At 36.3% G+C, this 72,089-nt stretch overlaps 1 protein-coding gene across 3 annotated transcripts; it reads left to right on the plus strand.

Moving 5' to 3' along the window:
- Nucleotides 1-7,897: 7,897 nt before the first annotated feature.
- Nucleotides 7,898-57,891, plus strand: LOC100242391 (extra-large guanine nucleotide-binding protein 3). Of its 3 annotated transcripts, XM_010665599.3 has the most exons (9): nucleotides 7,898-8,076; nucleotides 8,198-9,498; nucleotides 9,599-9,736; nucleotides 29,716-29,820; nucleotides 29,954-30,139; nucleotides 30,891-31,068; nucleotides 47,168-47,412; nucleotides 56,802-56,971; nucleotides 57,088-57,891. In XM_010665599.3, the coding sequence occupies exons 2-9, from the start codon at nucleotides 8,434-8,436 to the stop codon at nucleotides 57,668-57,670; spliced, it is 2,670 nt and encodes an 889-aa protein (XP_010663901.1). In that variant the 5' UTR covers nucleotides 7,898-8,076; nucleotides 8,198-8,433; the 3' UTR covers nucleotides 57,671-57,891. The 3 variants fall into 3 exon arrangements, with proteins under 3 accessions (XP_010663901.1, XP_059589993.1, XP_010663902.1); XM_059734010.1 differs by having other exon boundaries at nucleotides 7,898-9,498; XM_010665600.3 differs by having other exon boundaries at nucleotides 7,898-9,498; nucleotides 47,177-47,412.
- The last annotated feature ends 14,198 nt before the right edge of the window (nucleotides 57,892-72,089 follow it).

The raw sequence follows: 72,089 nt of genomic DNA on the forward strand, positions 1-72,089 counted from the left end.
CTCATTCCTTGTCTTTGAAGGAGGAAAGGCCTCAACATTCAAAATATTTTATTTTTCCCAAACTAAAGTGAAGTATTTGATAGAAGTTCTACTATTATGGAAGTATTGTTATGAATTGCTCATCTATTTGAGGTTATAATATAAAATACTAGCTTTTTAAAAGTAACGAATTGAGGTCTAGGAAACGTGTTCTGTTAACTGTAGAAATATTTTTATATATTTTATGGTTATTTAAATATATTTTTTGGTTATTAAAATTTAATGTTTCTATCATAAACTGGATGTATCTTGCATGAATATATATATATATATATATATATATATATATATATAACATGTTTTCTAGGAAAAAAATGATTTTGGATATAAACAATTTCAAAGTAAAAAATGAATAAATAATTTTTTTCTGATCAAGAGATCTTGAATAATTTTGTCTCAACAGCTCTTAAATATAAAATACTCATCTAGAATTTTTTTGCCTTGATATCAAGAAAACTTCTCAAATATGAGTAAACACTTTTTTTTATAAAAAAAAAAAAATCCAGATTCTTAAAGTACAGACATTTTCTCTTTAAAAGGACTTTTGTATTTGGTTATATCCAAAAATTTAATTTTTATATAATTATATTTTTTAAAGATATCAAAATTACCCATACTTTTAATAAAAATATTATTAAAATAAAATAGTAAAAGTATAAAATGAATGGTCCAACTCTAAAAAAACCTATTATAAAATATACCATATACCTCATGTTTGATGACTCCACTTAGACTACTAGATTGTGGATGGGAGTGAAGGAGGATGAAAGGGAGGCCAAAAGTGAACCCATCTGGAAAAACTTTGATTATGGGTTGGAGAAATTGAATGTGGGTAGGGACCATATTGTTTATGTGATCCTTTGTCAATTGGGTTGTACTTCATTTTCGTGAGTGCACACTAGACATTATTACAAATGGTGTGGCCCTTGGACACGTCTAGATGTTCAAGTAGGGTGTGATGCCAGGGAATATAAAAAAAAAAATTGCCAAGAAAGCATTTTTATTATTATACTAGAATTTAGAATCACAATCTACATGCTATCTACATTCTGCAGTGCAAGCATAATAGCAAAGAAGGTTATCAAATATGATTTTCAAGATCTAATTTTTAAAATAATTCCAAATAGAAGATCAAAGTTTTTAATTTTATGTTCCATATATAAAACAATATAATAACCTTAGGATATGGTTTTTATTTCTGAGATATTGAAAATTATTTTTTTTACAAGGTTCTTTAGAAAATCTCATTTTTTATTTAAAATAACATATTTAACATATATTTATTTTTAAAAATATATTTAACAGATAATTTTGAGTTGTAAAAGAATTAACATAATTAACACATATTTATTTTAAAATTTAATTTTTAATATAAAAATATTAATTTCATTTTATCAAAAAAAAAAATTAAAAGTTAATCTCATCCTAATTATGAAATTAGAAAAATAAATTAAACGTGTTTGTAACCCAAACACATGTAAAACATTTTATTGGACCACAAAAATAATATTAATTCATAATATCATCCTACTCTTTACTTATACACTTATTTGCTTATACATTGCTTTCATTTGAGTTGAACTTGGTATTTAGACCTAAAGCTTTGTTACATTCCAATATTTATTAGGTTTATTATTGTATTTTATGAATCATTGACCATAAAGTATTATTTTTTACTTGAATAAATATTTTTTTTTTTTTATGTAATAACCTTTTGTTATTATTTATGTGAAGGCAATTATGATTGATTCCACAGTAGAAGTGCTATGTTATTGGAATGGAACAATTTTGAGGACAGAAACAGATTTGAGATATATTGGAAATAATGTAGAGATTGAGCCTATAGATGTGCCCATTCATACGACCTTTGTGGAGTTGTTGAAGATGATATATGATATCATTGGTGTTGACAAAGACTATCAGTTAGTCTTGAAATGTCGTCATCCAACTGAAATGAACAAATTTCAACCATTAGTGGTGAGAAATGATCGGACAGATGCATGTATGCTACTAGTGCCATCGAAGTATGGAATGTCTTCAGTTCAATTATTCATAGAGCAAACTCCCAACCATTATCATTTGAGTAATGAAATGGGTCATTTGACACGATTATCAACAGGTGATACTAATGTTGATGACGAAAATGAGAGAGATGAGGAAGATGATAGAGATGATGCAATTGACACATATGAGATTCATTAACCTAATGATGATGAAAATTGTTGTCACTCAGAAAATATTGATTTGGTGATGGTCCAACAAGTTGTGGAATGTGAAAGCACAAGATTTGTGAACCTTGAAGTTGGTGATAGGTCTAATAATCCTGAGGTTGAGTTTGAGGTTGAAAACACATCACTAGTTGCCTCCTCACATGGTACCCAATTTAATATCTCTAATGACAACCTACAGGAAACATTTGTACCCGTTTCATACCATATGCCACCTACACCACAATTTTTAAATATGGACGAGGCAATTAATTGTGTTGTAAGTGATTGGACTCCATGGAAAAAGCCAACTTTAGGAAATGTTGATGGAGAATTATCAATTGGCCAAATGTTTTCCTCAAAATTAGATTTGCAACATGCTGTGAAAATGTTTTTCATAAAGGCGCACCAAGAGTTTACTGTTTATAGATCAAATGCAAGTGTGTTAGTTAGATGGATGCAAGGGAAACTAAGACTCCACAAACATGTGGACTTTGTAAGCAATCGGGTCACAATCGACGTTCTTGTCCTAATAGAGAAACCAATGATAGGAGGAGTTGATGTACTTCATGAATATCTTATTGTATTGTTTTTTTTTAAAATTTACTAGTATTGACCTTAATCGTTTTAAGATATATGTAGAAACTATCTTATTGAACATCTTATTGACATTTGTTTGTTTGAAATTATTATTTTTTGTCAATTCATTCTTATTTTGCTTATATCAGGTTACATGAAAAAAATATTAATCTTGATTATTTAGGGGACATGCTATTCAAATTTTTAAAATTTTAATAATGAAATTAATGTTGTTAGAAATTGTTGTTTGTTTTCAATTCATTCATATTTTACTTATATCAGGTTACATTGAAATTTTTTGAATCTCTACTGTTTAGGGGAAATGTTGTTCAAATTTTTACAATTTTAATAATGAAATTCATGTTGTTAGATATTATTGTTTCTTGTCAATTCATTCATATTTTGCTTATATCATGTATTGATGTACATGCAGACATGGATACTCTGTTGTTTTGTGCTCGTCCTAACCCTGAGGATACATCTGTGCTTACTCTTCAGCATCGACATCGATCATCCACCATTCGTGTTGATCCAGATATGGGTAGTGTTTTGACATACTGACACAGGATGCTTTGAGAGTGGGTTTTGGATGATCGTGTTTGGCCATACATTATACAGTCAGGATTTTATGTCTTTCATCGAGTGGGCCATGTTAAGGTTGATTGGCCTTTTATTACTGCACTGGTAGAGAGATGGCGCCCAGAGATGCACACATTCCACATGCTAGTTGGTGAGATGACCATCACATTGCAGGACGTAGCCATCTTATTTGGATTACGCATACATGGCCATCCTGTCACTGGTTCTACAGATATTGATTGGCATGCACTTTGGGAGGAGTTATTGGGTGTTCGATCGATAGAGACTGATATTCGTGGAGGATCCCTTACAGTTCGTTTTATTACTACCCATTTCTCCCGCTTACCACTAGGGGTTGTAGATGAGGTTACGTTACAGCGCCATGCTAGAGCTTATCTTTTATTGTTAGTTAGTGGTTCATTATTTATAGATAAGAAGGGGGTTTACATCCAATTAGCAATTCTACCCATGTTAAGAGATTTTGGTGAGACTACACAGTATAGTTGGGGGAGTGCGACACTAGCACATCTTTATCGAGAGTTATGTCGAGCTAGCTTAGATAGTGCAGAATCTATTGCAGGACCATTACATTTGTTGCAAGTATAACTACTAGTCTTATTAATTATGTAATTTTGTCATAATTATGTGCATTTAAACATAATTTTATTTCATTTTTAGCTCTGGTCATGGGAGCGATTACATGTGGGTCATCCTAGTAGATCACTTCCCCATGCACCAGTGCTTGTAGATGAGAGATTCCCACCAGATGCACTAAGGAGTAGGTGGAGAGTTCCCTTATCTCATACAGACACTCCTCATCATGTGTTGGTCACATACAAAGATGAGTTTGATAGACAACGATCTGATTAGGTTTGGGCTAAATATTAGTATTCTTTAACATGAACATCTTAATATTAATAATATAATTTATAGTTTATTAAATACATACTCATCTATGAATATATCAAGTATTATGGTAGCCTTACATAGATGATATACTAGCGTTGCTTCCAGACATTTGTTTAGATGATCAGGATATTTGGCGGATGATGTCACCACTTATGTTTTTTGATATTGTTGAGTGGCATCGTCCTGAGCGTGTGTTGCGACAGTTTGAACTCATACAGGGTATTCTTTCGACACCCCCTATAGATTCTGACCTTCACTCCTTAGATCGACGTGGTCGACCTTAGTTTGATTGGAGGTTGTATCATGAGCACTACGTGGCATTATGGGAGGCTAGGGGGGACCACATTGTCACTGCGGAGCCTATAGGGCCTCATATGGACTACCATGCTCCGTACATGACATGGTATCGTCGTATTACACTTTGTTTTATTACACCTATGAATGATTTTGGACCTATGCGGTACTAGGCTACTGCTTTATCTGCCCACTTAATGGTTTGTATCACTTTAATATTATGTACATATTCTGTATAATATTTATTCCAACAAATAATTATATATCATTTTATGTGACAGATTGAGACTATGACATCTATCATATCTCGAGGAGGTCATGCATTGGAGGACTCTGATACTGATGCTTGCCGCACTAGTATTGTTGATATTATTCGTATAGCCACTGATGTTATGTGCATTATTCGGGAGGATTATCGTCTCCCACATGTAAAGCATGGAGGAGATAGGTCACCAACTCAGTCGACAGTTGCTCAACCACCACTTGTTCGAGGTCGGTCAACATCTCGAGGGAGAGGTAGATATAGTAGTTGTCAGCCCATCACATCGTCAGTATCAGCATCATTACAACCCCCTACCTTTTTATCCTCACGATTAGTACAGTCACCCATCTCTTCAGACGTACCATCAGTGCAGCACCCTACTTCTTCAGACCCACCATCAGCCCAACCCCTTACCTCTTCAGACCCACCATCAGTACAACCCCCTACCTCTTTAGACCTACCTCCATTACAACCTCCTACCTCTTCAGACCCACCATTAGTGCAGATTGACACATCTACTCAGCTAGATTTACCGCCAGCCATTCCGAGGGGTAGGCGGGGCCTACGTCGACCTAGATTGCTACCTCCAACACCACCTCTATTTCCAGCTCTAGCCCCATCACAGACATATGTTCTTCATGTGTCACATGCAGTACCTGCTATAGTTAGAGAAAAGCGTCCAAAAAAGAAGAGAGTACCAATTACACATAGGTTCTCTCCTTGTGGAGGCATGTGAGATTATATATGTTTTTTATTTTCCACTATATTAATGTTTAGTGGATATTTTTTGTGACTTTAATTAAACTATTAAAAATTCATTTTGTAGTAGACTTTTTGTAATTAATTTCATTAACTAATTTTGTTAAAAAATCTATATATGACAACTACGGCTTAAGAGTATGTTATTATTTCGTTAAAGATAAATTTGTCATAATACAAATAAATTAATATCTTAAAATTTAATAAATTAAATATCTTAAATTAATAAATTATACAATTTTATATATTATTTATATGTTATATAAATTTATTATTTTAAGATTATTAATTTATTAATAAATAAAACATTCATTTATAATATCTTCTATTTATTAATTTATGTTTGTTGAAGTAATACTAGATTTTTAAGTTTAAATATAAATAATTTATTATTTAAGTATATTTTTAAATTTCAATCATAAATTGTGATTTAATAGTTTTTAATTAAATTTGAAAGTAAAAAAAAAAAAAATTATAATTGAAATATCAGTTATCAACTACTATACTATTATTTCGATGAAGATAAATTTATCATAATATAAATAAATTAATATCTTAAAAATTAAAAAATTAAATATCTTAAATTAATAAATTATACAATTTTATATATTATTTATATGTTATATAAGTTTATTATTTTAAGATTATTAAATTATTAATAAATCAAATATTCATTTATAATATCTTCTATTTATCAATTTATGTTTGTTGAAATAATACTAGATTTTTAAGTTTAAATATAAATAATTTTTTATTTAAGTATATTTTTTAAATTTCAATCATAAATTTTAATTTAATAGTTTTTAATTAAATTTGAAAGTAAAAAAAATATTATAATTGAAATCTCAGTTATTAACTACTATACTATTATTTCGATAAAGATAAATTTATCATAATACAAATAAATTAATATCTTAAAAATTAACAAATTAAATATCTTAAATTAATAAATTATACAATTTTATATATTATTTATATGTTATATAAATTTATTATTTTAAGATTATTAATTTATTAATAAATAAAAACATTCATTTATAATATCTTTTATTTATTAATTTATGTTTGTTGAAGTAATACTAGATTCTTAAGTTTAAATATAAATAATTTATTATTTAAGTATATATTTTTAATTTCAATAATAAATTGTAATTTAATAGTTTTTAATTAAATTTGAAAGTAAAAAAAAAAAAATTATATTTGAAATCTTAGTTACCAACTACGACTTAAAAGTATACTATTATTTCGATAAAAATAAATTTATCATAATATAAATAAATTAATATCTTAAAAAATAACAAATTAAATATCTTAAATTAATAAATTATACAATTTTATATATTATTTATACATTATATAAGTTTATTATTTTAAGATTATTAATTTATTAATAAATAAAACATTCATTTATAATATCTTCTATTTATTAATTTATGTTTGTTGAAGTAATACTAGATTTTTAAGTTTAAATATAAATAATTTGCTATTTAAGTATATTTTTTAAATTTTAATCATAAATTATAATTTGATAGTTTTTAATTAAATTTGAAAGTAAAAAAAAAAATATTATAATTGAAATCTCAGTTATTAACTACTATACTATTATTTCGATAAAGATAAATTTATCATAATACAAATAAATTAATATTTTAAAAATTAAAAAGTTAAATATCCTAAATTAATAAATTATACAATTTTATATATTATTTATATGTTATATAAGTTTATTATTTTAAGATTATTAATTTATTAATAAATAAAATATTCATTTATAATATCTTCTATTTATCAATTTATGTTTGTTGAAGTAATACTAGAATTTTAAATTTAAATATAAATAATTTATTATTTAAGTATATTTTTAAATTTCATTCATAAATTGTAATTTAATAATTTTTTAATTAAATTTTAAATTTAAATAAAAATTAACTAAAGCCGCGTTTGCCAACTGCGGCTTTAGTACAAAAATGAAACCGCGTTTGCCAATTGCGGTTTTAGTACAAATATGAAGCCGCGTTTTCCAACTGCGGCTTTCACTATAATGATGAAAAAAAATATTTTTTAATGATGTGGCGCCTTCGTAATATCAAAGAGGCCAATTTGAATATAAGTTTAAAAAAGTGGTTAGATGTTACAATTTTTTTCAAAAATGGACCATTTTGACCCAAAACTCTCATTTCCGTGGCGTGACGTCAGAGTTAACGAACGCTGGTAACGGAAACGTCCTGGCTGACATTTGCCGTTATGTTGGCGTTTACTTTCTGCAAAACTCTCAAACTGCAACTCGCCTTTGACTCTTCTTCTTCCCAAAACCTTTCTGTTGTTCCTCGACCCACTTTACTCTTTCTGTCTGGTCGCTGGCAAAAAAGGGAAAGAAGAATTGATGCATTATACGCTCCACCGGAGGGGACAAAGTAGAATAGTCAGAGTCTTCCTAGGTTTGTTTAGGTGGGGTGATGTGAGGCGAGTTGATTTGATTTTTTTCTTTTTCTCGTAAACAAATGTTTTATTTTATTTGTCGCTACTTTTCTTCGCAACCATACACCTAATACTTTCATCTGTTTCATAGAACTGTAATTCGCCTTTGGGTGCTGAGAGATGAAGGAAAGTAGCACGAAAGGGAAGGGAAATTGATGCATTGTGTTTTGTGTTGTTCGTGGATGGGAAGAAAGGTCAAAGTCTTGTAGGATTGTTCAGGTGAAGTGGGTGAGTTGAATTTTTCTTTTTCTTCAAAAATAAGGAAAAGGAACATAAAATTTTAACGTCAAGGCAACCCAAGAGAATCATAGGGTTTTGAGGAGGAGAATGGCGTCGGACGTGGAAGGGGAGAAGCTATGGGAGGAGGTTCTGAGGAAGATGCTCCCTGTGGGTGCTCCATTGCCCGACGAAGAACATCTTGATTACTCGATCGCAGTCGAATACGAGGGCCCTCCGGTGCCATATCGAGTCCCTATAGTTGATCCTTTGGATGTTGATTCTCTCTCTATTCGCAGTTCTTCCATGGTTTCTGTTTCGGCGTCGGACCTTCAGTCGATTCCAGTTGCCGCCCCAATACTGCCGGTGGTGAAGGTAACAAACTATTCGAGGTTCAATCGAGTCAGAAATGGAGCGTCTTTGAGGGAACTACGGAGTCCGGTGGAGAGTGGGCGGTCTTCGTCCTCAGTGTGGAGAGGTCAATTGGGATCGCGGAACAGCGAGGTCGAAGATTCGGATTGCGGAAATGGAAGGGGCGAGCTGTTCAGTTCGGCCTCATCGGTTCAGGATCCAAATTCAGTATCCACTTCGACTCTCGCAAGTTTGAAACCTGTGGCAGAAGGGAGACGATCTACTATGGTGACGTTCAATGTGGCCAGAGAGTCTGAGATTGATGAAGATGAGTTTTCTTCACCGCGGTCTAGTGTTCCTGATGCCACAGATTCGCCAATTATGTTACGGAATCAAGAGAAGGGGACAAGGAAAAGAGGTGTTTGTAGCAGATGTGGCAAAAGGAACAGGTTGAAGGAGAGGGAGGCTTGCATTGTATGTGATGCGAGATATTGTAAAAATTGTCTGCTTAAGGCGATGGGCTCAATGCCAGAGGGTCGGAAATGTGTTAGTTGCCTAGGGCAGCCTATAAACGAGTCAAAGAGGTCCAGTTTGGGTAAATATTCTAGAATGCTGTCCAAGGCATGCAGTCCTTTAGAAGTTGGGCAGATAATGAAGGCTGAGAAGGAATGCTTGGCAAATCAGCTTCGTCCTGAGCAGCTTATTGTGAATGGGAGACAGCTACGGCAAGAGGAGTTGGCTGAGGTTTTAGGTTGCTCAATCCCTCCGCAGAAGTTGAAGCCTGGGAGGTATTGGTATGATAAGGATTCAGGCCTCTGGGGAAAGGTCAGAACCGGAACATGTTGTTTGATAGCAGTTGCTGTTTTTCATTTTTTTTGTTTGTTTGTCTTATGTTCCTTTGTTTACTTTTATCTTTGTCTCTCAGGAGGGAGAAAAACCCGATCGGATTATAAGCTCAAAATTGAATATTGGGGGTAAGTTGCAGTTGGATGCTAGCAATGGGAGCACAAAAGTCTTCATAAATGGGCGTGAAATTACGAAGATTGAGCTGAGAGTATTAAAGGTAATCATGTATTTTTGTGAACCATGCCTCATATACATTTCAGGCATCTCTTGATTTATGGAATATGCTATTTGTTATGCAATACATGCTGCTTCCATTTGCAATTTGTCATCTTTGCTGTGTCTAAGGTTCTTAGTACCGAATGCATTAAAATGGTGGGAAATTGATGATTTCATTTGTATATAGTTTGGTGCATTTCACTAATCAAAGTCATCAGGTATTTGGTTGTGAGATGGGTGGATTGTTGTTACTGTTTTGGTCTACTTTGGTCTTATTTAGTTATTAGAAAGTATTTTGCTCACTTTGGTGGAAGTTTCTACATTTGAGTGGGTGTGGAAACTGGCTACTTGTCCTTATGTTTTCATTTATAATTGTCAGCACTATGAGTTTCCTATTTAGTTATGTGCTTCCAAATTTGACTCTTTTTTAGGGCCCGATATGCTTTTGTTTGATATAATCTTTTGTTTTGAAAGTTCCTCTATTTTATTAGAGGAATTTAGTAACTATGCTTCTATATATGCAAGAGTTCTAGAGAATTTAATTAGAAAAGGAAGTGTGAAAATAGCATCAGTTTTTCTTTTCTTTTTTTTCTTCTTACGACTTCATTAATTTTTTCTTTTATTAAAACCATTAATTTCTTCTTTTGTGCTTTTATATATAAGCAAGAGTTCTAGAGACCATTGAATTAAAAGAAGTCAATGAAAATTTTCAATGATTGGACATTGTTGCAGATGTTGCTTTCTTTTAGCATTCCGTTAATTGCTTGTTCTAAGTGAAACTCCTAAAAGATGTTTATGAGATTCTAATTTGGCTTGTCTTTCTTCTTTTCTATTTTCTGTATTTTATTTTCTGCAGTGTTTGCACAACTTTTACATGCAACAAGCCCCTACTAAGTCCAATTGTTATATCTAAAATCCAATCAACCATAAAAGTTTATTACACAAATATTGATACAATTCCTATGTATTGAATGCGTGTGTACCATACTGGATGTAAGCATATAAGGTTTTATGCTAATCAATTGGCTTTGTAGATGATATGGTTTCAGTCTTGAGGGTTGATGTTGAAGAGATATCTAAATTAGGCCTACCCTTGTAATTTATAGTTAAGTGTTGGGTCTAAAGATCAATTTAGACAAACGCAATCTTTTTGGAATCAATATGAGTCGAAGGCCTCTTTTCACCATTGCCTCCTCTAGTGGTTGTTAAAACATGTAATTGCCCTTTTTCCCATCTAGGTCTTTTTTTGGGAGGAGAGATTGATCACTTTTTTGGACTAGTTTTAGATTGCATTTTTAATAGGGTGGTTGGTGGAAGAAAGCCTTTTTCCCCCTTTTTTTTTCTTGTTCTGATGGGAGGGAGGGATTAAGGTCGTACTGTGGGGGTGGGGAAGAGTGTTTAGCTTGCATTCCCACCTTCTACCTTTCTATTTTCAAGATTCAATTGGTATTGCCTTTGGAATTGAGAGAATTAGGTCTTTAAACCAAAGTGTGAAAGAGGTGCTATCAACACTAGTAAAGATAAGTTATTGCCTTTTTCAAAGCCTGCCAGCATTTTGTTTTCTACAGCGATGAAGATACTAGCTTTGCCAAAGGCTTGTCTAGGGCTAAGGCTTTAGGGAGTAATTAACTTTAAATGAAGGAGATTTAATTGTGGTACTCTCTTGTGAGACTCAGAGAGCAAAGGTGTTTAAAGATGGAATGTTTGGATTCAAAAAGTCCTAAATCTGTTTTGGGTTTTGGGTTGTGAAGGTGCTAAAGGCTTGTTTGAGGCAAAGGTGCTTGGAGACCCTTTTTGTGAATCAGGAAGGAGATCACTAGCCAAGCAAGTAAGATGCTTTCCATAAGATTCTGTCATGTGTTGGGGGAGTGGAAACTTTCGCCTCCTTGAGAAGTGATGAATTCGAGGCTTTAGAGTTTCCTTTTGCTGAGGAGGTCTTTTTAGCTTTATTTAATGTATGTGGGAATAAAGCCTTTGGACCAAATTGCTTCTTCATGGCTTTTTGACAATTTTGTTAGCATTTTGTGAATGGGGATTTGATGGGCTTTTTTGTGGAGTTCTAAGAATTAAGTTTTTTCAAAAGAAGCTTAAATGCCACTTTCATTGTCTTAGTTCCAAAAATGGGGTGGGGCACTAATGATTTGAAATACTTTAGACCAATTAGCTTGACTGGGGGTTATACAAGCTTTTAGCAAAAGTCCTAGCTAATAAACTAAACAAAATGGTGGGTATAGTGGTCTTAGATTTCTAGCATGCACTAGGGAAGACAAATTTTGAATTTAGTTTTGATAGTAATGAGGCTATTGACTGGTTCAATGACTCTAGTTTAAAACAAAATTTGAAATTAATTTTAACAATACAGTTTTATAGGAACAAAACTTTAAACCAGATTAGTTGTTGTCACTCTTAGTTCTTGAATCAAAGAAAATAAAAAAAGAACTAACAGTTGTATAATGGTTAGGTTGTCTCCACAGGAAACTTAGGATTAACAATACTAGAGGCAGGACTTTCGGTGTGAGTGTAGGAGAAGAAACATCTTTTTGTAAATTTTTTAGGAGAGGTAGGAAACTTAGGAGCTGGAAAGAAAACAAACACAAACTTCTAGAAAGAAAGTCAGTGAAATTCTCTCTCTTAGGCTCACCTCACACACCTGGTCCCAATCTAGTGCTATTGGACTTTGGATAAGTTGGGGGGTTTACACCAATAGTAGGGCGCCAATTAACAAAATAATCAACCACCTCAATGAAAGCTCAACTCAGACCAACTACTTTCCGTCCTTGCAATAAGATGATTTAGATGGGATTATTATCAAGTCAAAAAACTTGTTCCGGTCTGTTGAAATTTGACATTCAAAGTTAGGGTTTTAATTTAGGAAAGTATTTTAGGAATAAAAAAGGAGAGATCATTTAGGATATTTCCTTAGGATTCAGTTTCCTAATTTTAAGAGAGAATCAAGCTAGATTGATATTTTCTTATTCAGTCATTTTGTGTATATATATGTGTATGGTGTGTACTGAATATGAATCAATAAAAAGGAATTCAGAAATTCTTCACGGTCTATTAGACTCATGACCATGGTTACTCCTTTTGGTCCTTGTAACCACTAACTCTGTCCTTTGGAGGCTCTTTTTGGTCCTTGTGACCACAGTCCTTGGTAGGATATTTTTCAATCATAGATAGCTAAACCATGGTGGGTCAAATTGAAATAGGAGACTGCAAACCCTTTCACAAACTCAAAAGTAGAAATATAAAAATGAAAAGGAAAGGAACATAAACTGAAAGACAACATAAAAACTCAAAAGTAAACTTTATTGAATTTTAAAAAAAATTACATAAAGAAGAAAAAAGAAAGGGAATAAGAACAACAATAACAAAAACAAAACTACCTTATTTTCCTAACATCTCTGCTCCAGTGGAAGAGAATGTATCCCCCCCCTCTAAAAGGCAGAGTGCCCTCTCTAAGAGAGCCTCTCCAGGAAAAGAGTACTCTACTATTTACAATTCCTGTATTTATAGACACCAAAATCTCTATTCTCATCATGGCTCCAAGGCTATCCCTTCTGAGCTATGCCTCCTACCCATGCTGGTGATGTAACAGTGTGGCCGCCTTAATCAAAAGATGCTGACTTAGTGTGAATGGTGGCTGCACATTTTCTCTTTTCAGTGCGGCAACATGATGATGCGAATGATGGAATGTTTAAGAGCTTTAGGAGTGCTATTTGGTGTGTAGTTTGATGAGTGTGTGAAGATGGGAAAATGTAGCTTGTGCACAAGTGGAGTGATCAAGGCAATGCACTAAGTTAAGCTCTGGGATGCGCTTTGTGGTGGGTGGAAGAAGGCACTTTATTAAGGAGGGTAATGCATTGGTTTATTGCTTGACAAAGTTGCGCACCGATGAATGTTTGATGTGCGCTTAATTTATTGCTGAATGAATGGTTTGCTTATGAGTTGCTAGTTTTGTGAGTACTGTGTAAGTTGGGATGAGATGCGCTTCCTTCTTGGTGTCCTTGAGTGGTGCAAAATCTGATGGAAGTTCCTTCAGTATGCAATAGGAGGTGCGTTATTATTGGACCATCTAGGGAAGGTTCATTATTAGACCATTGCGTAATCTAAGAAGAGTGCCTTAAGTGTGTAATGTAGTGGCCTCCCTAAGTGTGCAATCCACACCACCACTTAAAGTTGCGCTATTAGAGTGCTTCTCCAAGTGCATAATGTGACTTGCTGCCCTTAGGGTGTGCTATTCCCATTAAACTCAACTTAGTGTGCAATTTTAGGCTCTTGCTCGGTGCACTATTTGTGATAGCATCCCTTACTTATCTACTCTTTGTTCATGAAGTGCGTAAAACATCCTTAGTCCTACAAAATTTAAACACATTAAAATGAATTTTCCTAAGGCATTAGCAACAAACTAAAGGAGTGGACTTGTCATGAGTGCCTCAAACACACCAGAATTGGCTCTTTGAGAGCTATCCTAGCGCATAATTTGAGTGCTCATCATTGACTCAAGGCTAAAAGATAACTCGAGAGGGCTTAGACATTCAGAAGGCGTATGGTCATGCTAATTATGATTTCTTATTGGCGATTTTGGAAAAAAAGGGGTTTTGGCTCTAAGTGAGTTAGTTGGATCAAATGGTGCATCTCTATGGTGTGTTTCTATATTTTGGTGGATGAGACTCCCTTCAGTATTTTCTAGAGTTTTAGAGGTTTAAGACAAGATAATTCTTTGTCCCCTCACCTCTTCATTATGGCCATGGAGGCTCTCTTTTGCATCCTTATCAAGGCTAAGAAGGGGGTTTTATTGAAGAGTTTTTAGTTAGGGAAGATAAATGGGGTGGAGGTCTCCCACTTTTTATTTGTTGATGACACTCGAAGTGGCTAGTGGCACACAAGAAGGTACAAGCCAATGACATGCTATAGTTGGGAAGATCTTTCAAATCCCTTAGTATTGATTAATGCATCTTATATATGGGGAGTAGAGAGATGATTGACCATCTCTTTGTACACTGTCTGATAACCTTGGGGTTGTGACATAAGCTATTTAGATAAGCTAGGATGGATTGGGTTCTACCTAAGAGTATATGCAACATGATGATCATTTTATATGTGTGTTTGGAGAGCTCCATTAGAGGCAAAACCCTTTGGTAAATCACTTGTCTCACATTGCTTTGGATTGTGTAGAGAGAGAGAAATGCTAGGATCTTTGAGATCCAGTGGAGGACGTCAGAGGCACTGTGGGATCAACTTCACTTCTATTCCTTTTTTTGAGCCTCTTGTATTGATGCTTTTAAAGGTATTCCTCTTAATGTTATTTAGCACAATTGACATTTGGCGTGTAAATCAAAATGGTTTGTTTAGTAATGAGAGGAGCTTAGTCCAGGTTTGAGGAGATGATATCTATGTATCTTCTTGTGTGGTCTAATCATTTTGTATATATTTCTTTGTATAGTGGAGGAGTTCAATTATGTCTTGATCAATATCTTTTTTTTTTCTTTTTTTTTGTAATTGTGGGGACGATTCCTCATCCTTCTCATGTATTGTTTATCTATATTTAAGGCATCTTTTGTTTTTGTTTAGAAAAAAAATTAGAAAAGTTTTAACCATTCCTCTAACAACATAACACTATTTACCTTGACTTTATTCAAATAATTCATACCTATCATCGGGGAAAACAATTGGCAGTGCTAAGGAATGTGAGGGGCTATATTACTTTGACGAAGCTAATGTGCGTGGACGGTGTCTTCCTACTGTTTGTAATTCTGCATCTAGTCTTGGGGAAAGTGAACTTTTGTTATGGCACAAAAGAATGGGTCATCCTAGTTTTCAGTACTTGCAACATTTATTTCCTTCACTATGTTCAAATAAAGCTTCATGGGATTTTCAGTGTGAAGTGTGAACTTGCCAAGCAACATCGTCCATCTTTTCCTAAATCTAAGTATAAACCATCCATACCATTTAGTTTAATTCATAGTGATCTATGGGGACCCTCACGTACCCCTAATAGGACCCATAAAAAATGATTTATTACTTTTATTAATGATCACACTCGCTTGACTGATAAAATTGAGGTTCGATCAGTCTTCATGAACTTTCACTCTATGATACAAACTCAGTTTCACACCAAAATTCAAATTCTTTGTACCGATAATATTACTGAGTATTTCAATCACTCCTTGAGCACTTATCTACAAGAAAATGGTATTATCCATCAAAGTTCTTGCGTTGACACCCCTCAACAAAATGGGGTTGCAGAATGGAAAAATAGACATATTCTTGAAGTTGCTCGTGCTTTACTGTTTAACTCTCACGTGCCCTCACAATTTTGGGGTGACTCCATTTTGACAACCACATACCTTATTAACTGAATGCCTAGTTGGGTCCTATCTTTTGTCACACCTTTCCAGAAATTCCAAGAGTTTTTTCCCCATTCTAGACTTGGTGCGCATCTTCCACTTCGTGTCTTTAGGTCCACTGTGTTTGTCCACACTCACGCACCTAAGCAGAACAAATTGGATCCCAGAGCGCTTAAATGTGTCTTTCTTGGCTACTCTTCCACACAAAAGGGCTACAAATGCTATGACCCAATTTCACATAAGCTATATGTTAGCCTATATGTCACATTCTTGAGCATACTCCCTACTACTCGCTTCAGGGGGAGTTCGTGAGTGAAGCTAGACCACCCTTAACCTTAGACTACCTCGATGTTGTTGTGTTCAAATCCACTCCGTGCCTTATATCTACCCCTTTGCCTAATACGGAAGGACACTTGAATTCAGGGGGAGATACGGAAATACAGACAAATAGGGAAACACTCATCTACTCAAGGAGGCCAAAATCGAAGTCCAATGAGACACTCACCTCCGAAGCACTAAAGGAGTCAGAACCAGTGATAGTTCCAACCCCTCAGGAGTCTGGCTCCAATTCTGATTAGGTAATAGATGACTTACCCATTGCTCTTAGGAAGCAACCTTGTTCATGTACTCTCCATCCTATCTCGAAATTTGTGTCTTATAATGCTCTTTCCTCAAAGTGTTGTGCTTTTACGACTAACCTTGATAGAATCCAGATTCCTAAAAACGTTCAAGAAGCCTTAGAGATTCCAGAATGGAGAGAGGCAGTGATGGAAGAAATAAGGGCATTGGAAAAAAATGGGACTTGGGAAGTGATGACTTTGCCGAGAGGGAAGAAACTAGTGGGCTGTAAATGGGTATTCACAGTGAAATATAAGGCAGATGGCACAGTCGAACAATACAAAGCCCGCCTGGTTGCAAAGGGGTTCACTCAGACCTATGACATCGACTATACTGAGACATTTGCACTAGTGGCAAAGCTGAACACTATACAAGTTCTCTTATCCTTGGCAGCAAACCTGGACTGGCCACTCCATCAGTTTGATATCAAGAATGACTTTCTGAATGGTGAGCTGGAAGAAGAAGTGTTTATGATGCTACCACCAGGGTTTTGTTAGGAAGAAGAAGAAACCAAGGTATGCAAATTGAAGAAATCTCTGTATGGTCTTAAGCAATCTCCGAGAGCATGGTTCGATAGATTTGCAAGGGTGATTAAGAACCAAGGATACCAACAGGGACAATTGGATCATACCATGTTCTTCAAACAGTCCAACGATGGAAGGATGACCATCCTAATCGTGTATGTTGATGCACTAGAGATAACATAGGAGAAGTGGAGAGGTTGAAGGTCTTAGCCACAAAGTTTGAGGTAAAAGATATGGGTCAAATTTGGTATTTCCTAGGAATGAAGGTCACCAGATCAAGGAAAGGAATTAGTATCTCCTAGAGAAAGTATGTACTTGACTTGCTGACTGAGACTAGTATGCTTGGTTGCAAGCCAAGCGATACCCCTATCAAAGCAAGAAAAAGGATGGAAAGCGACGGAAAACCCTTGGATAGAGAGAGATATCGGCGACTACTAGGTAGATTGATCTACCTTTCTCACATTAGGCTAGACATTGCTTTCTCTGTAAGCGTGGTTAGCCAGTACATGCATTCACCAAAGGAAAGTCACCTGGAAGCAGTGTATAAGATCCTCAGATATCTAAAGGGTTCTATAGGGAGAGGACTATTCTTTAAGAAGGGTGATAGTAAGAAGGTAAAGATCTATTCAGATGCGGATTGAGCGGGATTAGCAGAAGATAGAAGGTCTTCTACCGGCTACTATACCTATGTTTAGGGAAATCTAGTAACATGGAGAAGTAAGAAGCAGAGTGCAGTAGCCAGAAGTAGTGCTGAGGCTGAATTCAGAGTAGTTGCATAAGGTATGTGTGAAGGACTATGGTTGCAGAAACTGTTGGAAGAACTACACATTACTCTATTGTGACAACAAAGCCGTCATTAGTATTTCTCATAATCCTGTTCAGCATGACAAGACCAAACATATAGAAGTGGAGAGACTCTTTATAAAGGAGAAAATTGAGAAGGGGATGATTTGCATGACTTATATCCCTACAAGGGAACAATTGGCAGATATATTCACCAAGGGGTTACAGAAATCTAGCTTTGAAGATTTTATTTGCAAGTTGGACATGATTAATATCTATGATCCAACTTGAGGGGGAGTATGGAAATCCCGTATGATTTGGGGGGTGATTTGTAGGATATTGTGGTAGAAGATTGAGGCCCCAATTAGATATGATATTTAGGCTAAATGTTTGGTTTGATTTTTATATTTCCATATGTTGCTCTCTATGTATATATTAAATAGGGACCTGATTATGTAAAATATACACGATTGAATATACAATTGTATGATTCTTAGTTTCTACAATTTCACATCCCTATCTAAAGTTATTGAAAGAGGAATGCCATGCAGGCGAACAATTTCACAAAAAAAAAAAATAGCCACATAAGAAGCGTCCGAAGTCTTTTTACAAGGAAGGAAGTGAACCATCTTAGAAAAGTGGTCAACTACAATCAAAACAGAATCAACTCCACTTTCATGGGCTAATTTTGATAGCCCAAATGGCATCTGTAGCCATTCATAAAGGCCATCTTTAGTCTTGAAAGCCATCTTCCACTCATCTCCTGGTCGAATACGAATTTTATGACAGCCACTTCGTAAATCAAGTTTGGTAAACACCACAAGACCTTCTAACTTGTCAAGCATGTCATTAAGATGTGGGATAGGAAAGTGACACTTGACTGTTATTTTGTTGATAGCACGACTGTCCACACATATGCACCAACTACTGTCCTTCTTTGGGGTGAGTAAAGCTGGGATTGCACAAGGACTCATGCTCTCACAAATCAAGCTTTTATCAAGCAACTCGTTAAGTTGTCGTTGCAACTTTTCATGCTCAGTTAGGCTCATACGATAATGTGGCAAGTTAGGCAAACTAGCTCTAGGTACTAAGTCGATATGGTGTTGAATATTTTGCATAGGAGGTAACTCATTAAGTAATTCATTGGGATATAAATCAGGAAAATCAGCAAGTACCTCTTGAACCTTGGTGGGGATATCAATAGTTGCTTCAAATTGGTCCTTAACCACCAATGCTACAACAAAATTTGGCTCCTTGACTTGCTTAAAGAAATCTAGGCCCATTATGTTGGTGAATAGCGACTTATCTTTGTTAGTAACCGAATTGTTTTCTGACGATTGAGACCGTGGCATCAAAACAATCTTCTTGTCAAACCACCAAAAAACAAAAGTATTATCTCGACCCTTATAAGTGGCATCAACATCATAGCGCCACGACCTCCCCAATAAAATATGACAAGCGTCCATATCCACCATGTTACATACGATCTCATCTTTGTAATACTTTCCGATCAACAAAGGAACTTTGCAAACTTTTAGCACTTGAACTTTTGGGCCCTTCTTAATCCATGTAATCTTGTACGAAGAAGGGTGTTTCTCATTCTTCTTAGTACTTTCACCAAAGCCTTGGAAACAACATTCTCGTTACTTCCTTTGTCAATGATCACGTTGGACACTCTATTATGAATGGTGCATCGAGTTCGGAATATTTTATGTTGTTGAGAGTTGTCCGACTTTTTTGGGGTAAGCAAAAGTCGTTGGACAGCGCACACCACTTCTTCTCCCACAACTCCTTCTGCAAACTCAGCACCCTCGTAGGTATCTTGTCCAATAACATGTTCCTCTTCGCTGCCACCTTCTTCCACAAAGTTAATAGATCGTCTATTCGGGCAATTGTTTGAAAGATGGCCTAGCTGGTTGCACTGGAAACACTTCCCTAGATTTGGACGCACATAAGGGTCATTATTGATTCGTTGTTGTTGCTGGTTTTGGCTTTGAGTATTAGATCGAATAAGGGCTGAAGTTCCACTTTAATTTTGTGTCGAATTTTGAATTGAAGGGGTATCTTTATTGCTGTTATCATTGCTGCCTGAAGTTGTTGACCCCTTTGGAGTAGAAGAAGCTTCTTGGGATGGTCGACGAAAGTTATCCTGAGTGCGCACCGTGGACCTATTGATTTGACTTTTCACTTTCATTGCCAAATAATTGCATCTATCATGGTACAAACCCCTTGAAGAGCCAGTCGATCTTAAAAGACTAGCTTTAGGCCCTTAATATAACGAACTATTAATTGATCCTCCGTCTTAGGCAAATTAACTCAGACATTTAATCGATAAAATTCCTCTGTGTATTCGCTCATAGTCCGGTTAGCTTGCCGACAATTTTGATATTGTTAGTATAAAAATTATTCATAATCTGGAGGGAGAAATCGTCCTTGTAATAACCGTTTCATCTTAAGCCAAGTATGAACACGTTGTTTTCCTTGTTGTTGACAACTATATTGAAGTTGTTCCCACCATGCAAAAGCTCCGCCTTTCAACTTATATGCCACAAGCTTTACTTGATTTTTCTTTTGAAATATTCAAATAGTAAAAGAAGTTTTCGATAGTATGGACCCAATCGAGAAAATCTTCTATGTGTAGTCAATCGTCAAAACTTGGTAAATCCATCTTCATTTTAAATTCTTGGTTATTTTGACCCTGATTGTTAGCTCAATAATTGAAACGAGAATCATCTTCTTCTCCAAATGAATAATCCAACTTTCGTTGCTGCCTTTGTTGAATATTCCTTCGTTGTGGAAGTTGAAAATCATCACCATCTCGAAAAGGTGGACAAAACTCATCTTGTTCATAAAAAACCCCTTGTTGGATGTTGTTGTTATCACGGCGCCTAGGAGCTCCTTGATTCCCACACTCATACACTCGTAATGGATAGGGCTTGCGAAAATTGGGATTTGCGGTTGGATTTGTGCGAATCACACCTCCGCCATTGATTTTCGAACCAATCTGTGGCTGGTGTTGGTCATCGTAGCCATCCTCTTGCCAGTCGCTACATTGCTCTAGTCGTCGCTTCATGGGTTCATGTTTCCTTTCGATAGTCAATCCAACCACCATCTACGTGAGGTTGCGAAGAGTCTCGTCGTTGCTCAATTTTTTTAAACCATCGTTTGTCGTCGATGGTTCGTTTTCCACTAGAATCATCTTCAGCCATCAGATCGACGTAAAAATCCTTGCTTTGATACCAATTTTGGTGCAGTGGAAGGATTGTTTCGAAATGAAACAAAAGAAACACTCAATAACAAACACAAAGATCACAATAGGATCTGAAAATTAGGGAATAATTTTGAAAAATATATTGAACTCTAAGAAAAACAATGAGCCTTTAAATGATGTTTGTAATGTAAAAATGAAGGAAATAATTGAAATAGGAAACTAGAAATAGGAAACCAAGGTAATTGGAAATTAGGAAAACTAGGAAAGAAATAGGAAACTAATGATGAACCTACAATAGAAACTAATAATGTAGAAAATAGAAACTAACCTAAAATGAAAACTAACCTAAAATAGAAACTAATAATGTAGGAAACTAAAAATAGAAACTAATGTAAATACTAAATAGAAACTAAGGATGTAGGAAACTAAAAATAGAAACTAATGGAAATAGAAACTAATGATGTAGGGAACTAAAAATAGAAACTAATGGAAATAGAAACTAATGATGTAGGAAGCTAAAAATAGAAACTAATGATGATTGTGTGTTGCATCAACATGCTTCGTGCGATCATGGTGAACTGGATTGTAGGCAATGCTAATCGCAACTTTGTTATCACAAAAAACCTTCATAGGTTTCTTACTTGGTATCTTGAATTCTTCCAACATTCTTTGAAGCCAGATCAGCTCACATGTTCCTTGTGCTAATGCTCTATATTCAGCTTCTATACCTCTTAACGTGTTACAACTTGATTGGTTAGCGGTGTGTAACTAGAGTGTTTGCTTGTTCTCTCTTTGCATTTTCTTATATTTGATTACTTGTAGTCTTGTTTTTCTTTGGTGGGAGGATTCCTCATCCTTCTATTGTACCTTCTTTTTATCAATATATTCCTTTGTTGTTTCCTATCAAAAAAAAAAAAAATACTACTTCGGACCATAACATTTTGCTTCTTGCTCCTCCATGTGGCTAGGTTTCCCCATACAAAAGTGCAGTATCCTGTTGTTGACTTTCTATCATCAATAAAACTTGCCCAGTTTGCATCTATATAAGCCTCCACACCCCCTTCTCATTTTTGCCAAAGAATGTCCCTTTTCCAGGTGTAGTCTTCAGGTATCTCAATATTCTATGCACAACATCTAGATGTTCTTGAAATGGATCATGCTTATACTAACTAACTAAACTCATTGCAAAAGCTATGTTAGGTCTTGTGTAAGCAAGGTATATTAGTTTTCCAACCAATCTCTAGTATCTCCCCCTATCTATGGGATTGCCTGCCTTCATTCTTAGCTTGCCATTCCATTCTATAGGTCTCTCAGATGGTTTGCAACCAAGCATGCCTGTTTCCTTAAATAAGTCAATTATGTATTTCTTCTGGGATATAGAAACCCCTTTTTTTTTGTTCTAGCCACTTCCATGCCTAAGAAGTACTGTAGTTGACCTAGATCCTTAATCTCAAATTCTTGTGCTAAGAATCCTTTTAGTTGTCCTAATTCCTCTAAGTCATCTCCCGTAAGTATATTATCATCTACATACACTATTAGAATCGCCACTTTCCCATTTTGAGAGTGCTTGAAGAATAATGCATGATCTGTCTAGCCCTAATTGTACCCATATCTTTTTACAAACTTTGTGAAGCAATCAAATCAAGCTCTTGGTGTCTGTTTCAGTGCATAGAGAGATTTCTTCAACCTACATACTTTTTTACCTTCATAACCCCCATCAAATCCCAAGGGTAAGTCCATATACGCTTCCTCATCAAGTTCCCCATTAAGGAAAGTATTCTTCAAATAGAACTAGGGTATCTCATTTGCAATTTGCCGATGACACCATCTTCTTTTCTAACACTAGGGAGGAAGACTTGCAGACTCTCAAGAGTCTTTTGTTAGCATTTGGGCATATTTCTGGACTTAAGGTCAATTTAGACAAGAGTAATATTTATGGCATCAATTTGGATCATGCTCATATTTCAAGATTGGCTGAGACACTTGGATGCAAGGCTTCTGGCTGGCCTATACTATATCTGGGTCTTCCTTTGGGCGGGAACCCCAGGGCAGGTGGTTTTTGGGATCCTGTGATTGAGAGAATTTCAAGAAGATTAGATGGTTGGCAAAAGGCATACCTATCCTTCGGCGGGAGGATAACTCTCATCCAATCTTGCCTTACCCATATGCCCTGTTACTATCTTTCTTTATTTAAGTTACCCGCTTCAGTTGCTGCAAAAATCGAGAGGTTGCAGAGGGATTTTTTATGGTCAGGGATTGGGGAAGGTAAAAAGGATCATCTAGTCAGGTGGGATGTCGTGTGTAAACCGAAGGAAAGAGGGGGTTTGGGTTTTGGGAATATTTCTCTAAGAAATCTCGCTCTTTTAGGGAAGTGGTTGTGGAGGTACCCTAGAGAGGGTTCAGCTCTATGGCATCAGGTCATACTAAGCATCTATGGTTCACACTCCAATGGTTGGGATGCTAACACAATAGTCAGATGGTCACATCGTTGTCCTTGGAAGGCTATTTCTCAAGTCTTTCAAGAGTTTTCCTCGTTTACTCGATTTGTGGTAGGAAATGGGGAAAGAATTCGCTTCTGGGAAGATTTGTGGTGGGGGGACCAACCTTTGGGATCCCAATATCCAAGTCTATTTAGAGTAGTCTTGGATAAAAACATACCTATTTCTTCAGTTCTTGGTCCTACTCGTCCTTTCTCTTGGAATTTAAATTTCCGTCGTAACTTGTCAGATTCTGAGATTGAGGACTTAGAAGGCCTCATGCGCTCTCTTGATGGAGTGTATTTATCTCCTTCGGTTCCAGATGCCAGATCGTGGCCCTTGTCTTCTTCAGGGCTTTTTTCAGTTAAATCTTTCTTTCTAGCTTTATCCCAATTTTTTGGTCCTCCTCAGGTTTTTCCTTCTAAATTCGTTTGGAATTCTCAAATTCCTTTCAAAGTGCAGTCCTTCATCTGGTTAGTGGCACACAAGAAGGTGAATACTAATGACAAGCTACAAGTGAGAAGACCCTACAAAGCCCTTAGTCCGGATATTTGTATTCTGTGCATGAAGCATGGGGAATCAGCTGATCATATTTTTCTTCATTGCTCCTTGACGATTGGGTTATGGCACAGGTTATTTCAGTTAGCTAAGATGGATTGGGTTCCCCCGAGAAGCATCCTTGACATGATGTACATCAAATTCAATGGATTTGGTTCGTCTAAGAGGGGGATAGCCTTGTGGCAAGCTGCAAACATCGCTCTTATTCGGATTGTGTGGAGGGAAAGGAATGCGAGGATTTTTGAGGATAAAGCAAGGAATTCAGAGGCTCTATGGGACTCTATTGTTTTCCTTGCTTCTCTTTGGGCCTATTGTTCCAAGGTTTTTAAGGGGACTCCCCTTAATGCGTTACTTCTTGATTGGATAGCTGTATGTACTCCATAAGGAGTGGTCTTTTTAGAGTGTTGCTCGTTTTTCAGTGTATTTTTCTATAGTTTAGCTGTCTTTGGCAGGAGGATTCCTCATCCTTCTTTTGTACTTTTTTTCTATCAATAAATCTTTGTGTCGTTTCCAATCAAAAAAAGTATTCTTCACCTCCATTTGATGAAGTGGCTAATCAAGGTCTGCAGCTAGTGATAACAGTACTCTAATGGTATTGAGCTTAGCAACTGGAGCAAAGGTCTCATTGTAATCCACATCAAAGGCTTGGGTAAAACCTTTGGCCACTAGTCGAGCCTTGTATCTTTCTATATTGCCATCTGATTTATACTTGATGTTGAAAACCCATTTGCAGCCCACTGCTTATTTCCCTTTTGGTAGCTCCACAATATCCCATGTATCATTCTTTTTAAGGCTTGCATCTCTTCCATAACTGTAGCTTTCCACTCGGGAATTTTTAGAGCTTCATGAATGCTATTAGGAACTTCTGCGGTTATAATTTTTTCACTTAAAAGCCTGATATGATGAAGATAGGTTGCTGTAGGATAGATAGTTGGATATCAGATAATTCGTACATGATCTAATACCTTTCCTTACTGCAATTGGCATGTCCAAGTCCAAGTCCAAGTCATTTTGTTGTTGCAACATATCTTCTTGTTGATTGCCCGGGAAACCTAAGACTCCTTCACACCCTGAGACTCCTTCAGATTTGGGATTTGTTTCCAGTTCAGTCTCTTGGTAGTGCTCTTGGAGTGTGACAACAAGTACTTTCTGAGGAGCCTGATGCTTTGCCTTTCGCGAATAAACACGGAGCTTATGTTGGTGATTAAGCATGGGCAGATCTCCTCCTATTCCTAGCTCTGTTTCTGTATTTTCCATAGTTGTTATTGGCATAATTGATTCAGTTGGAGGTTTGGACAAATTTGGTGACCCGGTTGAGATTGGAAGAGGAATAGTTGAGAAATCCCAAAGACAATCTTCACTTAATTTCTCCCCTTGAAGAGAAGGATTTGGATAGTATGGTTGGTTCTCAAAGAAAGTAGCATCCATGATGACAAATAGTTTTCTAGTTTTAGGACAGTAGCACTTGTATCCTTTTTGGCATGGTGAATATTTGAGGAAAAGGCATTTTGTGGCTCGAGGATCAAGCTTGGTATTAGTGGAGGCATGAGCAAAGACGATGCAACCAAGGGTTTTTATGGGAGGATTTTGGATTAATCGTGTGTGAGGATAGGTTTGGAGTAGGATTTGTAAGGGAGTTTGAAATTGGAGAACCCTAGATGGAAGACGGTTTAGAAGATAAGAGGTAGTGAGGATGGCTTCTCCCCAAAATAACTTAGGGACATTATTTATGAATGTTATGGCACGGGCAACTTCTAATAAATGTCTATTTTTTCGTTCAACTATGCCATTCTGTCATGGGTTTCCAACACAAGTGCTTTAATGAACAATTCCATTATTCTTAAGGTAGGTCCCAAGGATAGAGTTGAAGTATTCACAACCATTATTTGTGTGTAGAATTTGTATGTGGGTTTGAAACTAAGTTTTGATCATTTGGTGAAAAAATTGGGAGGTGGACTTGGCATAAGATTTTTCCTTGAGTAGGTAGACCCAACATAGGCATGTGTGATCATCAATAAAGGTCATAAACCATCTAGCTCCTATGATATTATTTACTTTTGAAGGTCCCCAAATGTCACTATGAATCATTGAAAACGGTTTTGACATTCTATAAAGTCAGATGGGATAATTAACTCATGTATGCTTGGCTAATTGACATATTTCACACTAAAATAAATTTAGATCTTTATTTTGATAACGAGGGAAATAGTCTTTTTAGATAAGAAAAGCTAGGATGCCCTAATCTTTTATGCCATAATATAATCTTATCTGAAATAGAAATGAGAATCAGAATAGATCCACTACTTAGAGCTTGAGCTTGTTTATTCACGACTTGTTTATGATCCTCTAAGTAGTACAAACCATCACGTTCCTTAGCACAGCCAATCGTCCTCCTCGAATGCAAATCCTGAAACTCACAATAAGAAGTATAAAATTTAGCCACACACTGCAACTCCCTAGTTAATTTGCTAATTGAAACCACATTGCGATTGAGACTAGGAACATGGAGGACTGAGTGTAGTGTTATATTAAGTGAAACGGATACTGTTCCTTTGCCAACTACAAATGACAGGGAGCCATTAGCCATTCAAATCTTAAAAGTCCTAGGGCATAGTGTATAATTAGTAAACAGGTCATGGCTACCCGTCATGTAGTTGGATGCACCAGGGTCAATAATCCATGACTCAAAAATTGCTGATTTTGTGGTCAGAGCAGATGAGGAGCTACCTTTTTGGGCTATAGAACAAGAGGGAGTAGGACTAGGTTGAGTATTGTGTTGCTGGAATTGTGCCTGCATGAAAAGTTGTTGCAGTTCTGCCATTTGCTCAGTGGTAAAAGTAGAATGTCCCTACGGCTTGTTGTCCTCTACTGTGGCCTGGTATCCTCGTCCATCACCTTGCTTTCTTGGTTGCCAATTTGTTGGTTTCCCATGTAATTTCCAACAATTTTCTCAACTATGATTAGATCGCTGACAATGATCACACCATAGATGATTATTTCGTCGACCTCCATGCTGGTCAGGAGTCGAATGCTGCTCACCAGAATTTTGCCGCTGCCCTTCATAATTTGGATGCTGCTCTCCAGAGGCTGAACCACTACGTTTTGTGACAAGAGCAGAGTTTTGAAGCAAGAATTCGGCTGATGGATCCTTAGAGGTTTTGAGCATTTCTCGCCTTCTACTTTCTTCCCGTCTAACTTCAGCAAAGGTATCTTGAATCCCTTGCCAGGGTTTTGTTCCCAAAATACATCCACAGATCTCATCTAGGTCTTTGTTAAGACCATGGAGAAAAGCAAACAACCTTTCTTTCTCCAGTTTCTTGGTATATTTTAATGCTATAATCAAGGCAAGCCCCAGTGTTATCATTAAATAAATCCAACTCCTGCCACAAACCAATCAAGGTATTGTAATAATCTGTCACTGTGGAATCACCTTGCTTCTTCTCCTTGAGTTCAAACTGTGGTTCAAAGAGTTGAGAAACATTGCCAAGATCTGAGTACATAACCTTGGTAGTGTCCCAAATCTCTTTTGCTGTCTTGTAAGAGAGATAATTCCACCCTATTTTAGGTTCCATCGAGTTTACCAGCCAAGTCATCACCATGGAATTCTCGGATTCCCATGTGAGATAACCCTGTTCAGTTGCTGCTGGTTTTTGAATTTCCCCTGTTAAGTAGCCTAGTCATCCCTTGTTACGAATAGCGAGAAGGACATATTGGGACCAATCCAAATAATTGGTCCCATTTAATTTATGTTGGGTAATCTGCAGGGTGTGAGATTCAACAATATTGCTGGTAGAAACAGAGTTGGATGGTTGGGCAATTGTCTCAGAGGATACTCTAGAGGTTCCATCATGAGCATGGCCAGTCATTGCTATTTTAACCATGGATAATAACCTTTTTTTAGAAAATCAGAGAGTGCTCTGATACCATATTGAGTTGAATTTATTTATTTTATTCGACCTTGTTTTTTCACTGCATCAAACTCTAATTTATAGAGTTACAACATATGTAAAACAGAAGTCAGAGATAACCTCTTGGTTGACCTGAAATCTAGGAATAGAACAATAAATTTAAAAATAAACAACCTGATTAGATAAGATAGTTGCTTAACAAACAAATCTAATATGATCTTATATTAAATAACACAAATTTAAACTAACTAAAAAAAGAGTAGTCTTTCAACAGAAACTCTAGACTCTCACTAAGGCCTTCTAGGAGTCTCACCTAGAAGAAAATCAATGGAGTCTCACTATTGAGGATTGTAACACTTGCATGAAGAAAATATAATATATTAATATCAATCAATTCATTCTTTGATTTACATCGATTAGCCTTATCTATAAACTCCTCTAAGAAATCCAAAGTCTACTAAGATTCTAATAACCTATCATGATTCTAATTCTTATTATAACATTCAAAGTCTACTAGGATTCTGATAACTTATTATGACTCTAATTCTAATTATCTTATATAACCTAATTAGCTAGTCCTAATTTGTCTCTAACAAATATTAATCTTACTTTACTTCCAACTAATAATAATTAATTTAATTCCAACTATATTAATCCTAATTTAATTCTAAGTAATATTAATCCTACTTTAATTACAACTAATATGAATTCCCTTTCTTGATGTATATCTTAGAGATTCATCCTCATTATATTTTCTTTGCACTGATTTGTCATTGCACAAACTGTGACATATTGATGGTTGAATATGAGTTTCTTTATTGATCTATCACTCTAAAATTTAGAAGTTGTAAAATAATTTTTTTTTTCAAACTTTGAGTGGTTTATAAAAAGTTCACGAAACATAGCAGCGATGCAATTTAATCTTGCAAACTGCTTGTCTCACGTTAATTGAGGAGAAGACGAGGAATTTACAAACTCTTTGGGATCTCATTCATTTCTACTCCTCCTTTTGAACTTCTTTCTCCACAACGTTTAAGGGGCATTCCTCGCATTGTGATCCAGATCAATTGGTATTCGATATGTAGACCAAAAGGTTTGGGGTAGCAAGGAGAGGAGCATTCCTCTCATTGAGCATTTCTCTCATTGAGTTGTTTTTTGTATATTCCCACGTGGTACCATGTTAATGTATTGGTGTACTTAGTTTTTTAGAGGTTTCAAACATACTTTTTGCTTAGTTTTTTGTATTTTGGGAGGATTCCTCATCCTTCTTCCATATTTCTTTGTCCATATCTAATACATTTTTTTTTTTTTTTGATCACCAAAAAAGAAAAAAAAAAAAAGTCTAATGTTTAATGCTTAACTTTTATGATGCCTTATGCTTTTAATTTTTTTCTTTTAAATTTGTTTTTCCTTATATTCTTATTTGTCTTTTTGTGTGTTTACTTTGAAAATCAATCAAAAGTGTATTTAGGTTTTTCATTTGACTTCTTTAGGGGTGCAGATTATTTGACTGTTATCCCTGAACTTCATTTCCTGTTGATTTTCTTTCAGATGGCCAATGTACAGTGCCCTAGGGATACTCACTTTTGGTTGTATGATGATGGATCTTATGAAGAAGAAGGTCAAAATAACATAAAAGGAAACATATGGGGAAAGGTGCTTTTGTAATCCCTGAATATTGAATAACACTTTACTGCGGTTAAATTCAAGTTTGAAATAATTCCAGTGCCCTAGCCAAAAAAAAAAAGAAAAAGCATTAAACAGTTTCAGTGTGATTTTTGCTAGGCAGGCATCCACTCGTTTCATTTGTTCATTATTTTCATTGCCTGTACCACCTGGAATTTTCCAAGGGCCAAAAGAAGATCCAACTGCATTTTCAAGTAGATCTGTGCCTGAGTATTTGGAGCAGGGAAGAGTTCAGAAACTTCTGTTGTTTGGGTTGGAAGGATCTGGAACCAGCACTCTCTTCAAGCAGGTAAAGTTCATATATTTACTATGTTGGTTGCCTATTTTGTATGCATTACGAGAGTGATTTTCAAATGTTCAGCATTTTTTATTGCAGTGTAAGTTCAATGTATGTGTCTGATTGTTTGATGATGTCTTCAAACTGCATTATATTTTCTGCTCTCTTCTTTTTCTCTTACTGTTTAGTCTAGACGCTTGTCCATGTGTTTGGAAATTAGTGCGATGAGCGAATGTTCATTTCCTTAAAAGCCAACTTTAAGATTTACACTAATGCTATCAATACAACAGGTAAATCAATTTTCTATTTCTATATCCCAGTACTCTTAAATTTGGGCTTATATTTAATATATATAAAGTGGCAGTCAAAAATTGTTGTCTCCTATAGTTAAAATAGATGTAGTTTATCTTCTATTTGGCTTTCATATAATTACTAATCTTTTCTTGAATTCAATGGCTGTTTAGGTGGAGAACTGCATTTTGGTATTTGTAAATCTGAGTTGAATTTCTAGAAGCTTGTTAACTCCATATATAATTTTATTAACTTTATAGCATATGCTGCTTGGTTTAGTGGTTAGGTATCTTCACTTTCAAATGGAAGGTTCTTCTGGTTCTGATGTGTAATCGTTTAAATTTTCACATCAGCAGAGGGCTTTTATTTATTTATTTATTTTTTCTTTTGGGGGCAGGGGGCCAGCGGGGGTCCCTGAAAATGTTTCTGTTTTTTAATAGATGACATATCCTTTCTTCTTTATGTGGAGCAGGCAAAGTATTTATATGGAAACAAGTTCACTCCACAAGAGCTTCAGAGTATCAAACTTATGATTCAAAGTAATATGTACAAGTATCTCAGCCTCTTACTTGAGGGACGCGAACGATTTGAAGAGGAGGCTTTGATGGAAAGAAAAAATAATGTTTCAGATGCTGAAGGGTCTGATCCAGGTCTCAATACACACACACAAACATACATATATATATATATATATATATCATATTCTCTTCATATATTTTTTTTTTCCAGCATTGCTCTTTTCTTATCTAGTTGGAGGCATCAATTTTAATTATCTCAACGATATTAATCTGGTTTCATGTCTTTTCTTTAGATTCAGGACTTTTCAAATTGCCCTATAATGAAGTCTGATTTGGCCATGTAATCATAGCTTGGTCTTTTGTTACCTGGGCAAGGCTGTGGAAGTGACATTTTTATGCTTTTCCTTGAATCTTTCTTGGTCTGTTATGGTTTCTGGCAATGGTGTTTTGGATACGTAATGACTCTGACACACTGATGTCTTTGTAGAATATGTAGATCTGTTGTAAAATTGAGTGATTGTGTAGAGATTCTAATGCCACATCAGACAATTATAGCACTGCAAACAAGCATGTAATTTTTGGTGTTATAAGTGCTTATGAGTAAATATATATACATGCAAAAGTAGATCATTATAACACTGCAAAACTTAGATCAGTGTAACACTGCAAAAGTAGACAATTGTAGCACTGCAAAAAGCAAATAATCTGTGCATCTTAAATAATGCACACAACATCTAGTTAGGAAAAGTGAAAGAAAGTGCACAAACTTATATTTAGGAAAAGAGAAAGAAAGAAAGAAAGAAAGAAAGCAAACATTAATTAATACTCTTTGTTTGTAAAATGTGGAAAAATTCTTAAGATTTTTTTGAGTAAACTAGGAAATAGAACATGCCATGCATGTTTTGCATGGAGGATAACACTTTAACCTTCAATAATGCTGTGTACAACCTATTAATGGTGTGCTGAGGTCTTGGAAATGTTTTGATTCGAAGATGTAAACTAGTTGTAAGGGTTTACCAGAAGATTTTGAAAGTACATATTTGCCGGAATTTCAGGGAACAAAGTGCTAGGATTTCTGACAGCAACTAATTTAAGGTTGTGGATAGGCTTGTAAGAAAGTAGGGTTTTTAGGTTCAAAAAATAAAGGAAGCAGAGCCCTGTTGTTTATGAAAAGTGTCACACAAAATGTGGAAATAGAAGAGAAAAAGGAACAATAAGAACAAGAAGAAAAGGACATTGGGGAAAGAAAAAGAAATTGCACAGTCATGCCTTAAAATCAACTAAGACAAACCATGACTAGAAATGTCAAGGCTGCAGTTTATGGATTGAACCAATATCCTACTGAAGTAAATTGTAGATGTGTGGTTCTGTACAAAATTGATGAGGAGGTGCATGAGGTCATTGAAACATTAAGGTTCAAGTTAGGCAAGTGCTGTTGGAGAATCTGTGTGATTCTATAACATTTAGAAATCAATGTACAACTTAGAGATTTTGGAAAACATAGTTTCCTAATTGTGACAATGTCCTAAACGTGATTAGTTGGGTTGTCACCTGATATATGAGGATAGATAGGATTGTCAAACTCTCCTTAAGTAGTCTCTAGTTGCTTTGTATATGTATTCCCTTTGTGTATATTATTCATAATAACAAGAAATCATATTTTCCCTTAGGCTACGTTTGGTTGGTGGGATATGATAGGATAGGACATGTATATCCTAGGATATTATATCCCATTGGATAGGATATGCATATCCTAGGATATGATTTCCAATGGGATATGATATCCTTGGATATACATATCCTATGAACATGATATTTCCTATGAACATGATATTTTAAGGTAGCATATCCCATTGGATATGCTATATTATATTATATTTATATTTAATTTGTGAAATGAACAAAAAATAATATGAAATATATATTATTTTTAATGTTTAAAATAAAAATTATATCACATTGAAATATTTTTTATTTTAAAAAAATAAAATTTTGTTATGTTTAACAATATTTATGATTAAAATACAAATAAATTTTTTATGTTATGTTACTTAATATATAAAAATAATTTATATATCAAATATTAAACTTTATCATTTAATTTAATTTAATTTACCAAATATAAAAATCAAACATTATTAAAATTTGTAATTTTATATATTTTTAATTTTTATAATTATTTTTAATTTTATATAATATATAAATTATATATTTAATTATTTATTACATCACCGATTCAATAGCGGTTCGACCGTCGGTCCGACCAGTGAACCGTGGACCGGTAACTTTTCCAGTTCGATCACCGGTCCGGTTTTTAAGACATTGTGTGAAAGAGATAAAAAAAGAGAGGGTGGATAATATATCCTATCACTTTTCCTATGCCATGTTTGGTTGAACATAGGATAGGATAAGTGATGGAATAACTTATCTTATCCCATCACCAACCAAACATGGGATATGATATAATATCCCCTCTTATCCTATCCCATGCTATATCCGGGCGACCAAACATTGCCTCATGGTATTAAAGCTCTTGTTCTCTTGGAAAAAGTTCTGAAAAACCCTACAACATATCTTCTCATTTTTTTTTATTTTTTATTTTATTTTTTGAAAAATTCAACTCTCTGAAAAATCCCTTTTAATTGTCCATTATTCAATCCTACCCATTATTTAGCCATGCTCGAAACATATGAAGTCAACCTTATTGCTGTGATTACTGAAAACCAATTTGGAGAGGTGGAACAAAACTCGCCAAAAGAGGAGTTGCAGAATATTCAATCATCATATTGATTGAAAATTGCAGAAACTACCTATTGTGGTCATAAGTGGTGAAGACTTTTTTTGAAAGGAAATGGGAGATTAAGCCATTTGATGGGAACTAGACTTGCTCAGAATGATCCTATATTTGTTGAATAGGATGAAGAAGATTTCATGATCGAAGATTTCATGATCATCTTAGTGATGGAATTTGGTGTTGCTGACAACAGTGAGAGAGATCTAAGAAACAGTACACTAGACCTACTCCGCAAGATACAACCTTTATAAAATTAAAACAAAATCACAACTAAACAAGGTAACTTTTTGGTCACTGAATGCTATAATGTCATGAAAGGACTTTGGCTTGAATTTGACTATTACAAAATTTTAAAATGAAGAGTAGTGAAGATGCTGCCATGTTACTAAAGCTTGTAGAAAGGGAAAGGATTTTTAACTTTCTTGTAGGACTTAATGTTGAGTTTGACTAAGTTTGAGTGCAAGTTTCGGGAAGGAAACTCTACCCTCATTGCATGGGGTTTTCTCAATAAGTCGAGCCGAAGAAAGCCGAAGAGCTGTTATGGTAGACTCACAACCCACACAAGTTTTGCCATGGTTTCCATAAAAACAAGTGATGAGGGAATCAAGAGGAATGTTGAGGGACAAGGAAGCTCAATTGAAACCATTAAAAATGAATCAACAAGGTTGTTTTGCCACAATGAAGTGTGGTTCACTAAAAGTTTAGAGAAAAAATTGTTCATTTTTTTCCTTAAAGTTTAGGATTACAATATATATATGACTGCTCTTGAGTACATGAAAAAGGAAAAGAATAAAAGGATACAACTGTACGAATAATCATTACCTTGAAAAATATAAAAATAGTAGATAATCCTAAATTTAAAAACATTGACTCCATTAAATCAGATCATAACATCCCATTTACTCCACTAAATCAGAACATATAACATCCCATTTATAGCATAAAATCAAATCACCCTCATATTTTCAGTTTATAATTTTCCATACTCCCCCTCAAGCTGGTTCGATAATGTTTTAACATTTCCAGCTTGCTTACTAGAACTTCAAACAACTACTTTTGAAGGTCTTTAGTCAGGACATTTGCTAGCAATTTTTTTGTAAGAACATATGGCATACATGCTAAACCTTCCCCAAGTTTTTCCTTAATGAAATGATAGTCCACTTCAACATGCTTAGTTCTATCGTATTGAATTGGATTGTGGGTTACGTTAATCACTGCCTTATTATCATAGTATAATTTCATAGGTTTCTCATAAGGAACTCTCAATTCTTCTAATATCCTCTTCAACTAAATGAGTTCACAAAGTTCATGAGCAACGACTTGAGACTCAGCTTTTGCACCACTTCGAGCAACAATATTTTGTTTCTTGCATCTCTAAGTTACCAAGTTCCCTTCAACAAAAGTGTAATAACTTGAAATTGATCTTCTATCCTTGTTTTCTCCTGCCCAATCAGCATCAGTATATGCTTCAATCTGCATATACTCCTTTTTGTTGAATAGAAATCCTTTCCCTGGGCTTCCTTTTAGATATGTTATAACTTGATACATGACTTCAAAACATTCTTCAGTAGGTGAATGAATGAACTAGCTGACCATACTAATCCCAAGTGCTATATCAAGATCATGTATGTGATAAGTATATCAACATTTTTTTTTTACCAGAGATAAGTATATCAGTTTACTTACCTAGCAAACTTTGATAGTGTCCTTTATCCACACTTGAGCTTAACTCTGTCTTCCTCAATTTCTTGTTAGGATAAACTGGTGTATCAGTTGGTTCACAACTCAACATTCCTGTTTCTTTAAGCAAGTTTAGAGAATGTTTTTGTTGAGAAAAGAATATACGATCTCGAGACCTTTTAACTTATATACCTAGGTAGTATCTCAACTGACCAAGATCTTTGATTTTAGATTCTTTAGCAAGTACCCCATTTAATTTCTCCAATTCCATAAGGTTATCATCTGTTCAAATGATATAATCTACATATACTATCAAGATGATAATCTTATTGTCACTTGAATATTTGTAGAACATAGTGTGATTGGCTTGACTTTAGGTATACCCAAGATTCCAAATAGACTTTATGAAATGATCAAACCATGCTCTTAGAGATTGCTTTAACCCATAGAGAGATCTCTTTAATTTACACACCTTTCCAATTCCAAATGATTGCTCAAAACTAGGGGGCAAATCCATTTGCATTTCCTCCTCCAATTCTCCATTTAGAAAAGCATTCTTTACATCTAATTGTTGTAATGACCAATTTAGACTGATTGCAAGTGTCAATTAGACTTAGATTGTATTCATCTTTGCAACTGGTGCAAATGTCTCTTGATAATTGATGCTATAAGTTTGAGTTAGCCATTGGCTACCAACCTAGCTTTGTATTTCTCCACCAAACCATCAGCCTTGTACTTGACAGTAAATACCCATTTGCATCCTAGTGGTATTTTTCCTCATGGCAAACTTACCAAATCCCAAGTTCCTTTCATTTAAGAGTCTTCCACAACTACATTGCTTTACTTAGGAACAACTAGCATCTTGTACAAATTTTGGAATCTCCACAAAAGATATGTCGTGGTAAAGGTTCTAAAGGAATTAGACAACCTATGGTATAACGCATATTTAGAAATATGATGCATAGTACCAGATCTAGTTCCTTTCCTAAGGGTAACGAGAATATCAAGGTCATTGGAAACATTAGAATTTCTATTTGAAGAGAGATTTAGTGAAACAGTACCTTGCTGGGTCTCATAAGCACAAAATCTCCTGTATACTCTTTCATGATTGTGCAACGCTTAGAACCCGTCTAAGCCAACCTTCCTAGAAACTGCACGAAATTGAAGTACAAAACCAACAAAATGCCTATGAGAGAGATTATAGGGCACCGAGTTCAACTTGTATTTTATTACCTCTTGAATAAGAATACAAGACACAACTTTAGTACGACTCCCAAAATAGCACTGGTGAATTCATGCTTACTCAACTCTTTATCTCTCTACATCTCTCTTAAGAGGTTCTCCAGTCCTCCCTATTTATAGAGTGGCACCACCCATTCCTTGTTAGACTAGGAGTACACTACATGAACTCCCGTTAATAGACTATGGCACCAACCACTCCTACTTGGACTAGGAGTTTTAGTCCAGCTTAGACTGCAATTACAATAGGAATCAAAGACTCCTACTCATGCTTGACTTGTAATCCCTCTTCCAGTCCAACTCTACATGTTGTTGCCGCGTGCACCTATATAAGCAGCTCGTGTGCATGCCAAGCCCTCTCTTGGTTTGCATGTCTATGTCTCATCCATGTTGAGACAACTAACTATGTTTATTCTATGCCCACGCCCCATGTCGTTGTGCCCATGGGTTGCATTAAACCTTGGCTCCTTGCCCATGGTTGTGTGCTTTGGCAAGGGTCACTACCACCCCTTACTCATGCCTGAAGCCCATGCCTCACACAACCTTGTTTCTATGATGGCACCATACCATATCTCATCCTTTCTTGATGTAGCAACATGGCCTTGTACCCTTGTGCGTAGCATCTTGCATCATGTCTTGAGTCAAATTTGTTGTTGCTACATCCCCATGCTGCATCTAAGCAACAAACCATGACATTGCACCCATGGCTCTTCAAGTCGTCTCACACAAGGCATTGTGCCCTTATTCCATTGTCGGGAGGGGAGTTCACATCATGCCTCGTGCCATTGCCACCATGAGTTTCCCACCACCATATGTCGTGGAGCCCATGTGTGGGTGCCAATAAGGCTTGCCTTATGTGTCTTGCTTGTGTTGGAGCCTTGCATCAAGGTCCTCTAGTTTGGCCATGTCCATGCCACCTTGAGGCAGTTACTCCCCCCACCCCCCCTCCCTACCCATTCTTATAGAGCATTTTGGGCCATTTTAAATGTTTATGATATTTCTGGAGGAGACATTACCTATGCTTGAGGAACAATAATGGATTTATTAAATAATTAGAAAAATCTAGAAATTCTCAACCTTTATGCCGCTGCCCCATGTGCATGACTTGTTGTGTGCGTGCCCTATGCATGCAACTTGTTGTGCGCACATCCTGTGCCCTGTGGCCTATGCGCGTTGCCCATGCATTCAACCTGCTGTGCTTGCATGTGCGGCCCATGCGTGCGACTACTGTGCATGCACCCAGTGCATGTGGCTATGTGTACAGCGCATGTGTGGCACCTTGTACCAACCTAAGCGCTACAATACTTGCCTTTTTGATGCCACAAACACTCCACTACCTTGTCCCTTTGCTTAGTTTTCCCCATGGGTGCAAGGTGTTCACCTATAAGGCCCTTAGTTGCTTTAGTGTCCGGGTAAGGGTAAGGGTGCTGACAAACCCACCCCCACCTGAAGGAGTCTACGCCCTCATCAACTTAAGCTACTTTCCTATCCTTGGATGCTCTTCTCATGTTCCTAATTCCTCTTAGATCTGGAACTTCCATTCCAAGCAAAGCTTTCCATCGGCTTGGAAATCCCTTTGTGGGACTCTTGTGCTCCTTGCACTATCTCAACTTGCTGGTCATTGGGCCTCACATTAGTGGATTTTTGCACCTCTTGCAGAACAACATAAGGAATTCCCTTAACACAATTTGATTTGCTTCCCATTCATGTGACAACATAGGTCCTCTGACCCTTTTCCGATCCCTTCTCCATTTGAAGAGTAGAGAGCCTACTCTCTTTGGATGACTTACCCCTCTTTGACACCTTATTCAATCCCCACACAAAGCAAGGTTGAGTTTCATCCTCGAAAAGCAATCCATTCAAGTGTGACAATACCATCACTTTTGCCTTCATGTAGAACTCATTCCCTAAAATTAAGTCAAAGTCATCTAAAGGGGTATTGAGCAGATTAACCGTACCGTTCTATCCACCCATCTGAATAGCCACGTCCTTAACCAAGCCTTGTGTTTCCTATGCTTCACTATTCAGACCTTCAACTTGCAATCATCCTTGCACAAAACCTTGTTGCGTCTCTAGTCGCAACAAAATTGTGGGTTGCTCCACTATCCACTAAGGACACCACTTTCTGACCACCCATCTCGATCTTCATGTGCATGAACCCTTTATGGGTTTGCTCTATTCGAATTGCATTCAATATTTGAAGAGGTTCATTCGTCAAGTGACTTTTGATTCACCATCTTCACTTTCCTCTTCTGTCACCAAGGCATATAACTTTTCCTTCTTGGGACAATCTTTGGCCTGGTGTAGACCATTGCAAATAAAACAACCCATTACCTTGGTTGTTGGAATCATGGTGGACTTCTTTGTCACTTGGCCTGGAACTGTATCATCCTTGTTTCCCTTCTTGCCTCTCTTCTTCTTGGAGGCTTTGGATTCCCCTTCTTTGCCTTGTCTTTGCTACTGCTGTTGCAACCCCTTCCCCTTCTGACTTGTAGAAGATGAAGCATCCAACTGATAATCGATTAGGCAGCGCCTCAACTTTGTTTGGGTCCCATCCTTGCAGCCTAGAGATGAACTTGAACAACTTATCAACTTTTGACATGTCTTTCATGTTGAGGATCAAGGAGGTGAACTCCTTGGCATAGTCTCTAATAGTTTCTGTATGTTTTAACCTTTTAAGAGACTCTAATGCCATCCAATCCATAGTTTTGGGAAGGAATTGATCCTTCAACTCCCTTTTAAGGGTCTCTGACGTGTTGATTCTTGGCCTTCCTGACTCAACATCATCATTCAATCAAGTGTGCCACCATAAATTTGCATCTTTAGAGAGAAACATGGTAATGAGGGTCACTTGCTCTTTTGGAGGAATACGTTCAACATCAAAATATTGCTCCATATCCTAGAGCAAATTCTCCAAATCCTTAGCGTTTTGCACCCCGTTGAAGGGTTTTCAGGAACTCGCACCTTAGGTGAGGCAGATTCTGAAGCAACATGTGTTCCCTAAACAACAATCTGCTTCAGTATCAAATCTCCCCCTTAAGGGACTTGATTTTGCCCTTAAACTCTTCCAATATAGTTATTAAGGTTGCAACTTGATCTTCCAACACCTTATTGCAACCTTCTAGTATACCTCGTTGAACACTAGGTTTAGTGTAGATTTCCGTCATTCTTCCAAAAAAAGTGACATCTGCATCTTGAGGTTCATCTCCCACATATGCCTCAAGGCATGCAAGTTGCTCTCGTAATGCTTCAAATGCATTGACGTTTCTCCCTAGCATTTCAGTGTAGCTTTGATACCGTCATAGGCATGAAATCTCTCATATGATTTTTCGCGATTGTGTAGCGCTTAGAACCCCTCTAAGCTAGCCTTCGTAGAAACCACATGAGATTGAAGCACAAAACCCACAAAATACCCATGAGAGGTTATAGGGCATCGACCCTAACTTGTATTTTATTACCTCATTGAATAAGAATACAAGACATGACTTCAAAAAGACTCCCACAATAGCATTGGTGAATTAATGCTTACTCCTCAACTCTTTATTTCTAAATCCTTCTTAGGAGGCTCTTTAGTCCTCCCTATTTATAGAGTGGCGCCACCCATTCCTTGTTAGACTAGGAGTATACATCCTAGTTCTACTTGGACTCTTGCTGATAAATTATGGCACCAGCCACTCTCACTTGGACTAGAAATCCTAGTCCAACTTAGACTACAATTACAATAGGAATCAAGACTCTTATTCATGCCCGACTTGTAATCCCACTTCGAGTTGAACTCTACGTGTTGTTGCCGCATGCCCCTATATAAGTTGCTCGTATGTGTGCCAAGCCTTCTCTTGATTTGCATGTTTGACTCTCATCCATGCCGAGGCAACCAATTGTCTTTATTCCATGCCCACGCCCATGTTGTTGCACCCATGGGTTGCATCACACCCTGGCTCCTTGCCCATGGCTACGTGCTTTGGCAAGGGTCACTACCACCCCTTGCTCATGTCTGAAGCCCATGCCTCACACCTTTTGGTCGCTGTGATGGCACCATACCATATCTCATCCTCTCTTGGTGTAACAAGTCATGGCATTGCACCCATGACTCCTCATTCGTGCACAAGACATTGCGCCCATGTGCATAACATCTTGAATCATGCCTTGAGTCGGCTTTGTTGTTGGTACATCCTCATGCTGCATCCAAGCAATAGGCCATGGGGTATTGAGCCCATGACTCTTCAAGTTGTGCCGCACAAGGCATTGCTCCCTTATGCCACCGTTAAGAGAGGAGTTCACATTACACCCTATGTCGTTGTGATCACGGGGTGCACACCACCACATGTCATGGAGCCCATGTGTGGGTGTCAACAAGGCTTGCCCTATGTTCTTTGCTTGTGTTGGAGGCCTTACATTGAGGCCCCTTGGTGTGGCCATGCTCATGCTACGTTGGGTCACCTACACCCCCTTCCCTCCCTTTTCGGGTTGTTTTAGATGTTTCTGGAGGAGACATCACCTATCCTAGAAGTAGAATTATGGATTTGTTAAATAATTAGAAAAATCTAGAAATTCCTAACCCTCATGCCACTTGTGCATGTGCCTCATGTGCATTGCTTGCTATGTGTGCTCCTCATCTATGCGGCCTATGTGCATTGCCCATTTGCGCCACTTGTTATGAGTGAGTGCACACCACCCATGTGTGCGACTACTTTATGTGCGCCTTGTGTGTGTGGCCTATGCGTGCTACCCTTGCATGTGACTTGCGCGCGACACTTCACACCCGCCCAAGTGTTACAACACTTGCCTTTCTAATGCCATAAACTCTCCACCACCTTGCCTCTTTCCTCAAGGTTTTTCCTCATGGGTGCAAGGTGTTCACCCATGAGGCCCTTAGTGGCTTTATTTTCCAAGTAAAGGTATAGGTGCTGACATTGGGTCCTTATGATTGGTTTTGACTTTTGGATGGTGACAAGAGTATGACTTTTTGGATTACGTGGATGATTTCTCCTTGTGTAGACACAAAACTCAATTTAAGGTTTTGTTTGTAGTTATTCTCCCCTTGCCAACAATTCTTTATTGTTTGACATAATAGAATTGGGCTAAATAGTTGAATTTGAAAGAGGTTGGATAGGTTCTTGTTTTCTTTTGAGTGAGATTCTTTTTTCTCTCAAAGTCTTCAAGAGGCACTTCCTAAGTGGACCTCAGATCATAGCCCAATTTGCTTGGAAACTAATCCTTTAAAATGGGGTCCGACTCCTTTCAGGTTTGAGAATATGTGGTTGCTCCATCCTGAGTTTAAGGAGAAGTTTAGTGATTGGTGGCAAGAGTGTACGGTTGAAGGTTGGGAAGGTCACAAGTTCATGAGGAAATTAAAGTTTGTTAAATCAGAGTTGAAAGATTGGAATAAAGTGGCCTTTGGAGATCTAAGAGAGAGGAAAAAACTCATTCTTTCGGACTTATATAGAATTGATCTAATTGAATAAGAAGGGAATTTGAATCTTGATTTGGCATCAGAAAGGACCTTAAGAAGAAGGGAGCTAAAGGATTTGTTATTAAAGGAAGAGGTTCATTGGAGACAAAAATCTAGGGTTAAGTGGATTAAAGAAGGGGATTGCAATTCTAAGTTCTTTCACAGAATGGCCAATGGAAGGCAAAGCAGGAAGTTCATTAAGTCTCTGATTTTTGAGAAGGGGGTGGCTCTAAGCAACATTGAGGTTATCTTTGAGGAGATTGTAAATTTCTTTGGGAAACTCTATTCCAAACCCGAAGGTGCTTCTTGAAGGGTTGAAGGAGTAGATTGGGTCCCTATTCATGGAGAGAGTGCGGTTTGGCTGGACAAGCCTTTTTCTGAAGAGGAGGTACGAATGACAGTTTTCCAATTGAATAAGGAAAAGGCCCCTAGTTCTGATGGTTTTACTATTGCAGTATATCAAGAGTGTTGGGATGTGATCAAAGAGGATCTTATGAGGGTGTTTCTTGAGTTCCACACCAATGGGATAATAAGTCAAAGTACAAATGCGACCTTCATTGCTATGGTGCCTAAGAAAAGCCAAACTTTTAAAATCTCATATTATAGACCTATTAGCTTGGTTACAAGTTTATATAAGATAATTGCTAAGGTCTTATCAGGGCGTTTACGCAAAGTCCTCCATGAAAAAATCTCTGGCTCTCAAGGAGCCTTTGTTGAAGGGAGACACATTTTGGATGCTGTGTTGATAGCCAATGAAGTGGTGGATGAGAAAAGAAGGTCAGGGGAGGAAGGGGTAGTCTTCAAAATCGATTTTGAGAAGGCCTATGATCATGTGGATTGGGGCTTTTTAGATCATGTGCTAGAAAGGAAGGGGTTCAGCCCGAAATGGAGATCTTGGATAAGGGGATGTTTGTATTCATCGAGTTTTGCAATCCTAGTTAATGGGAATGCAAAGGGTTGGGTTAAGGCCTCTAGAGGTTTGAGACAAGGAGACCTCCTCTCTCCTTTCCTTTTTACTTTAGTAGCAGATGTTCTAAGTAGGTTGATGATCAGAGCAGAGGAAACTGGGCTAACTGAGGGTTTCTTTGTGGGGAGGGATAGGACTAGAGTGTCTTTGTTATAGTTTGCAGATGACACCATCTTTTTTTCTAAAGCCTTTCTGGAACATCTTCAAAACCTCAAGATTATCCTTTTGGTTTTTGGGCAAGTATCAGGTTTAAAAATCAACTTAGAAAAAAGCACCATTTTAGGTATTAAAACTGGGCAGGGGTTGTTGTCTAGTTTGGCCTCGGTTTTTTATTGCAGAGTGTCAGAGTGGCCTTTGTCTTATTTAGGCCTTCCATTGGGAGGGAACCCAAAGACAATAGGCTTTTGGGATCCGGTGGTTGAGAGAATTTCGAGGAGGTTGGATGGTTGGAAAAAGACCTTTTTGTCTCTGGGAGGGAGGATTACTTTATTTCAGTCAAGTCTGTCTCACATCCCTAGCTACTTCCTTTCCCTCTTCAAAATCCCAGCATCAATAGCCTCAAAGATTGAGAAGCTGCAAAGAGATTTTCTTTGGTCTGGGGCGGGGGAAGAGAAGAAAGATCATCTTATCAGATGGGATGTTGTTAGTAGACCAAAGGAGTTGGAGGTTTGGGTTTTGGGAAGACTTCTCTAAGAAACATTGCTCTCTTAGGGAAATGACTTTGGAGGTTCCCTAGAGAAAGGAGTGGTCTTTGGTATAAGGTTATTGCGAGTATTTATGGGACACATCCTAATGGATGAGACGCCAACATGGTGGTTAGATGGTCACATAGATGTCCTTGGAAGGCTATTGCTCAAGTTTTCTAGGATTTTTCCCCTTTTGTCCGCCTAGTGGTGGGGAATGGGGAGAGAATTCGTTTTTGGGAAGATCATTGGTGGGGTAATGAAACTTTGTGCTCTCAATTTGTTGGTCTTTATAGAGTTATTTCTGTGAAAAACCTCACTATCTCAAATGTCCTTGGCAATTCCTTAAAACTGTCTTGGAATTTTAATTTTCGCCGCAATCTTATTGATTCAGAAATTGATCTCCTTCAGAGTTTAATGTCCTCCCTTAGTTCAGTGCTTTTCTCTCCTTCTTTGGCAGATTCAAGAGTGTGGTATTTGTCATCTTCAAGCCTGTTTTCAGTGAAATTTTTTTTCTTAGCCTTGTCAAAAGTCTCAAATCCTATCTTGTTCCTTCCGGTCAAGTTCTTGTGGAGTTCAAAAGCCCCCTCAAAGGTTAAGGCCCTCGCTTGGTTAGTAGCACATGGGAAGGTAAACACCAATGATAAATTGCAATTGAGAAGACCCTACAAATCCCTCTGTCCTCAATGGTGCATTCTTTGCAAAGGAACTGGAGAATCGATAGACCACCTTTTTCTTCATTGCCCTATTACCATTGGACTTTGGCACAAGTTGTTCAAACTAGTACGGTTGGCTTGGGTTCCTCCAAGGAGTATTGAGGACATGTTGGTTATTGGTTTTAAAGGCTTGGGGAACTCATTAAGAGGCAAGACACTTTGGCAAATCGCTTGCCTTACTTTGTTATGGATGGTATGGCAAGAGAGAAACAATAGGATCTTTGAGGATAAGAGGAGAATGGAAGATGTTATGAGACTTGATTCTGTTCTATTCCTCTTTTTGGGCCTCTTGTACTGTAGCTTTTAGAGGAGTTCCTTTAAGTGTTTTACAACTCAACTGGACTGCGGTTTGCGCTTCAAAAGTTTGAGAGTGTTGGGGTTTTTCTATGTTTTTAGTTTTCTTTAGTTGGGTGTTTTATCTTTTGTTCAGTTTTTGTTTTGTGGGAAGGACCTCTCATCCTTATCTTGGTTTCTTTTCTTTCTCTTGTATCTTTTCCTCTATTAATATACTTTTCTTCGTTTTTGATAAAAAAAAAAAAAAAAAAAAATATAGGTCATCCTTATGAGAGTTTCAATTCAAGTGGCTTAGAGATTGGAGGATTTAGTAAGGAGGAGATGGAGAAGTTGAGAAATCTCCTTAGTTCCCTTGAAAAACCAAGTGGATTGTTTTCATTTACATAAACAAGTAAGTTTCCTACTTCTTATGCCCTTAGTGCCTCAAACACATTCCACAATGGTTCTTAGGTCATAAACTAGGGAGTAACCGATCATGTGATATATTCTTCTTAGACATTTATCTCCTTGTCCTAGCAATAGGAAAATCAAAATTGCAAATGACTCTTTCACTACCGTTGCAAGTTAGTGAGCTAAATCAGTCTCTTAGAGCGTGGTTTGGAAGATTTACTAAGGTAATGTTGGAGATGAAGTATGAACAAAGTTAAGGAGATCATACATTTTTCACGAAATGCTCGACTTTAGGGGGAAGTTACAACATTGATTGTGTATGTTGATGATATAATTGTGATGGATAATGATTCAACAGAAATGTAACTTCTTAAAAACTGGTTAGCCAAGGAATTTGAGATAAAAGAACTTGGAAAGCTTAAGTATTTCCTAGTAATTTAAGTAGTTTGATCAAAAGGATTAATATTTATGTTGCAACAAAAGTATGTATTTGATCTCCTCAAAGAAGTTGCAATGTTCGGATGTAAGCCTTTTTACACACTATTTAAAATGAATCACAAGCAAAGTGAGGCCAATGATAATACGTTGGTGGATTGAGGAAGATATTAGAGGTTGGTTGGCAGGTTAATTTACCTTTCACACAACTGGTATAGCATATGTCGTGAGTGTGACAAACCGGTTTATGCACAATCCAAAGAATGTTCATTTTAAAGCAGCTTTAAGAGTTTTACGATATCTCAAGAGTATCCTAGGGAAAGAAATTTTGTTTAAGAAAGGGACAAAGTTAAAGCCTTGAAGCATACACAAATGCTGATTGGGCTTGGTCAATTGTGGACAGAAGGTCAACCTTAGGGTATTGCACACTACTTAGAAGGAATTTAGTAACTTGGAGAAGAAAGAAGTAGATTATGGTGGCAAGATCAAGTGCCGAGACAAAGTTTAGAGCCATAACTCGCGGTATTTTTGAACTTTTGTGGTTAAAATTAATTCTTGATGGTCTTAAAATTTAGTGACAGGGACCAATGATTGTATTGTGGCAACAAGTTGGCCATCAACATTGCTCATAATCCAATTTAATATGACCGAACCAAACATGCTAAAGTAGTTAGACACTTCATCAGTGAAAAGCTTGAGAGCAGGTCGATATGTACACCATATGTCCTAACACATGGATAATTGATAGACGTTTTAACCAGGGATTGGCCAGCTCTTTGTTCCAAAAGATTACAAGCAAGCTGAGAATGGATAATATCTATTCACTAGCTTGAGTGTAGGAGAGGGGAGGGGGTTTCATAAATGAATGTACAAGTGTAGAGATTTAGAAAAATTAGAATAGTTTCCTAATTGTAAGAATTTCCTAATTTTTATGTAATTAGTTAAAGCTGTCCTCTGATTTATGGGGATTGATAGGATTGTCAAACTCTCCTTAGTGGGTGACATGAGTTTGTTAAGAGTTGATCAATGGGTGGGCCGCACCAAAAGTTCTAGCGTGGGGTACTTTGTTGTGTCTGGTTGAACATGTGGGTTAAGAAGGCTGTTATGGGTGAGATGAACATTTCAAGCATCAGTTAAAATATCAATCAATATCATTTTTTGGTTTTGTATAAATGATTCAATAAATTATAATGGCATGAATTATTGCCAAATCTGGGCAGATGAAGTGTTCTTATGCTTATCTTTTTTCCTACTTTATATTCATTCAAAATCTTACTATGTTGCTCCTTATCTGCAGTGTTATTGACTACCAAGCTTACAACATTATCTTTATGATTTTTCTCATCAATTTATACTATGTTTATTCTTTTGCATTAAGTAGAAGGTGTGCATTAGGGAAATTAGAACAGCCTCCTCAGTTTCTTGTTTGACATGTGACTATCTTAATGGGAACAAAAATTTCTCCTTTCTTTCCTCTTAGTAAATTTGCATTTCTGTCAAAAATAAAAAATTATCATGCAAATAAAAGATTTTCTCCTTGTAGGACTTATGTCTTGAATGACTGACTTTTGATCAATTCAGGTGAAACAGGAGTTGATCAAAGTAAGCCATGCATCTATTCAATCAACCAAAAGTTCAAACATTTTTCTGACTGGTTACTGGGAATCATGGCTATGGGAGACTTGGATGCTATTTTCCCTGCCGCAACACGTGAATATGCTCCTCTTGTAGACGAGCTTTGGAAGGATCCTGCCATCCAGGAAACTTACAAGAGAAGAGAGGAATTGCTTTTTCTTCCTGATGTTGCTAAATACTTCTTGGATCGGGTATGGGTTATGTGCTTTTCCCTATTGTTTCATCATTAAAATATTTGAAGTGTGTCGCTTACTTTTCTTTACCTTTTTGTGCTACATATATTGATTATTTTTCTGCCCCTTGTTTGATTAATCCTTCAATACTACAACATACTCAACAACATAGGTTGATGCCAACTACTTTTGATGGCTACATGAATCCTTTTTTCCCTTTCAGAAATATAAATTGATAACCTCCATTAGATCCTTGGCTATCATGCTTTTTCTCAGTGCCTCTGTAATGTATTTTCTGAGTAGTGGTGCATAATGCCATTCATTAGTACATTTGATCTCTTGTTTTCATTCGTTTTCTTCTCTATAACATTGGTCCACAGTGTTTTTCTTTCCTCTCTCTCTCTCTCTTCGCTGCATAGATTCTTTTAGGTTCACACTTTTGTTGTGTCACCTTCCCACTGGTTTCATTAGTCTTCTGTCATTGAGATGATCTAAATATACTCATAGTTGTCAAAATGTGTATCGTAACGTGTATTGTTTTGTCAAAAAAGTGTATCGTGTAACGTGACATATCGTGTATCGTATGTTGCTAATTATAATATATATATATATATATATATATATATATATACACATATACATATATATGTAATCTATATATTTTACATATGCACATATGTAATGTTCCAAAAAAAAACTCTATTCCTTTCTTTAGTATTATATAAATCTATAAAATAACCAAAAGTATCAGGTAAGAAGTATAGAAAAATAAGTTATATAAGTTCCAAATCACAAAAAACTTCCTAAACATTCAAATTTTCCTATCTCAATAATTCTTCACCAAAAGTATCACTATTATCATCCTCTGAAGCCAACAATTCTTCACTTCCTCTCTCTTCTTCAACTTCTTATAACGCTTTATCTTCATCTTCATCTTCGTCATTGCTTTCTATAACTTTTTTCTTTCTTTTAGCTTTTTTGTCTATTATAAGATCTCTAGGTCCTATAAATAAGTAATATAATCAATATGATTAAATGAAAGCATGAAATATTAATTAAACTCTATACTTATATTATATGTTTCTTAATTCTTACCTCTCTTCCTTTTTCAGCTACTTTCTCCTTCTTCAATGTCAAAGCATTCACTAACATTCATACATGTAATGTCTTCAGGCAATACTTCATCTTCTCTTTTAGTAATCCACTCATCATCAGATTCCATATTTGATAGTGAAATTGGATCATAAGTTTCACACTTGTCCTTCTTTGATGCCTTGCCTCTAATTGTCAATTATACTTGACAAAAAAAAAATGCATTCAATCTTTGTTGTTCCAATTGATTTCTCCTCTTAGACTGCACCTATTTAAAGATTCAATTATTTAAAAAAACCCACAATTCAAGTTTTGATGGTTCTTATTCACAATAAATATAAATTTGTATCATATTTCATACCTCATCAAATGTTCTCTAATTTCTTTCACAACTCGTGGCACTACAAGTTAGGCTAAGGATGCGAATGGCAAGTTGTTGGAATTCTACACAACATCCTCCAAAGGAGTCCCACCATAATGCTATCAAAATTCAAAATCACATTATTAATTACTACAATTATTTAATTAACACGTTGTGTCAGATCATCTTATTTGTATAATTTACAACTTAAATTAAATTTTCTTGATTGCTTGTTATTCCTCATCTGGAGTGCCATGTCTATCTCACACATCCTTTCAGCTTTATGGAAGATATCCAATTGTCTATTAATTTTCTCTCATCATAGGAGAAGGGCACATTCTTTGAATAGTTTCATAGAGCCCCATTTTGATCTCATAATCTGCATGAAATTCAAGAGAATAATGAAATCTGCATTATAAATAAAAATTTGTTTATTAAAGGTCAAAGCCTAAAACAATTATAGAAGAGACAAATATATTGAGAGCGCAAATTATATATAATGTTTACCTTGGATTAAGATAATATGTAGCTGCATGTAGGGGGTTGTGCAATTGCATGTCCTATCTTCTATTAACAATATCCCAAAGAGGTTGATAATTTTTTCACTCCATGAAAGCTTTTTTGTATTTGTTCCTTTGCCTTATCCATTGCTTCATAAATATATCCCATAGCAGGTTTCGCATTCCTATCCACAAGTCTTAATACTTTCACTAATGGTAGTACACACTTCAAGCAATATTTAATGGATGGTCGACATGTTTGATTAGCTAGAATAATATCCCTAACTTTTATGTCATCTGCCTTCTTGGAGTATTGACTCCTTTGTCATTCTTCAGAAGCAAACATTGCCCTTAACCCAATCTTAGTCTCATGCCAGCACCTCAAAGTCAAATATGATGTTGCAAATCTTGTGACACCAGCTCTCACTAATTCCTTTTTTTGGTGTGCTTCCTCATAAGATTTAGCACCCAAGAATGCTTATAGATATAGACTGTAATTTTTCTTGCCTTAGACATTGTATCATTGTGAATAGGAAGATCTCCAATATCTATTAAAATAAGGTCCAAGTAATGGGCAGCACATGGAGTCCAAAACAATTGTTTTCTCTTTGTCGTTAACTTTTCCCTAGCTTTCATATATGCTAAAGCACTATCAGTTACTACTTAGACAACATTTTCTTCACCAATCTCATCTACCATTGTGCTAAGAGTTCAAATAAATTATCAACATTTTTTGAGATGTTTGAAGTATCAATACCTTTTAGAAAAACAATCCCTCTTGGACTCTTTACCAAAAGTTGGTAATAGATCGATTCTTCACATCAGTCCATCCATTAGACATTAGAGTGCAATCATTTTTCTTCCATTCTATCTTGTAATTTTCTAACAAATCCCTATTTATTATTTCCATTTCTTTTTTCAAAAATGTGATTCTTACCTCATGATATGAAGGGGGCTTCAACCCCTTACCAAATAAAGCAATAGATTCCAACATTACTTTAAAATATGGGTCCTTCACCAAATTGAAAGGAAGAGCACTCTGCATAAAGACATCTACAAATATCTAGACATGCATCTTCTCAGTCTTTTTCTTTAACATGGCATTAATGGTATTCTGAGATGCTACAGCTTGTATGTCATCATTGTCCTTGACATGAGCATCTATTTGCGTCTTTCTATCACTCAATAAATTTTTGAAAAATTTAGTGACCTCCTTGCTACACTTAGTAAAAGGAGCAACGCCTTCATGATTTCTCCCCAAATGATTTTTCATCCTAGAAATACTACCCTAATAAGAGTTTAAACAATGTAAACATTTCAATTTTAATCTCCTATTTTTTCCTTCGTCCACTTTTTCACAATGATCCAAGTTGGATCATTAGCTTTCACTTTACAAGTGTCTTCCATATTGAGCTTCAATAAATAGAAAAAAAATTAAAAAAAGTATTAATGTAATTAAAAATAATGTTAATTGTAGGGGAAAAAAACAAAAAAAGACTTAAGACTATGATAATTAAATAATTCTAAAAACTCATTTTAATAGCCCACATTTTTAATTCTAAATTGAAAGAAAAATATAAAATAATGAATTTAATAATGTACATGAGATTTGGAAGCAATGGATTTGGTAGCAAAAGTTGACAACAATAATACTATAGTGTACACCTCAAAATAACTTTTTAAAGTGTTAAGCAAATAATCAAATAATAAAATAACTATTTTTAAGGTTGATAGCACTATATTGTAGCCTTCTCTTAGTACATACTAGCAGAACAGTAGCATTAACACAGTTTCCCATGGCTCAACCTCTCCAAAAACCAATATTGCTATGAGTCTAATAAAAATATATTTTAAAAAAAAATTGAAAGCAGTTGCTGCAGCACTCAGGCTGCACTTACACGCTTCCCATGACCCATCATCTTTAATATGAGTGTCCCCAGTAAAAATAATATTTTTAAAGCCTGAAAGTAGATAAAAATATTTTTTTTAAAGGAAGACAGTAGCAGCTACAGTACTAAGGCTGACAACTACAACTGTGAGGTCCATACTTTCATTTGTGAGGCACATACTCCTATAGTTTAAGCTAACAAAGACTAACACGACTACCTATACTCTCAGTTGTGAGGTCCATACTCCTATAGTTTGACCTAATAGAGACTAACACAAAACTAGAAGCCTTTTTTTTATGTAAAATAAGGTCTCTCTCATAGCAAAAATGAGAGAAAATCAAAGGCAAAAAAAGGAACTGAAGATGAGGACAAAAAGGGAGTTGGATGATGACAAAGAAAAGGAAAGGAAAAAGAGAAGAAGAAGAACCGGAGAATGGAACACTCAGAGAACTCACCTCACAGTAATGTCGTCGACGTCTTTCTCTTTTGGTCCTATTCTTCCCTTGCATTCACCTTGCGTCGAGAGTCGAAGAATCGTGATAAATGTGCCAAAGTTAGAAACCAAAAAAACCTAAAGTATTCTTTTCTTGAAAGCTGAAATGATCTTGTTTTGAAACAGTATTGTTTTTTTAGATTTTGCCTTAGTATCGTTGTAACGTAGTATCAAATGTATCGAAATGCCACAGCTGGTGTCTTAAACGATATGGTATATTTTTTGATACATTATATGGTATGTATCGATTCCACTCCAAGATGATACGTATTGCACAAATTGAGAGGTATAGAAGACCCCAATGCATGCCTTGTATGCATATCTCCACAGTCGACACCTCAGATAATTTACCCTTGCAGTCAAAGGCTTAAGAAACGCCAACGATTGATGTGGTCAACAACTGACTCATCATTCCATTGTTTGGTATTGGTAAGCTCCATTATGCTTACAGTTCGTCGAGTGTTATAGAAGCAGTTGAGGAATTAAAGCTCCATTTGGTTCCAACTGATAATGCACTCAAGTGCAAGGTCAGTATACCAATCAAAGGCATTCCCTCAGAAGGATCGAACAAATTGTTTTACCAATAGGTCACCCTCTATACTTGCATTGTTGCAAGTTTCAATGAAATGGACAATATGTTGCTTCAGATTTCCTTTTCCATCGATTGATCGGAACTTTGGAGGTTAATAACCTTTAGGCATATGTAGGTTATCAATTCCCTTATTGTAAGGCTTAGAGTACATGAGTGTACTTTGTTAGAGTCCACCATACTGCACTCTAATGGTGTTAGGGATCATGTCCTGAAGTTGTTGGACAGATAGTGACACCACCAAGGTGGATTCAACGGTTTGCCCCTTGACTTGCACTGACTTAGACATATATGGTGCATCACCTAGAGACGCAATCTTTGGAGAGTAAGTCCTTAGCTTGACTCAACTATATTTTGTGTCTATGCCTCAACCTGCTCATGAGGGATGCTATTTGTAGATCTTTCTCATCGATAGTCCGGATGAGTTTGGCAATGACACAAGCCATTGTTCTTCTATAATCATGGTGTCTGTTGTCATTATCAGCATAGTCACCACAAAGGAAGAAGTAAAAGAGTTGGAATGGTTGAAGGAGTTGTCCTCCTTCGACATCCCAATTGGTGATCCAGAGTATGAGTAGGTGCTGGAGTTGTCATTGGCAATAAAGGAGGGGGACTTTTTCCTAGATTCCTTTAGTGTGGAAGAGCGTTTTTCCCTACGATGAAGATTGACCCTTTACCCTTAAAGAAGCTAAGGTGATGACTGGTTGGTAACTATCATGTGTCCCCACTGTTTTCAGCAAACGAGTGTGCTCGCTTGCTAACTTTACTGAAAGTATAGTAGTCAACTTTGCTTTTCTATGAGTCACAAGGCCCGTATAGGTACTATGTGTTACTTGAGTAATGACAATCTTATCATCACGCTTGTTGACATGCGCTACTTGACTCATTTTAGATGTCATTGTCTTAGTAGTGTTCACTTTCTTAGCGGAAGAGATGAGAGGCAAAGAGGTCCCACCGAGTGTGCCAAAGTGGAAGTCCTGCAAAACAAGCAAAAATTATAGGAAAAATAATGCAAACAAAAATTTTATTAAAATTGATAATTGTAGGGATACAATCTTTGTGGTGATATTCTTTTACAAAAGAACATTTCCCTATGATTCTTCCACCTCAATCACAATTTGAAAGATGAAGGAAACGTTTTTTTTTTTTTAATTTCGAAGATCAATCGAGGGCCACAAGTGACTTGTTTTGGAATAAACTCATTGAATGGCGATGATCGCATGTGTAGATGATGAAGATGATTTCTTTGTTTTGCAAGTTAGTCGAGGGCCTAGAGTGACTTATTCCCGAATGACTTTGTTGAAAGATGAGAACATGTGTATTATAGTTCTTCCACGATTTTTCGAACTTGCAGGGAGATTTTGTGAAGCCTTTTTTCCCATATGAAGTCATTTTTGTTGATCCAAAGTCCTCATTGAAGGAAGTCACCATTATTTATAGGTGAAATTAGAGAATTAAATTTGGAAACCTTGATATTTGATTTGCTTAATTCAAAGAATTTTGTTTCTTGATTTTTAGTAACTTGTCTCATTCATTAAGGAAAATTTCCAACAAAGGAATATTTATTTTAATCATTTTTTTACTTCAATTGGAAGAGTTATTTCCTTTGCAACAATATATAGATATATATATATATATATATATATATATATATATATATATATATATATATATATATATATATATATATTTTAATTCTCTTTTGATTTCAATTGGAAATTTTGATTTTATCTGTAAGACCAAATTTTGTAGTCTTCCAAATTTTGCCATGTGTCACCTTTTAAATATATGTCACATGTCAAATGTGTCTGACTCATTAGTTGTCAAGCCTAAATTTTGTTGAATTAAGAAGCCACAATTTTGAAGACCAATTTAGTGATAATTTAATTCACTAAAAAATTTGATGTCTATAGTTCCATTGCTGCTTTGGTTGATGACCTCTCTATTATGGAACTCTGAGAACACCCTTAGTAGATCGTCCTTAATCGCGTCCCAACACTCGTGGAATGCTGCAATAGAAAAATTATTAGGTCCAGGGGCCTTTTCCTTGTCTAATTGGAAAACAACATCACGAACCTCCTCCATGGAGAAAAGTCTATCTAACCACATAGCATTCTCTATTGCAATGGGAGACCAATCCTTTAACCTCTAAGAAACTCTTAGGGGCTTAAAGCATAGCTTTCCAAAAAAATGTACTATCTCCTCAAAAGTGTTTTCAATGTCATCTAGAATTTCTCCCTTTTCAAACATAAAAGATTTGATGAATTTCCTATTTCTCATACCATTAGCCACCCTGTGGAAAAATTTTAGAATTACAATTCTTTTCTTTGGTCCATTGAATCTTAGATTTTGTCTCCAACACACCTGTTCCTTAAACAATAACTCCTCAAACTCCCCCTTCCTTAAAGCCCTTAAAACTAATTGCTTAGTGGTTAAATTCCCTTGCTGATCACTAACATCAATGTTGACAATATCTGTAAAAATGTTCTTCTTTTTCTCCAAATCTCCAAATGTCACCTTATTCCATTCTTTTAACTTTGATTTGATAAATTGTAGCTCTTCATGAACTTATGACCTTCCCATCAATTAACTTGACACTCACTCCACCAAAATCTGAAACTTGTCTTGAAATTAGGGTGGAGCAACCACATATTCTCAAACCTAAATAGAGTCGGTCCCCACTTAAATGGATTGGTTTCTAGGACGATCAAACAATGATTCAAGGTCAATCTAGGGAGAGCCTCCTAGAGAATTTGAGGAAGCCTTTGCTCCCACTCATTTGTGTACAAAAATCTATCCAACTTCTTGCAAATAAGGAATTTTTGCATATTTGACCAAGTAAAAGATGCTTTTCTCAAAGGAGGGTCAATTAATTCATTTTCTTTTAAGAATTTGTCAAAATCCCTCATGCTAGTAGTTATTTTGGATATGCCCAATTTTTCATAAATTCTTCTTATGACATTAAAGTCCCTCTTGAAGCACAATTTCAGAAAAGTTAAGCCAAAAAGAGGGTCTTGTAATTCCAACTAAAAGTCTCTCAAATTGGACTTATTGTGGCCATAAATCGAGGTAAGCCAAAAAGTTTCTTCTTCATCTGAATCCAGCTGACTTGTCACTGAAAATGATGCAAGTACTACCTTTGAGCAGTTGAACTTGTTTGAGGTCTCAATAATCCCAACCCCTCCTGATGCCCCACATGCCGAAAGGACAGCCCACTTCTTATTTCTAGCTTTCCACACACTACCCACAAATCTCCTATCCCATGACTCTCTCTTTGTTACTTGAAGCATCACAATATCTAGGTTTTCATGGCAAAGAAAATCCATAATGGTCCTTTTCTTTCTTGAACCCAGACCTCTAATATTCCAGCTAATGATTTTCATTGGATAGTAGAGGGCCCAAAAATCCCACCCCTACACTTAACATGTTCATGTCAACATGATAGGACATGGGTGTGGGCATGGGATTCTCGTTGAATACTCCTATTTTGCTTCCAATATGGATGTTTGATTTTGGTTGATTTTTTCTTTTTTTCTTTTTTTCTTTTGACTCCCTAGAAGCTAGTTACATTGAAAATGAGTTTACTGAAAAGAGAATTTGTATAAGAATATTTAGAGATAAGAAAAAAAGGTAAGACTTCAAAAAAAAAAAAAAAAAAGAAAAAAAGAAAAGAGGTCATTTCTACCACAGTTTTACTTTTGATTGATGTCTAATTGATTTTTTCTTTTTTCTTCTTTTATTAATGTTGTGTCCAATTGTCTATATGTGGTGTTAAGATCCCTTTACTAAGTCCCACATCCCAAATTTGGAGGACTTACGGATTAAATATCTAGACGTGCCGGCACCTTACATCTGCACCTGAATCTGAGCAACACAGCCTGATAACATTACAAACTTTTATTTGACAATCTGCCTGTTGAATGCTCTGAATTCATTTGATATAATCACTGACTAATCAAGTTCACATCTAGGCCTATCTGATCCATCAAAAAGCTAATCCCATTGCAAACTGTAAAATATGCCTATATTATGTGTTGCATTTTAAAATTAGATTTGAAATTTTAGTATCAAATATTTGTTTACTATGTATTCTACATCAGCATCATCTATATTGTATTTCATTCTCTTAAACTCATCTATCCAATACAATAGCAATGTGACTGGATTAGATCAGATATAATTGAATTTGAATTTGTAATATAAGAAATGTTGAATCAAATTGCATCAAGATTGAGCTAAATTGTTGTCTGTGATTTGTTAACTTAGGTTTCATATTTGTTGATCATTTTATGGTCTATTTGTAATTTCTTTAGTAGTGTTAATAGGAAACTGCTTGGCATAAAAATGCACTTCTCTTACCTAAGGATGGAGAAAAATGAGTGAATGGTGGAGCAACCTTAACCCACCTAATTTTTCTTTATTACTGCACTTCTCAGTTTTCAGTCAATATTTGTGATGAGGCTTATGTACTTTCTTCCTGTAGGCTATTGAGATATCAAGCAATGAGTATGAACCTTCACAGAAAGACATTTTATATGCTGAAGGAGTCACTCAGAGCAATGGTCTTGCCTTCATGGAATTCTCATTTGATGATCGAAGTCCCATGTCTGAGACATATAACGAGAATTTGGAATGCCCACCTCCATCGTCCAAGTAAAATATTCATTTTCCTTAGCTCCAACTGTGTATCTTATGTTTTCTTTCATTCAGAGCTCCAGATGAAACCAACTGTTCTTTTGATTCCTTGTCGTTTTTTCTTGCTGTCTCAGGTACCAACTAATCCGAATAAATTCCAAGGGATTGCATGATGGGTGCAAATGGCTGGACATGTTTGAGGATGTAAGGGCAGTGATTTTCTGTGTTGCTTTAAGTGACTATGACCACATGTACACTGATAGTGCGGGTTCTCTTTATAATAAAATGCTGGCAAGCAGAGATTTGTTTGAGAGTTTGGTGAGGCACCCTTGCTTTATAGACACCCGTTTTGTGCTCCTCCTTAACAAATATGATGCATTTGAAGAAAAGATAAACCGTTCTCCATTAGCAGTTTGTGAATGGTTTTGGGAGTTTAGTCCGGTGAGGCCCCATCACAACAATCAGTCGTTGGCACACCAAGCTTATTACTATGTGGCAATGAAATTCAAAGATCTGTATCATTCCATCAGTAGTCGGAAGTTGTTTGTGTGGAAGACCAGGGCCCGGGAGCCCAGCTCAGTGGATGAGGCATTCAAGTTTATAAGGGAGGTTCTCAAGTGGGAAGAAGACAAGGATGATAACACGTATGACATAACTGGGGATGAATCATTTTACAGTACAGAACCAAGTTCCTCTCCTTATATTAGGCAAGAGTAGGAGAGCTATATTTTGAAGACATGGCATGCCTAGCTATTCTTTTTCCTTCTCTATTGGGCTAAGTCTATGCCGTATTGAGGTTAGTTTGGCTGTGGCTATGTTCGGTTACAGGCCTTTAAGAGTAATTTACAATCAAAGCCATCTTGATTCTGACTTTTTTAGGGTGAATCTTTTGGTCTGTACAGTGCAATTGATTTGATTAATAAATAAAACATTTTAGATGGGTTTTTTTTCCTAGCAGAGGTGTGCTTAGGTTTTGCATCCATGGGTGATTGAGTTGTACACCCAATTCATTGTACAATGGTTTTTTATTGATGTTAACATTAATGTTAGTTGTTTCTTCCGTAGGCGTATTTTTGATACAAGTGCTATCGATAAAAGCGTCGCATATAATTTTTTCCCTTCTAAATGTTAGCGTTGGACTACATGCGTCCTTAGACACTGGATGGTCACACCCCATGTGAATTTAGTGAGTTGGTGGAAATGTTCAATATTTAACTAGCTAATATATGTAGAAAAAAAACTTATTTGTTTTTATATAAATAATGAAAAAAGGCAATTTAGAAATCAAAATGTTTTGATAACACCTACAACTCATCTTGGAAAAATCATCCAAATCTAAGTTAGAGGAGCCAACCCTAATAGCAACCATTTAGTTCTGACTATACCCCCATATAGACCTCCCTAAAACCAACAACCTCCTTACAATCAACCTCTAAATCAATCCTAATCTTCACACTCTTGTCATCAGAACCAACAATAGCATATCCCTTAGAGGATACAATTATGACATTTATGTAGCAAACATCCAATACCATGAACCAGTATGCTCACCTTTTTGTTAAACTAAAAGAGCAATTAACTTACATAACCAAAGCTTTAATAAGAAAAAAGGAAGCTCCCCACTCAGCCTGAACCAAACCCAAAGGGATAGTGCTCTATGGAAGAGCCTCTGAGAATAGAGGAGGACAAAGTGGTCACTCTAAGAGTGGGAAAAAGCTAAAAGAGGGACATGAGATGCAGAAATCGGTTTTAGAACCAAAGAAACAACGATTGTCGACCCTATGATTGAAATATCTTACTCAATGAAAGACCAATTTGAAGAGGAAAAATGTAAAGACACTGGCAACGTGGGAAAACAGGGGACTCTGATAAAATTCATCAGAGGTGCTCCCATTCCCAATGGCTTTACATTCAAAAGAAAAAGGATGCTAATAAGGAAATTTTAGAAATTTTCAAGCAAGTGAAGCTTAACATTCCCTTGCTTGATGCCATTAAACAAATCCCCTCTTATGCTAAATTCTTGAAAATTCTTTACATTGTTAAAAGAGGGATGAATGTACATAAAGAGGGATTTATAGCAAAGCAAGTGAGTATAATCCTCCAAAGTAAAAGCCTCATTAAATACAAAGATCCTGGTTACCCCACCATAATAGTTTCCATTGGACAAAAATGTACTAGGAAAGTCTTACTTGATCTAGGAGTAAGTGTGAACTTAATGTTGCTATAATTGTACCAAAAACTTAATATGGAAGAGCTAAAACCCATTTCTATGACCTTGTGTCTAGTAGACATGTCAATTAAGGTACCCCAAGGGAATAATAGAGGTGTGCTTATTCCAGTGGACAAATTCATCTACCCTATGGACTTTATTGTCTTCAATATTGAGGAGAGGGAAGAGAACAATCTCATTCCCATTATACTAGGGAGACCTTTCTTAGCAACCTTTAATGCCTTGATCAACTGCAGAAATGGTAACATTTGTAATACCTAGTAGTAATGAAATAAATAAATAATACTAATTATCTTAGTACTTAACCTTAAATGTGCTTAATTAGAAGCTAAAACTAGTTTAACGTGCTTAATTAGAGGCTAAAACTAGTTTAACGCTAATCATGTTTAATTATGAATTAAACTTTGATTAAGGTTAATTATGATTAGTTAATAGCTTAAGTATGTGTGGATTCGCATTTTTCACGTGTGTCCCCACTCGTTGGTGAGACTCGCTTTTTAAGGTGAAAATTTATTTTTGTTAAAAACTAGAGTCGCCACTTATTTTATTTTATTTTAAAAGGGAAAATAAAACAAGAAAGAAAAACCCTAACAAATGTGACTCTAAGAGTTTTGGAAAAGCCTTATTTTGAAAAAATCGAGTTTAGATTCGTTGATGAGATTACCTATTGGGAAGGTACCTTAAAAAGGTAGCACCCCTCTAAGCCCTAAAGAGGTCTCTACTGGCTAAGTCGAGAGAAATGTGGCAATTAATCAGTTGATTATGGATACCTAGATAGGTTAAAGTGATTTCAAAATTAGCATGCCAAACAAGAAAGTCAAATCACAATCATAAAGAAGAGGATAGTGTGCATACCTGAACAACAACTTAAGCACCATCACAAGACATTCAAGTTAGTTTGAACAATAAGATATATAACATGCAACATGCATTCTATCTCATTCAAATAATCAAGTAACAAACAAAACAATAGGATATATCCGAATTTGCACACTCAAAGTTTGCATGTTTGCATAATTACAGGGATAAAAGGTGAGAGAGACGTACCTAGATAGTATGCATAACTTCCATCATGCTTACACGCAATGAAATAGGGTTAGAACAATTCATGATAATGAATAACTATGATGCAAAACACTAATATATATATATATATATATATATATATATATATATAACATTTGTATAGCTAAAAAAAAGGCAAGATTCCAAATGAATATCATCTATCACCTAGGACATACATACAAGCTCATTGTTAAATTTAAACTAATACTCAAGATAGTTATAAGTATCAGAATTAGTGACTAAGACAAAAACATGCAGCAAGGGGCAGAATAGTTGCATTCACTTGAAAAATTGGAAACAAATATCTAAAAACATTATTTTGTCATGGGAAAAATCAAACAACATCCTCATCATGTCTATATTGCAATACCAAAGCCAAGATCAAGCAAAGGTATATCAATTAACTCCAGATAAAAAGAGAAGTTAAAGACTATACAGAATTTCTAGCATGTTGTTAGAACAAAAGCTTTCACAAAACAATTGCTAAACAAAATATCTAGAATGGGAATTTAATTACAAAAAAATTCAAGGAACTTCTCCTATGTGTTTAAATGATCATCCAATTGGCTTAATAATTTAATAAATCTTCATTTAATCCCAATTTACAAAAACATCTGAGAAGGTCTAGAATGGGGCATAATTCAATAGCTCGCATAAACTGATTTTTTAAACTAACATAGAGGTGACAAAATCATACAAAAAATTAAGCAACATTTTTAGAATGCCTATTTTACAAGAAAAATAAATACAAGGTTAGAAGGCATATGGATCAATTTTAAAAACAATTAAACAACCCCTCTGTTCAAGATTAGGGTAGTGTAGTGAGTGTAGCAATGGAAAATTATATCTTTTAATTAGGAAAACTATTTTCAATATTTTATGCGTGTAAAGGAAATTTTAAGAAGTCTAAACTGAAGTAAAAATATCAAATAAAATTTAAAAGGCCATTTAGGAATTTATTTTTACAAAAATATTCCGGGTGTCCAAAAATGGATAAAAACAAAACGCCTAAAAGACTCGTTTATATCTTCCATCTCAGAATTGCTTTTTAACTCAAACAAAAGTTATAAATTTGGGTTCAAGAAGTCTAAAATACCATTATGAGAAAATAAATGCTAATCTTAAAAGAGAAAAACACCCAAGAGGGGAGTGAATTGGGTTTTTAAAAAATTATTTTTAAACACAACAAATTTAAGCACAAGAGAAGCAAATATAAAGAGATAGAGTTAGAGAAATCAAACTCAGATTTTATAGTGGTTCGACACTTCCTTGCCTACGTCCACTCTCTTCAAGCTCCTAACCGAGGAAGGGTTCCACTAACTTGAAGCTTCAACCAAGCTTCTAATCACCTTTACACTTGGATTTCGGTTCCAATGGGCTCTTACACAATCTCTTCAAGATTCAACTCACTTGAAGGCTTTAACACGCAATTAACAAATAGGAATCTCTCAACCTAGCTCAACAAAGGCTCAAATACAACTCAAGGCTAGGATGAATCACAAATGTGCACTAAAGGATATGCAAATGGGGATTTAATGCACCAAGAAAAGAATGATAGCTTTTAAGGTAAGAACAAGTGGGTAGACAAATAAATGCAAGTGTTCTCTTACTCATAAATGAAGTGGAGTGCTCTATTTATAGGTTTCTAACCTTAGGAGCCAAGAAAATAAAAAAGTAGCCTCAACCGATTGAGTTGGGGGTCAACCAGTTCACTAGCCGTTGGAGCATTTAATGCTTGGCAGGTGACTGCTACCTTAGATCGGGCCTCGACTAGACTTTGACCGAAGGTCGACCGAGAAAGGCAAATACCTCAATCGGGAAGGAAAGGCTATTGGAAGAGACAAAGTATTTTTTGCTCCTCTCAACCAGACCTTGATTGGGAAGGGGGAACCTATAGGCAATAAGAAACAATGTGAGTCATGAAACATATAGGCATATCATATATAAGTCAAATGTATCACAATCCAATATGTACGATCGAAGTGATGATATGACACTATAAGTACAATGATATGCATGTAAGTCTCCTAGATCCTAAAATATCTCCCCTTTTGGCAACATAAAAAAGGAACAAATGAGGTCTCTAAGAAATCAAGGCTGAGAAAATGGAGGTGGAAACATAGAGTGTAGATAAGCCATCATCTCCTCATGCTGACTCTCTAAGCGATCCTCAATGCGCTCAATCCTCTGCTGGAGATGCTTAAACTATGAAGTGAAGCCAACTTGATACTAATCCATGTGATTCTCCATGGAGTAGAACCGAGTATCACTGACTACAACAAGCTCCTCCATGCGAGTGCCTAGAGAGCTAATCTGAGTAGATAAATCCATCCAATGAGCATGGTCAGGAGTGAGAGATGCCTGATGAGGTGGTATCTCAGTGTAAGGAGGCTCAGTGAATGCAGGTCTAGAGGAAGGCTCAGTGAATGACGGCTGAGTAGATGGTCCCGCTGTATAAGTTGACTTAGACATCATCGGCTCAGAGAAGGTAACCTCAAACTAAACACCCTCTGACTGGAGTGGAGAAATGACAAGCTCGGGCTCTCTCTACTGATAGTCACTTTGAGGGTCTACTCCACCCTCCATCTCTCATATCTCGGCCTCATTCTCTACTCCGGGATGTGTCTGTCCCTGTCTTCGGGCTTGTTATGGTGTTCTCTCTACTCTCTTAACCCAAGAACTATCGGGGACCTTCTCAAATTTCATCCACCCCATGGACTGATCATCATATGTATCATAAGCGCTGGGAGCCTCAAAGTCTGTCTCTCTGCTCAAGTCAACGCCGACATCCTTGAACACTCTGGCCAGGAAGCAACCATAAGGGAGTACGTGAGTTGTGCTCTCACAACATGAGATCATGTGCATCATCATCAAGTACCCTAAGTGGATCTGTTTCCTAGTCAAAATCAAGTCAATGAGGAATGCCTCATAATAAGAGACCTCGTCTCAGTGTCTGCCCCGTGGTAGAAAGATAGAGCATATCATATGGTGTAGCATTCCATTGATGATGGTCAAGCTGTGGGCCGAGGGTTTGCCCATCCCCTAGGCATCTACAAGTTTACAAAACCTTTAAATGGCCTCTCTAGGCTTGAATCCCGACATAGTGAGCCAAATCTTGAACTTGTACACTCCGAGTCCAACCGAAGCAATATTGAAAATACGATAGATGCTCTTCAGGTCCAGATAGATCTTGACTCATTCGACAATAGAAATGATAGGGCCACCCATGCCATAAGTTGCCCTCAAATAAAATGCTCACACAAGGTCAAGAAAATTGGCTCCGAAACAGTCACCATAGGCAGCCAACCCATCCTAGTGAAAATGCCCTCGAATCCGAAATACTGAAGTTGGGGAAAATTAATAGTTCTCCCCGAAACTACTCATCTCTAAGCAAAGTGTTGCTTGTACCATTGGTGACTCCTCCACAGAATTGAACAAGGCGGTGTCAAACCTCACCTTTCGGCATGTCTCCAGCTAAGGCGGCTCAACTAGGCTCTTGCCCAATGCCCTAAAGGCAAACGACTCTCATCTAGAAGCCATGTAGAAGAAAAAACAAGAGAGTAGTGGCTGGTAGAGAGAGAAATGCTCACAACTGAAACCCTAGGTGCGCGAAAATGGAGAAAAAGCTGACTGTAATGGGCAAGAGGAAGAGAAGTCAACCCAAATCCGAAACCCTAGCCTCCAATCTTCTAAAAAATCCAATCCAAAGCCTTTAATAGATCCAAAAGGCACTCAAATCAATCTTTAAAAGCCAAAATCAAAGAAATCCTGAAGAAATGGATGAAAAGGGTACAGAAGCTGAAGCGCGAGAGTCACTTAAAAATCCCAAATCCCAACAAACCGGTTGACCGGTCTTGGTTCGATCGATTGCTTGGTCAACCGGTCTTGGTCCGGTCGATCGCTTGGTCAACGTGGTCAATGATTTGACTTTTTTTCTTTTTTTTTTTCTTTTTTTGCGCACTTTCTCAAATTTTTATCCTCTTCTTGCCCTTTTCAGTTGAAATCCCCAATTTTTTTATGCTCAATGCCAAAGGAATTTTTATTTTTGGTCGAAATTTAACCATTATCTAAGTATATGTCTATATGATGCATATGACATGAAATTCATGCAATCAGAAGGTATATTCATCAAGAATTCATCAAGCAATCATTAGATCATAAAGAAATCACCCCTATTTGTTTTCTAATATCAAAAAAATGTTCTTCACTTAGAGGTTTTGTAAAGATATAGACAAGTTGACCTTTTGTGCTTACAAATTCAAGTGTTATGTCACCCTTTTGTCCATGATCTCTAAGAAAATGATGTTTAATCTCTATATGCTTAGTCCTAGAGTGTTGCACAAGATTTTTTGATATACTTATGGAACTAGTATTATCACATTTAATAGGAATCAAAATCACTAAGTGTTTGTTTCATCCAAAGGATTTGTGCACAACATAAACTAACTGCTATGTATTCGGCTTCCCCTGTTGACAAAGCTACTAAATTTTGCTTCTTACTATGCTATGAGACAAGTGAGTGTCCTAAGAAATGACAAGTGCCACTAGTGTTTTTCTTTCAACCCTACAACCGGAAAAATTGGCATATGAAAATCCAATTAATTCAAAGTTATCACTCTTAGGATACCATAAGCCTATGTCCATTATCCCTTTTAAATATTTAAGGATTCTTTTTATGAAACTTAAGTGAGATTCTTTAGAACAAGATTGAAATCTAGCACACAAGCATACACTATACATAATGTCGGGTCTACTAGCGGTCAAATATAGCAAAAAACATATCATGCCTCTATACATAGTAGAGTCAATGGATTTACCTTTCTCATCCTTATCAAGCTCGATGGATGAGCTCATTGGAGTCTTCATTGTTTTGGCTTCCCCCTTGTTGAACCTCTTGAGAAGATCTCTAATATACTTTGCTTGATTGATGAAGGTTTTTTCCTTTAGTTGCTTGATTTGAAGTCCAAGGAAGAAGTTGAGTTCTCCCATCAAGCTCATTTCAAACTCACTATGCATGCATTTAGAAAATTCTTCACAAAGAGAGACATTAGTAGCACCACAAATGAAATCATCAACATATATTTGAACTAAGAGCATATCATTTTCTTTGGTTTTTATAAAAAGAGTTGTGTTAATTTTTCCCATTTTAAAACCTTTTTTCAAAATAAATTTACTCAATCTTTCATATCATGCTCTAGGTGCTTGTTTCAAATCATAAAGTGCCTTTTTAAGTTTAAAAACATGGTTAGGAAAATTGAAACTTTGAAAGCCAGGTGGTTGTTCAACATATACTTCTTCATTTATAAAACCATTTAAAAAAGCACTTTTCACATCCATTTGATATAAAACAAAGTCTTTAAAACATGTAAAGGCAAGTAGCATCCTAATAGCTTCCAACCTATCTACGGGGGCAAAGGTTTCTTCATAATCTATCCCTTCTTGATTAAAACCTAATGCTACCAATCTTGCTTTATTTCTAACAATTATGTCATTTTCATCCATTTTATTTCTAAAGACCCGTCTAGTTCCAATAACACTTTGATTTGAAGGTCTTGGTACTAATTCTCATACTTCACTTCTTTCAAATTGATTTAACTCTTCTTGCATAGAAATCATCTAATTTTCATCATCTAAAGCATCATTTATATTTTTAGGCTCAATTTGAGATATAAAAGCTAAATTATTACAAATGTTTCTAAGAGAGGATCTAGTTCTTACCCCCACTAGTTGGATTACCTATAATTTGATCTTGTGGGTGATTGATGACAAACTTCCATTCTTTAGGAAGGTTTTGGCTTGATTCACTTTGCACTTGTTGAGGAGGGGGTAGTGCCAATGGTGATTCTTCTTTCTTGGAATCCTCTCTATTTTCTTCTTGTTACCTTTTATCTTCTATTTGCAATCTTCCCATGAAGGTCTCCAAACCTAAATCATCGTCAAAACTTTCTCTTTCTTGGAGAGAATTGTTAGATTCATAAAAAATAGCATGAATGGACTCCTCTACAACCATGGTTCTTTTGTTAAAAACTTTAAAAGCTTTACTTGAAGTTGAGTAACCAAGGAAAATTCCAACATACGATTTTGCATCAAATTTTCCAAGATTGTCTTTGGTGTTTCATATAAAACATTTGCATCCAAAGACTTTAAAATAGCTAATGTTGGGTTTCTTCTTTTTTCAAAGTTCATAGGGAGTTTTATTAAGAATGGGCCTCAATAATATTCTATTTAAAACATAACAAGAAGTGTTAACCGGTTCAACTTAAAATATTTTGGTAAGTTGTTTTCAGTTAGCATGGTTCTTGTCATCTCTTGAAGAGATCTATTTTTCCTTTCAGCTACCCCATTTTGTTGAGAGTTCTAGGAACCAAAAAATTGTGGTCAATTCCATGCTCATTTCAATATTCTTCAAAATCAATATTTTCAAATTCTCTCCCATGATCTCTTCTTATACAAGTAATTGCAAAACCTTTTTCAGTTTGAACCTTATTGCAAAACTTTGAAAACTCATAAAAGGCTTCATTCTTTTGACTTAAAAACAAGACCCATGCGTATCTAGAGAAGTCATCCACAATAACATATACAAAAGATTTTCCTCAAAGACTTGGTGTCCTAGAGGGACCAAATAAATCCATATGCAACAACTCAAGTGGCCTAGATGTGGAAATGAAGTTTTTTTTTAAAAAAAAGAGTTTTTTATTTTCTTTCCCACCTGACAAGCTTCACAAACGTTATCTTTTTGAAAATTTATTTTGGGAAGGCCTTTAACAAGTTCATCTTTGTTGAGTTGGGAAACGAGGTCCATGTTAGCATGTCCCAACCTCCTATGCCACAACCAACTTTGATCAGGCATGCTTGAAAAACATCTTTCATGACCATCATATTTTGAAATATTTATAGCGTAAACATTATCACATCTATGGCCCATGAAGATGGTTTTATCATTTTGAATATCATTGATGATGCAATGAGATGCTTCAAAAATCACTTTAAAACCTTTGTCACAAAGTTGACTGATGCTTAAAAGGTTATGTTTTAAACCATCTACTAATAAAATACTTTCAATAAGAGAGGATGTGTCATTAACAATGTTGTCTTAACTAATGATCCTTCCTTTTGAATTGTCTCCAAATGTAACATATCCTCCATTTTTCTTTGTAAGGAAAGAAAACTTGGATTCATCTCTGGTCATGTGTCTTGAGCATCCACTATCCAAGAACCACTTATCATTCTTTGAACCTTACAACATAAAAATCAAGTTGATTTAGGTACCCATGTCTTTTTAGGTCCTTGAGGGTTAGTGACCTTGGATTTTTCAATCTAAATCTTTTTAGCTTTTTCATTTGAATTCTTTTGAGAACCATTTCTTAAAGAACATGTACTACTAATGTCCCTTCCTCTTCCACAAAAGTTGCAAGTAATGGAAGGACTTGCACTTGTGGATTCCTTTACAAAATAGTTTTTAAAATATTTTTGATTTTTTGAAGATTTGAATCCTAGTCCTTGTTTGTCAAAAACACATTTTTGGCTAGCTAGAATCATTTCAAAATATTTTTGTCCACAAGAAAAGATTGAAAGAGAGGAGGTCGACCATTCATTTTTATTTATTAGAATCTCATTTTATTTTTTAAGATGAGTTTTAGAAATTTCAACATTTGAAAATTTTTCTTTTGCTTCTCCAAATTCTTTTTCAAGTTGTTGAACTTTCTTTTTAAGAGAAATATTTTTCAAACATAGTTTTTCAAAATCCTCATACAATTATTCAAATGCATCATGTATATCTTCATCACTAAGGTTAGAGTGAAACTCTCTCATCTATGGGATTTGAATCATGATCAAAAGAATCTTTATCTGAATCATGTTGTGCAACCTCATCATATATACCAAATATCCGTGGAATGGGTAAGTGAGGTGCAGATGTGGAGATACTATCACAAGAGATAGACGAATATTTGAAAATATTCAAATTTCATAAATGAAGCAATAAAAACATTGTTAAAGCGAGAGACAAATTCTGATAAAATATCAAAAGAAATATGTGCTCTACAAAGTTAGACGCTCCCTCAATTGGGCTAACAATGCCCTCAAACAAACTACTATCATCCTCTAAAAGATTTGGAACATGAATAGCCTAGATCTCCTTAGTAACCTTAATGGTAGAAACCCCAAATAGATCGAATGGTAAAGTAAGCTCGGGCTAAACAGTGCTAGTAATCTTACTTATACTCATCATGTCCATCTCATCTCGGTACTCGTCATAGGCGACAACTCCATCAATCATCTCAGCAGGATCAATGACAACTCCATCGTTAGTGTCCTCCTCTAAGAAGCATAAGTACAACAAACTAGCTTGATCTAGAGACAGAGGAACAATCACCACAGAAATAGATGTGCCAAGAGTCCCATCTCCCAACTGTAACTGATGAAATAAATGTTGAAGCTCAATATCTCCATCTGTAATAACCACACTATCAATCTCCTCTAGATGAGGTCGAATCTCTGATCATCTGACAAAGTAATTGACCAAACTCATCCTATAAAGGCATATAGGATAATCAAATGGCGTGTGGGACAATTTGGCCCTCACTCTCTCCTTGCACAGTCATGCCATGTATCGGTAATCAACCTTAGTAGGAATGAACCCAAGTTCGAATGGTGTATCATGATCAATGGTAGCTATAAACTTACTAGGCCCATGTTGCCGTCGTCCTAACCCTATGCCAGGTAGAAAAGACATACCCCTCATCATGTCAAGAATCATTGTATTGTTGTGCTGATCAAATGACATAACTATGAAGTCTCTACAGAAGTCCTCAATCTCAAGAGTTTCCACCTCACCAAACATAAACATAGTCAGAAATAGGTCATCCTCACTATGACTAATCTGAAGCACTGGCTCAGAAGAGGCAAACAAATCTCTAGTAGACTATACCGTGATGACTTGCCCATCATGAATGAACTTCACCTTCTAACAATGGAAAAAAGGAATAACTCTAGCTCTATGAATCCAAGGTCGGCCTAATAGCAAGTTAAAGGATGTGGGAATCCTTAAGACTTGGAATAGAGTAGGAAAAGTGGCTAGACTAATCAATAAATTGATCACCAAGGTACCCATAACCTCACTCTTAGTACTATCATACACTTTGAATATCTAAGTAGAAGAAACAAAATCTGAATGTGCAAATCCAAGGGTTATAGTAATGGCTAAGGGGTAGATGCTTAAGGTCGAGCCATTGTCTAACAGAGTAGATGGAACTCTATGGCCTGAACAACCAATTGAAATGTATAGAGGGCGTGTATGGTCTAAACCGCAAGTGGCAAATCATCATTTGAAAACACAATGCAAGTGGCTCTACCAGTCATCATCATGTGAATCAACCCCTCTAGAGTAGTGGTAGTCTCAACTCTAATCTAACTCAAAGCTCGAATCAAAGCATCTTTGTGAGTATTGGAGGATGCCAATAAACTCCAAATGGAGATACGACCTTGGGTGCTTTACAGTTGTCTCAAAACCTCATCATCCTCTCTTCTAACCTCCTCACAAGAGGTTGCACCCTTAAATAGCCTAGCTACTGGAAGTGGAGGCTAGGTTATCCTCTCACTGTGGATCAAAATTTGAACATCCCTATCCTGATACTCAACATCCTTTGGCCATAAAGTAAATGGAACAAAGGTACTCTAATGTCTAGTAACCAAAGATGTAGAATGAATCAATTGGAATGGTGCCTCATTTAGAATAAAACTGAACGGTGTGGAAACTTGAGGACCTAAAGTAACCCCATCGACCTCATAAATGTAATCTAAAACAAACAACTCGAGTAATCCATCATCCTAACTCAACATATGTGTGTTGTCATCCTCTACAACATCTATGTGATGGATATCTCTTGGAAGCGGAGGCATTACATATGTAGAGTGGGTAGGAGAGGGTTAATGGTTACACTTGGTTGCCCCAAGTTAACCAAACCTTGGTCTATCAAATCCTGAATAGCATGTCTCAAGGCTTTGCAATGGTCCGTGTCATGCCTTGGGCCTTGATGATGAGAGCAGTGCAAGTCTAATTTGAGGCGAGGTAGCACTGGTTGAGGTACTAGCTTGGTTACCAATGGAGTCAATAATCCACCCTCCATGAGCTTCTAAAAATCTCGACTCAGAGGCATACCCAACTAAGAGAACTAGCATGATGGTCTTTACATATAAGGAGTAGTGGTCTGCAGAGGTTGAGGTCGAGCATATGGGATAAGGGGTCTCTCTATGACATGTGCAACAAAAATAAGCTACAAGACTGGATGTAGATAAGTAGGAGTCATGGGTCTGGATGGAGCAGGTGGCTTATACTGAACATAAGGTGGTAGGTAGTAAGCTCCTGAAGTCTGTCCAACTATCTGATAGCGTCTGGGAGGTCTCAATCCTACTGAACTGATAGTACTCACATCCCCTAATCTCTGTTCTCCTAAAGGCTTCTTCCCCTTTGAGTCAAAAGAAGAAGACTTGGGCCACATTCCTCTAGCAATGCCCTCCTCTATACCATACAAAGCTTGTACCAAAGATCCAAAATCTGTATGGGTAAATCCCATCAAGTGCCTAGCAAACTTAGGTTGTAAGCTCCTCATAATCATACTAATTTGCTCATTCTCCAAATGACAATCAATAATCTGTGCAATTTTTTCCCTCAAGCGGGAAGTAAATGAGGTAATTGACTTCTCTAGTCTTTGTCTCAAAGCTTGTAGCTCTTTTCTTGAGACATCAATGACAGTGTTAAATGCAAATGATCTCAAGAACTTCTGGGCTAAGCCATCCCAAGTCCTACAACATGATATATCCAATGAAGCAAACCAATGTTGTGCCACACCACTCAGAGACATGGGGAAAAGCATAACCATTCGGGCCTCATACAATCTATGAGCCCTTATAACTATACTATAAAGCCTCAAATGCATGCAGGAATAGCCTATGCTTGTGTATCTCTCAATCTTAGGCATCCTAAACTTGGTCAGTAAACTGGCCATTGGTGCTCCATCAAAATCCTCCATAGTAATGGCTCCATCTGAATTCCTCATCTGCCTCATCCTCTGCTAGTCTATCAATTAGAGCATGTAAGTCCTATGAGGTCAGGGTAGGCACTACGATAGGAGGTGGGGCAATCTTGGTCTGGCTATGCAAAGTGAATGGTATAGTCTATGGGGCTGACTGACTGGGGAGAGGGGGTGGTGGTACTGTAGGATCATACTGGCTACCCTCCTGAACTGGGACCTATTGGGCTTGCTGCCCATCTATCATTTGGCCAAGGATAGCTAAAGCTTCCTAGATCGAAGCCATGACTGCAGCAAACTAGTCGTCGATAACTATCTGTGAGTCCACATCTCTCTAATTTGATATTTGGTTTGACTTTTATGATACTTTGGTCAATTTACCTCCAACTCTAATCCATGAAGATGAACCTAGATTGGTCACAATAACTCCCCTAAAAATACATAAACATTAGGTAAGGTGAAATATGAAGGTAGCTTTATAGAAACCAACTAATAAGTATGTAGAGATAAAGCCCAAATATACTCAATATGATACCAATATCTTATCTCACTAAAGGAGACTATGAAGAGGGTAACTGAACCCAACTATGACCAAGGAAACTCTAAAAGTCTATTTATGCACTCACGTGTAGGATTAAAATCCTAATTGGGCCTAGGCTAACCTATAAGGTCAAGGTGGCTCTATGAGACTGAATAGGTGGATTAAAGGGTCCCTAGCAAAAGCGATCGTACCCTTCTACGATACGCAACCCTTTGCACACCTTTAGGAAGATGGGGTGCTTCCATGCAAAGGGGTTATTACCTCCACACA

This window comes from Vitis vinifera, chromosome 17 (assembly GCF_030704535.1).
Source record: "Vitis vinifera cultivar Pinot Noir 40024 chromosome 17, ASM3070453v1".
Classification (NCBI taxonomy): Eukaryota; Viridiplantae; Streptophyta; class Magnoliopsida; order Vitales; family Vitaceae; genus Vitis; species Vitis vinifera.

Excerpts from the sequence above, each read along its gene's own strand:
- LOC100242391 (XM_059734010.1), top strand. The coding sequence starts at position 8,434 with ATGGCGTCGGACGTGGAAGGGGAGAAGCTATGGGAGGAGGTTCTGAGG. Across the intron at positions 9,737-29,715 it reads TTGAGCTGAGAGTATTAAAG|ATGGCCAATGTACAGTGCCC; the intron begins GTAATCATGTAT and ends ATTTTCTTTCAG. Across the intron at positions 30,140-30,890 it reads CCAGCACTCTCTTCAAGCAG|GCAAAGTATTTATATGGAAA; the intron begins GTAAAGTTCATA and ends TATGTGGAGCAG.